Genomic DNA, 51,346 nt, shown 5'->3' on the forward strand with positions numbered 1-51,346 from the left:
AGCAGTAGTTTCCAAAGGGGTTGAGGGAATCAACGGTCTGGCGGCGGTGAATCGGGCCTAGTGGTCGAGGATGCATGGAGTAAGTGTGAGATTGCCTTCTGCTGCCTTGTCGGGTCTTCAAGATCCAGGTCGAGCATGTGCTCGTTGCCCTCAAAATCCAACATGAAACCGGCTGAGTTGACTAATGGCGAGTGGTCAGTTCTTTTCGGGTTGCTGTGCATGGATGACAGGGTCAGCTTGGAGTTAGAATTCTAACTTGAAATTTTTTTTTTAATGTAAAAGGGAAGCAAAAAAGAGCTACCCGATTTTTATTAAAGATTAATCATATTTATAACAGAGATGAAGGGCCAAAATGAGTTATATTGTCAAGGGAGGAGAGGAACAGATGCGAGAAAAGGAAACTAAATGGCCCCAAACCAAGTGTCCGATAATTAGGACAAGGAATGTTGATGTTCGTAAGCAAAACCAGTGGAGGAAAGGACCTCATCCAAACCTACAAACATGAGCATTCATTGCCTGAAAGTTTCAAGCAATTTTATAAAGATTTTCAGGCCAACACTTTCCTGCTATACTAGCCTCTTTTGAACATGAAGACTTCTATTTTGTTGATCTCAGAAGACTAAGTTGTTGTACACCTTTCCACATCCGAACGAGACTTTTAAAAAAAGCACCAGAATCTAGAATGGCCACAAGTTCCAAATTTCATAGAAAAGTCTGACTTGAGAAAGTCCACAACCAATTTCATACCACATCTGGTATCTCTTCTGAAGCATAGTTTAATCTGCTAGAAGGCATAAAAAGACGAACAAAAGATGTAGCTAAAGAAAACTAAGTTGCAATCCTTCAGACATTGAAGAGGCTGATTGCAGCGAAGGCACAGGACAAAGGTAGGGCTGATATGTTCTACAGTTTCTTTCTTTTATAGGATTGCATGACAGTTGAATAGTAAATAGAACATAATATGCTCCAATCATATTTGACTTCTAAAAGGATATCTCAGAGAAGATATAGCTGGTTGAAACTCCATCATATGTAACTAAGGCAGACCATGCTAACAAGGAAGAACAGGATCCACTGCTCGAGCAATCTGAAATGAGAGCATTCTCTGAAAAAAATCATCTACATTAGTTATCTACAAGCTTAGAGACAGTATTCTTCACTTTGGACCAAATTTTTTCCAGCTCTATTTGCGTAATAGTATCGCATAGCCCCGACCAATCATTGAAAATTCTAAATCCCTCTGCAGTAATTGAGGCAATTGAAGGTCTTTTATTTAGAAAAATTCTGGTGTTCCACTTCTTCCAACAGGTCCAACAGATAGCAGCAATCAATATGAGAATGACGGACTAAGCACATTTTGTAAAATGGTTCAACCTCCAATCAATGCATAGATTTTCAAAACTTAGTTGAGGATAAAGCACCCCAAGAGACGAGCAGATGGTCTTCCATATAGTGAAAAAGAACTTACAGGTACAGAAGAGATGATCAATAGTCTTATTTGCATCATGGCACAAAACACAACCACCAAGATACTTACCCAATTTTTTTTCAAGGTTGTCTCTAGTGTTAAGCTTCTTTTTCCAATACAACCAAAGAAAGCATTTAATTTTAAGTGGAATCAAAAGCTTCCACAATGAATGAGCAAATATATATTTGATACCCCTGGTGTTCAAGAAGTGGTAAAGTGATTTTGTAAAGAATGATCCATTGCTACTCAATTTCCAACATATTTGGTCTTCTACTTGATTAAGTGGCTAATCCCAAGAGAGACGAAAGATTAACAAACTGGTTTCGAGCTTCCAAGGAGGCAGAGGATGGCCTTCTAAGCTTGCAAAACATAGATTGTGGGTTATAGTAATCGACAACAGCGCCATTTTTTCTCCTGCTAAGATTATATAAAGTTGGAAATAGAAATTGGAGGGGTGGATCACAAATCCAAGGATCTTTCCAAAATAGTGTATTATGTTTATTGCCAATTTTGAACTGAGTTCTATTCCAAAAGGCAGGAAGAGCATTAATGATGTCACGCCATAAATTAGAGCACCTTCTAATAGGTTTCCAACTCATAGATAATTTGACTTTTCTATGGTATACAAATTGTACCTACTTCCTCCAAATTCCTAGGTTATTTGAAAGATACCTCCAACCCCATTTTGATAATAGGGATATATTAAATTTAGTCAGATCCTTGACTCCCAAACCTCTATCCTCCTTTTGAAGACAAACTATATTCCAATTAATCTTACATGATATACTCTATAACAACTCGAAGAGCTTGACCATAGAAAAGATCTTCGATATTTATCAATTCTCTTGATCACCCATGCAAGAAGCTTGTAAATTGCCAATGTTAACCTCCTCTCAAAAGACAAGAATTTGCTTTTCCATATTGCCAATCTAACTTCAACTCTTTGAATCGAGACCATCCAATTAGCTTTAGTAGTTTTACCCCCACATAGAGGAAGCCCAAGGTATTTAATTGGAAGGGATGAGCAACTATAATTTAGCCAACCTGCACATCTTGTTGCATCTATGTTGTCCTGTCCAATAGCTGAGATGAAAATTTTATGATAGTTAATAGCAAGCTCAAATATCATTTTCAGATATAAAAAAATACCCTGAACTTTGTCCAACAGAAGATCCTCCTATGCCCGAAAGTTAAAATAAAAATTTTAGAGGACAATGAAGGTTTGAGAGAAAATAATATACTATCAATAGAAAAGTAAGTGTACTTGGAGGACCTACAGTATGGTTTATATAGAGTGAGAATCGGTGTCCGTTATTGAAAAAGCAATAATTATCCGTGCATTACATATGCTGTGGGCTGTGGGACTTAACTGTACCAGACCGGCGTTCAACAAATATATAACGGTCGCCTATTGGATGAGCTTTAACCAACTTTATATTGCATTCAGCGGAAGCCATATCGCAAATTTTCATTGGTTAGCCGATTAGGTGTGCTAATCCAGTTCTTGTAGGCTAGGGTAAGATTTAAAGATGGTTCACTTATATGTAACATTATAATTGAGTTATTATAATTGAATCGTATGTTCAGATGATTCTACACATTTTTATTTTTTTTTAATGTTCGAATAATAATTTCACACCGCAAAAACTGACTAATAGTGTATTTTATGTTTTTGTTTTTCTGTGCAAATAGTCAAAGCTTGTTTAATGACTTGGTGTTCCTTTTTTGGTTGATAAGATGAATTTCATAATATAAAATATATATCCAATGCTGTCGCTTTATAACCCTCATCCAGCAAATGTTGCAGTAATAAAAGAATAATGATTGAGTTTTTTCCTGAGGAATATCATACAAAATTTGATCCTTACTTGAGAGGTCATGGAGAGAGCGTATGTTATCTCTAAACTCGATTTTGCTTAGACCAATTCTAGATCTGATTCAGGGTAAACTCGTCCAACAAAATCAACAGCTAAATCAATTCCTTCCCTCCACTCTCCCCTTCTTTCTGTTTCTTTTTACCCAAAGTCCCCGCCACCGGCTACATCGAGGCCTCACCCACTCTCTTCTTCTACCATTCTCTGGGCTCCCTGAACAACACCATTCGCAGCAACTGCCTCCTGCTGCAATGGAGACCGAGATGAAGAGAAAGATTAGGAGACAGAGGTGAGGAGAAAGATAGATTTCAACGGAAAAGTTTAAAACTTCTTAGCCAGTACCCTTAGATAGTAAGCAAAATTAATTGATCAAAAAGTTGGTAAACTTCTGCATGATCAACAGTAAAAGAACTGAGACTTGACGCTATTTTTATTTTTTTTTTTGGATGAAAATCAAGATGAATACCCCCAAACCTAAACCTAACATTGTCCTCAATGTTAAGAAATAATCTAAGAGAATTGAGTTGCCTCCCAACAAGCGCTAAGTTTATTGTCTTCAGCCAGACATAGTGAGATAGTTTTTGCATCTCCTTCTATGAGGTCATCTATTTTGTCTATCATAAAACACTCAATTTTCCTTGCGGGTTGGTCGGCCGCATTGAACACATTTAATTTTACCTTCATATTCCCAAATGATATGTTCATTACCCCTGTTCTACAATTGATGCACGCATTGGCTGTTGCTAAAAAGGGCCGCCCAAGGATAACGGGGATTTGTTTCCTAGGATTAGGTTCATGTTCCATATCAAGGACAATGAAATCTACTGGAAAATAGAATTTGTCTACCTTGACAAGAACATCTTCAATTATCCCACGTGGTGTTTTTACAGATCGATCAGCCAATTGAAGGGATACCGAGGTTGGTTTTAACTCACCTAACCCAAGTTTCTCATAAACTGAATAAGGTAAAAGGTTGACACTTGCCCCTAGATCTAAGAGTGCTCGATCAATGAAATTATTTCCTAAGACACAGGAGATGGTGGGAGCACCAGGATCTTTGAATTTCGGAGGGGTGTTGTGTTGGAGAATAGAACTCACTTGCTCAGTTAGGAAGACCTTCTTAGGCACATGTGTCCTAGATTTTCGCTTTTGTGTACAAAGGTCTTTGAGAAATTTGGCATAGGAGGGAACTTGTCTGATGGCATCAAGGAGTGGGAGGTTGATTTTAACTTGTTTGAAGACCTCTATCATCTCTTCTAATGAAGTTCCCTTTTTGCCAAATGGTGAGGGTGAAGTAAGAGCTTTAGGAAATGGGGCCTTTGGGATGTGAGTTTTGGCAGAAGATGGACTAGCTGAAGAAGAAGAAGAAGGTTTTTCATTTGACACATTTCTATCCTCTTCTTCATCTTCCTTATTGTTGTCCTCCCCAATCTTATTGTCTACTACACGTCCACTCCTTAGGGTAGTCAAAGCATTGGCTTGTTCATGATGAATTGCATTTAGTTGATTTTCTTGAGCCATGTATTGTCCCCTAGGATTACTTAGTGGTTGGCTTGGAAGCTTTCCTTCCTCTCGCTTGTTCAGTGCATTAGCTAGTTGCCCCATCTGGGATTCTAGCTTGGCGATTGATTGCGTGTGAGAGTGCACCAATTGTGTAATGGTTTCCAAACCTTGAAGGGCGTTCAACACTTTCTCCTCAAAGGCTGTGTTTCTTTGGGGTGGAGGAGAAGTGTGTTGAAATTGAGTCGAGGGATGGTAGGGATGAATATTTTGTGGGGTTTGAAAATTCTGAGGGTTTGGAAAGTTTTGGAAATAGGGTTGGGCTGTGTTTGAAGCTTGCTGCTTCCAAGAAAAGTTTGGATGATTTCGCCATCCCGGGTTATATGTATTGGAAAATGGGTCATTACCCGGTCTAGGCTGTGTTTGAGCAGCATTGATGTGTTCTTGCACGAGTTCGGGGAATTGGGGCACTGAAGGGCACTCATGAATAGGGTGGGATGGGCTAGAACAAATAGTACACACTTGTGCTTGGGAAGAGTTCATGTAATGCCCACCTATCATCAGTTGGTCAATCTTATGGGACAATGCATCTACCTTGCTAGACAGGTCCATAGAATGACTTATTTCACAAATGGTCCCTTTTCTTTGAGAACTCGGGGATGCTTGACGAGAACATGAAGCATGGTGGAGGGAGTTTTCATTTAGATTTTCAAATAATTTCCATGCTTCATGCTCATTTTGAAGCATGAATGTCCCCCCACATGCGGCATCAATCATCTGACGGTTTCGTTCTGTCAATCCGTCATAAAAACATTGCACTAGTTGCCACTTAGGTATTTGATGATGAGGGCATTTACGGATTAGGTCCCTAAATCTCTCCCAAGTTTCATGAAATTCTTCTCCCTCAGTTTGGGAGAAGCTTGTAATGGCACGTCTAAACTGGTTCGTTCTTCCTATGGGAAAGTATTTTTTAAGGAATTCTTGTTGCATTTGATCCCAAGAACGAATTGAGTTAGCTTCTAAAGAATTCAGCCATTGTTTGGCTCTATCTTTAAGGGAGAAGGGGAATAATCTAAGTTTCAGAGCATCATCAGTGAAATTCTGAATCTTGACAGTGGTGCAAATTTCAAGGAATTTATCTAGGTGTTTATATGGATCTTCGTTGGTGAGCTGATAAGTGCTTAATAATTTATAATTTGGTTACCTTTCCACAGCACTTATCAATATTTTTAAACTGATAAATACATATTTTACCATGAAATTGAACAAACATTGAAGTAAGTTTAAAATATGGTAATTATTCTCTTAAACTAGATTCTGAACTTGTCTCTCTCTTGGTTGTAATCTTTCATGAAAACTACAAAAAAAAATATATAAGGAGATTGTGTTGACCCGACTAAGGTTATAACTAAATGGGCTTTGGTCCTGATTTGATTAAAAGTTATAATTGTATAGGAAAATATTTGATTAACCCTTTTATTAAGTCACAGTCTGATCTGGTTGAGTCCAATCTGAAGCGGTTTAGTAAGAATTAAATGACATTGGGCTCGAGAACAAGTTCAAGCCAAATCAACGATCATGACCCACCTCAAACCCAAAGTAATTCCCAACCAATTCCTTACATGCCTTCATATAAAATTTATAAATTTAAAAAAAAAAAGAAAATAATGAATATAATAAAATAAACAGTGCATCACGGATTCACTGTTCATATGAACAGTGTTAAAAAAAAATTATAATGAATCCACTGTTCATCTTCTTTCCTCCTCTCCGCAGTGCATCACGGTCGAGATTTCCGTCGATTCTCCCGTTCCGGCCATGAGATGGCGTCGCCCGAAAGATCCTCCACGCGGTGCAGCCGGCGTCCATGCGTCCGTCCGCGATCACCGCCCAGCCACGTTCTTCCTCCGAATCAGCCCGATCCTCCGCCCTCGCTTCAAAACAACAGGATCCCAGCCGGCTGCAACCAATGAGCCGTTCCAAGCGCCCAGCAGCCGAGATTCACGTCCTTCGATCGGCCCATTCCAGCCAGCGACCGAGTGGAAGACCAATCTCCTCCGCGATCATCGTCCGCCCAGCCATCAGCTGCCGAATCACAAGAATGGCATTCCGCCTCTTCCCCTTTCGGATTCTCATCAATCCTCCGATTGGCTCCTCCCAGCGTATCCCCTGCATCTGTGAAGGAAATTCCAGCATCCTGCGATTCAGCCCTCCCGCATCAAGCCAAGGATCACGCATCCAAATCGGGATATGCATTCAACCTTTCTCCCATCCGTATTCATCTTCCACGGACCACTCTTCCGCGACCGGCTGCCGAGATCCAGCCGATGATGTGCATTCCGCCCAAGGATCATGCGTCCGCTCCCTTTGGATTCATGGCTGGCTTCACCAAGAGAGGAGAGACCTATATAAGAGAAGTGGGAGAGGACCGTGAAGGAGGGGGGGGCACGGTTCCAAGAAAAAAACAGAGCTTGCTCTGTTTTGAAGAGAAAAAGAAAACCAAAAAAAAAAGAGAATAAAAAATAGAGAGGGTTTGAGGCGGATGGCAAAGGAGTTCTTCAGCCAACCAATGGAGATGACAAGCACCATGAGCAGCTGAGCCTCGGTTTAGGGGTTTGATGAAGCCATAGAGGAGTATTCGTTTCATTTTTATTGATTTGAGTTTGTATTGTAAGATGGTTGCATGATGAAGAATTTATCAATTGATCTTACGATTTATCCAATTTATGTGAATCATTTATCTTGCATAAAATATTTTACATAGGTTGATCTATTTCATCGAATCCAACACCTGTGGTTTGGAGGAGATATTCATGTGACATCGATTTCATGTTTAATGACTTAATGATCAGATGCATCATGCTAGGTTAGACAGGTCATGCTTATCGTTAGAGTAGATGGTTTGTGCTAGACTTAGATGATTCATGCTGGGAATTAGTTATAATTTTCTTTTGTGATTGCTTTGGCTTGTAGTCGGAAGCAGTCAAGTCTTACATACAACTCAATCATTGAAAGCGTCACAGATATAAATCTATCGGTGGAATCTAGCCCTAAACACATCTCTCCATAGATAATTCATACTACTACACCCATATTAATTCTTAGTTTTTATCATTTACTCTAGCTTATCCCCTTTGAAGTAATTATTTAATTAGGAAAAATAACTTGTCTCCAATCCCTGTGGACCGACACCCGTAATCACTATCCTACAGGATACGTGCTATTGCATTGGTTTAATTTCAAAATTGAAAGAACCGATCAATTTTTGGCGCCGTTGCCGGGGATTGCTAGCATAGTTATTTTTCTTATTAAAAAAAATTATTTAAAAATTTTAAAAAAATTTTAAAAAAAATTTCTATTATTGTTACTTTTCTTATCTTCTTTTTCTCCCTTACTAATTTTTTATTTATTTTTTTATCAGGAATCGAGGAAAAAAAAATCTGGGATGATCAAAAGGAGAACTGCCGGAAAAGAAATGCTGTAGAGGTTTGCAAAAAAAAAAAATATAAATTGCTGGGGAAATTCCCTTTGGTAACCTCTAAACTTTTCTTATTTAAATTAATTATTAGTTTGAAATTTTGTGGTGATTGTTTGATTTTAATTATAGCAAAATTGTGAATGCATGCTTGATACACATATACAAATCAATTTGCACATAGTAAGGGCAATCACCCCAACAAGATAAGAGCCGGATTTCATCACCGGACTCTTGCCCAACTTAGGTGAACTCAATCTCACATAGTGTCATCTTTAATTAAAATCAATTAGACGTTGGCTCCTAGGGACATTCGAGCTCAATAGGACGAAGATCACCGAAAGTTGCACCAATTTGGCTCTGTGGCTTAGTTGATGTCTACGCAAGCTTTGTCCCTATAAGGGAGACAGTTCATCTGTTCGAGGCAAGTGGGTTTTAAGTGGGACCTTTGCGAACGCATCGTGACCCCTCCACTTACCTGGGAGCTTACCTGGTCAACTCGGTTCATTAGACCGGATTGGAGGCTTAGGTGCCCTCTTCAAACCAGTTAGGAGCTGTCTAGTGATTTTAGGACAAAGACTAGAATTGATATGCTTTTCTCTTTTATTGCATGCTTGATTGATCGAGTACTAGTGTATGCACGGTAGTCGTTCTAGAGTACAAAACCTATTATCTTTTGACCCTGAAATAGAACGAACCCTTAGGAACATTCGAGCTAAGATCAAAACATTAGGATCATCCCCACCTCTTAAGATGGCTGAAGAACAACCCAAACTCCTGAGGGAATACTTTACTCCCACTATTTACACTTCCCCATCTTGCATTCGATTACCTGAGGTAGCAGCTGTACAATATGAAATAAAGTCTAGTGTGATCCAAATGCTTCCATCTTTTTATGGGCTCACCAATGAAGATCCATATAAACACCTAGATGAATTCCTTGAAATTTGCACCACTGTCAAGATTCAGAATTTCACTGATGATGCTCTGAAACTTAGATTATTCTCCTTCTCCCTTAAAGATAGAGCCAAACAATGGCTGAATTCTTTAGAAGCTAACTCAATTCGTTCTTGGGATCAAATGCAACAAGAATTCCTTAAAAAATACTTTCCCATAGGAAGAACGAACCAGTTTAGACGTGCCATTACAAGCTTCTCCCAAACTGAGGGAGAAGAATTTCATGAAACTTGGGAGAGATTTAGGGACCTAATCCGTAAATGCCCTCATCATCAAATACCTAAGTGGCAACTAGTGCAATATTTTTATGACGGATTGACAGAACGAAACCGTCAGATGATTGATGCCGCATGTGGGGGGACATTCATGCTTCAAAATGAGCATGAAGCATGGAAATTATTTGAAAATCTAAATGAAAACTCCCTCCACCATGCTTCATGTTCTCGTCAAGCACCCCCGAGTTCTCAAAGAAAAGGGACCATTTGTGAAATAAGTCATTCTATGGACCTGTCTAGCAAGGTAGATGCATTGTCCCATAAGATTGACCAACTGATGATAAGTGGGCATTACATGAACTCTTCCCAAGCACAAGTGTGTACTATTTGTTCTAACCCATCCCACCCTATTCATGAGTGCCCTTCAGCGCCCCAATTCCCCGAACTTGTGCAAGAACACATCAATGCTGCTCAAACACTGCCTAGACCGGGTAATGACCCATTTTCCAATACATATAACCCGGGATGGCGAAATCATCCAAACTTTTCTTGGAAGCAGCAAGCTTCGAATACTGCCCAACCTTATTCCCAAAACTTTCCAAACCCTCAGAATTTTCAAACCCCACAAAATATTCATCCCTACCGTCCCTCGACTCAATTTCAACACACTCCTCCTCCACCCCAAAGAAACACAGCCTTTGAGGAGAAAGTGTTGAACGCCCTTCAAGGTTTGGAAACCATTACACAATTAGTGCACTCTCATACGCAATCAATCGCCAAGCTAGAATCCCAAATGGGTCAACTAGCTAATGCACTAAACAAGCGAGAGGAAGGAAAGCTTCCAAGCCAACCACTAAGTAATCCTAGGGGACAATACATGACTCAAGAAAATCAACTAAATGCAATTCATCATGAACAAGCCAATGCTTTGACTACCCTAAGGAGTGGACGTATAATAGACAATAAGATTGGGGAGGACAACAATAAGGAAGGTGAAGAAGAGGATAGAAATGTGTCAAATGAAAATCTAAAACCTTCTCTTCTTCTTCGGCTAGTCCATCTTCTGCCAAAACTCACATCCCAAAGGCCCCATTTCCTGAAGCTCTTACTTCACCCTCTCCATTTGGTAAAAAGGGAACTTCATTAGAAGAGATGATGGAGGTCTTCAAACAAGTTAAAATCAACCTCCCACTCCTTGATGCCATCAGACAAGTTCCCTCTTATGCCAAATTTCTCAAAGACTTTTGTACACAAAAGCGAAAATCTAGGACACATGTGCCTAAAAAGGTCTTCCTAACTGAGCAAGTGAGTTCTATTCTCCAACACAACATCCCTCCAAAATTCAAAGATCCTGGTGCTCCCACCATCTCCTGTGTCTTAGAAAATAATTTCATTGATCGAGCACTCTTAGATCTAGGGGCAAGTGTCAACCTTTTACCTTATTCAGTTTATGAGAAACTTGGTTTAGGTGAGTTAAAACCAACCTCGGTATCCCTTCAATTGGCTGATCGATCTGTAAAAACACCACGTGGGATAATTGAAGATGTTCTTGTCAAGGTAGATAAATTCTATTTTCCAGTAGATTTCATTGTCCTTGATATGGAACATGAGCCCAATCCTAATAGACAAATCCCCGTTATCCTTGGGCGGCCCTTTTTAGCAACAGCCAATGCGTGCATCAATTGTAGAACAGGGGTAATGAACATATCATTTGGGAATATGAAGGTAAAATTAAATGTATTCAATGCGGCCGACCAACCCGCAAGGGAAATTGAGTGTTTTATGATAGACAAAATAGATGACCTTATAGAAGGAGATGCAAAAACTATCTCACTATGTCTGGCTGAAGACAATAAACTTAGCGCTTGTTGGGAGGCAACCCAATTCTCTTAGATTATTTCTTAACATTGAGGACAATGTTAGGTTTAGGTTTGGGGGTATTCATCTTGATTTTCATCCCAAAAAATAAAAAAAATAAAAAAAATAAAAAAAATAAAAATAAAAAATAAAAAATAAAAAATAAAAAATAAAAAAATAAAAAAATAAAAAAATAAAAAAATAAAAAATAAAACATAATAAAAAAAAATTATTTTTTTAAAAAAAGAAAAAAATAATAAAAATATTTTTTTAAAAAAATGTGTTTATTTTCATTTTTTATAAAATAAAAAAAAAAGTTATTAAAAAAAGTTTTTGTTAAAAAAAAAACCTAATTTATATACATTTATGCGAGAATGATAAACACACAAGGTATATAGAATCTAAAAAACCCAATGACTAGTGGGAAGTAATACAAATTTAAGTTCTTTTTATTAAGTCTCTCTTAGGGAGTTGTAAGCTAATTAACACTTTGGAATTTCACTACACACTGGCCGACTCTTCTAAGGTCTAGGCTCGACATTATGTTGAGAGTATGGTAGCAACCTTGGACCCTGATGAATCATACTTATCTAATCCAAAAAAAAAAAAATAATAAAAATGGATTTAGTCAGGAACATCGAAAAGGGCTACCTATTATCAAAGGTCAAGTGGGCTTGTGATGAGAACTCCGAGCATAAGTCCGTAGGGGAGTCTTGATGCCCGACACCTTATGCTAACTGGTGTGAGAGTTGTCGACTGATTGCTCGTTACACGGAGAAATCACCACAAGAGTAAAAATGCACAATTTATATATCTTTCTTTAAAAAAAAAGAAGAAAAAAACAAAGAAAAAAAATGTTGTATTGACCGAAAAAATAATAGTGTGAAAGCCGTCGTTGTAAAAATTCGAGTAAACTGGAATATTACAGATAAAGCCCGTGAGGTACTAAAGTAAATATCCACAACTCTCGAAATCCTGCAGATAAGATGATTTTGAATCAGTGAGCAGGTCCTTTCGACCAATCCTTGGAAACTACTAGTCTTTGCAATATTTTGTTGATCCGAACCCTTAGCTTGTGTACGGTCCAGATTTCACCAAGCACTCCAGTATAAATAAGTCTTACAACTCCCTAAATGGAAACTTAATGACTTCAACTTGAGTTGCATCTTGACCTAGGATTTGGGCTGATTTAGTAAATAAAACCGTGTGTGCTTTGAAATTTTCATTATTTATGTATCTTAAATTAGATTTTAATAAAAAAAAAGAGAGTTTTTGAAATTCTTTACTAGTATGCATTTGGAATTTGATTTTCACTTCATAGATCAATCGATCTAAATATATATATATATAATAAAAAATAAAAATAAAAATAATAATAACCATAAAAAAATAAAAAATAAAATAATAATAATAATAATAATAATAATAAAATTTTAGAAGTTTGTGGGTATCTTCACTGGAAATCCTCACGAGACTATAACTCGTCCACTAGGGTAACCTAGGGGTTTAAAGCCTTGTTGCATATGGTAAATGCAATCGCGATGCCTGCGAAAGTGAGTTAGAGTTTTTCTTTTCTAATTTTATTTTGCTCGAGGACTAGCAAAATATAGGTTTGGGGGTGTAATAAGTGCTTAATAATTTATAATTTAGTTACCTTTCCACAGCACTTATCAATATTTTTAAACTGATAAATACATATTTTACCATGAAATTGAACAAACATTGAAGTAAGTTTAAAATATGGTAATTATTCTCTTAAACTAGATTCTGAACTTGTCTCTCTCTTGGTTGTAATCTTTCATGAAAACTACAAAAAAAAATATATAAGGAGATTGTGTTGACCCGACTAAGGTTATAACTAAATGGGCTTTGGTCCTGATTTGATTAAAAGTTATAATTGTATAGAAAAATATTTGATTAACCCTTTTATTAAGTCACAGTCTGATATGGTTGAGTCCAATCTGAAGCGGTTTAGTAAGAATTAAATGACATTGGGCTCGAGAACAAGTTCAAGCCAAATCAACGATCATGACCCACCTCAAACCCAAAGTAATTCCCAACCAATTCCTTACATGCCTTCATATAAAATTTATAAATTTAAAAAAAAAGAAAATAATGAATATAATAAAATAAACAGTGCATCACGGATTCACTGTTCATATGAACAGTGTTAAAAAAAAATTATAATGAATCCACTGTTCATCTTCTTTCCTCCTCTCCGCAGTGCATCACGGTCGAGATTTCCGTCGATTCTCCCGTTCCGGCCATGAGATGGCGTCGCCCGAAAGATCCTCCACGCGGTGCAGCCGGCGTCCATGCGTCCGTCCGCGATCACCGCCCAGCCACGTTCTTCCTCCGAATCAGCCCGATCCTCCGCCCTCGCTTCAAAACAACAGGATCCCAGCCGGCTGCAACCAATGAGCCGTTCCAAGCGCCCAGCAGCCGAGATTCACGTCCTTCGATCGGCCCATTCCAGCCAGCGACCGAGTGGAAGACCAATCTCCTCCGCGATCATCGTCCGCCCAGCCATCAGCTGCCGAATCACAAGAATGGCGTTCCGCCTCTTCCCCTTTCGGATTCTCATCAATCCTCCGATTGGCTCCTCCCAGCGTATCCCCTGCATCTGTGAAGGAAATTCCAGCATCCTGTGATTCAGCCCTCCCGCATCAAGCCAAGGATCACGCATCCAAATCGGGATATGCATTCAACCTTTCTCCCATCCGTATTCATCTTCCACGGACCACTCTTCCGCGACCGGCTGCTGAGATCCAGCCGATGATGTGCATTCCGCCCAAGGATCATGCGTCCGCTCCCTTTGGATTCATGGCTGGCTTCACCAAGAGAGGAGAGACCTATATAAGAGAAGTGGGAGAGGACCGTGAAGGAGGGGGGGCACGGTTCCAAGAAAAAAACAGAGCTTGCTCTGTTTTGAAGAGAAAAAGAAAACCAAAAAAAAAGAGAATAAAAAATAGAGAGGGTTTGAGGCGGATGGCAAAGGAGTTCTTCAGCCAACCAATGGAGATGACAAGCACCATGAGCAGCTGAGCCTCGGTTTAGGGGTTTGATGAAGCCATAGAGGAGTATTCGTTTCATTTTTATTGATTTGAGTTTGTATTGTAAGATGGTTGCATGATGAAGAATTTATCAATTGATCTTACGATTTATCCAATTTATGTGAATCATTTATCTTGCATAAAATATTTTACATAGATTGATCTATTTCATCGAATCCAACACCTGTGGTTTGTATTCATGTGACATCGATTTCATGTTTAATGACTTAATGATCAGATGCATCATGCTAGGTTAGACAGGTCATGCTTATCGTTAGAGTAGATGGTTTGTGCTAGACTTAGATGATTCATGCTGGGAATTAGTTATAATTTTCTTTTGTGATTGCTTTGGCTTGTAGTCGGAAGCAGTCAAGTCTTACATACAACTCAATCATTGAAAGCGTCACAGATATAAATCTATCGGTGGAATCTAGCCCTAAACACCTCTCTCCATAGATAATTCATACTACTACACCCATATTAATTCTTAGTTTTTATCATTTACTCTAGCTTATCCCCTTTGAAGTAATTATTTAATTAGGAAAAATAACTTGTCTCCAATCCCTGTGGACCGACACCCGTAATCACTATCCTACAGGATACGTGCTCTTGCGTGGTTTAATTTCAAAATTGAAAGAAGAGCCCATAAAAAGATGGAAGCATTTGGATCACACTAGACTTTATTTCATATTGTACAGCTGCTACTTCAGGTAATCGAATGCAAGATGGGAAAGTGTAAATAGTGGGAGTAAAGTACTCCCTCAGGAGTTTGGGTTGTTCTTCAGCCATCTTAAGAGGTGGGGATGATCCTAATGTTTTGATCTTAGCTCGAATGTTCCTAAGGGTTCGTTCTATTTCAGGGTCGAAAGGTAATAGATTTTGTACTCTAGAACGACTACCGTGCATACACTAGTACTCGATCAATCAAGCATGCAATAAAAGAGAAAAGCATATCAATCCTAGTCTTTGACCTAAAATCACTAGACAGCTCCTAACTGGTTTGAAGAGGGCACATAAGCCTCCAATCCGGTCTAATGAACCGAGTTGACCAGGTAAGCTCCCAGGTAAGTGGAGGGGTCACGATGCGTTCGCAAAGGTCCCACTTAAAACCCACTTGCCTCGAACAGATGAACTGTCTCCCTTATAGGGACAAAGCTTGCCTAGACATCAACTAAGCCACAGAGCGAAATTGGTGCAACTTTCGGTGATCTTCGTCCTATTGAGCTCGAATGTCCCTAGGGGCCAACGTCTAATTGATTTTAATTAAAGATGACACTATGTGAGATTGAGTTCACCTAAGTTGGGCAAGAGTCTGGTGATGAAATCCGGCTCTTATCTTGTTGGGGTGATTGCCCTTACTATGTGCAAATTGATTTGTGTATGTTTATCAAGCATGCATTCACACTCTTGCTGAAATTGAAATCAAACAATCACCACAAAATTTCAAGCTAATAATTAATTTAAATAAGAAAGGTTTAGAGGTTACCAAAGGAAATTTCCCCAGCAATTTTAAATTTTTTTTTTAGCAAACCTCCAAAGCATTCCTTTCTGATAGCCCAGATCTCCTCTTCAATTCCTGATCAAATAAGACCAAAAGAAAAATTAAAAAAAAAATTAGTAGAAGAGAAAAAGGAGATAAGAAAAGTAACAATAATAGAGAATAATTTTTTTATATATATATATATATTTTGAAAGTTTTTTTTAATTAATTAATTTTTTTTTATGATAGGAAAAATAACTATGCAAGCAATCCCCGGCAACGGCGCCAAAAATTGATCGGTTCTTTCAATTTCAAAAATAAACCACGCAATAGCACGTATCTTGTAGGATAGTGATTACGGGTGTCGGTCCACAGGGATTGGAAACAAGTTATTTTTCTTGTAAAAATAAATCACGAAGAAGAATTTGCTAACTTGATTTAACTAAATTAATCTATGAGTACGAATTGAAATTTATCAAAGTAGATGGATCTAGGGTTTGGAATCCACCGCGTAGCATGGTATTAGGGATTGTGTTCTTAATTTTTATCTTTTGGAGAGGCATGCAAATTGGCTACAAGCCTTTTAAAATAAAAACATAAAGAGTTTTAGGAAAATCCATCTTCGGTATAGCATGAAGTGTCTACCTAAGTATGCTAATGTAGGGTGCAGCACACCTCATCTTCCTAGGCATGGATCATCTTAGACTACTTTAGCAAACATTAATAATAAATAGCATGCTCAAAGTTTAAACATAATAAAAGGATTTTTCATTGATAATAAGAATTTAAACAAGCTCCAAAATAATAAAGAAAATTAGAACTACAATGCCCTGTAACATTGCTAGGGCTTCATCCAGCCCTAGACTAGACGTTTAGCCGAGCATGGCTTCCGGACGACCTCCCGTCTTCAAATGAAATTGATCAACTCCCATTATTCCCAAAATATCAAAACTATTCTCTTTCCCCCTCCTTTCTCTCTTTTTTTTATTTCTTTTTCTCTTCTTCTCTCTCGGCTGGATTCTTCTTTTTCACCGAAACAGGGGGTCTCCCCTGTTTTCTTCTCCACCGAGCCCTACACACCACCCCGCCCCCCAGCTCCTTATATAGATCCCCTCATCATATCAGCCAGCAAGCACGTGGAGAGGAGGGGAAAACGGACGCGATATGTGAGGCGGATGCTTGGGATTTCAAATCCGGAAGAGAGCTGGTCTGCCGGTGATGCGTGGGATGATTGCTCGCAGATGCTGGAATTGGGGAAGAGCTGCAGACGGGCGCCGATCCGGAAGGAGAACGGCGTGATTGCTGGGGTGCCGGTTCGATTGCAGACGGCCGGATCAGTGGAGCTGGCCGCGGGATTCCGGGAGGTTGACGTGCGGAATGAGCTAGGGTGCGGAAGAAGAAGATCACGGCTTGCTGATTTGGGAAGGAAGGAGATGCTGCAGGATGAGCTGGAGGAGCCGGGAGCGTTGGGAGGAGCCGAAGAAGAAGGTGGCCGGATCCGTGGCGTGATACGCTGGGAGCCTGTCTCGGACGCTCGGAACGGTAGCGCGGAGGCGGGGATGCAGGCGGAGAAAGAGGCGGAGGAACGGGAGGCTCGCTGCACCGCGTGGAAGATTGCGTGGAGGGTCTCTCAGGCGACATCATCTCGGCCGTTATTCATCGCTTAGCTCAAATTGAATGTGATGTAATAAAACTTATGGTTGATACCTTGATCGAACAACCGAGATCAATTTACTTACGATACTTTGTTGATATTCATAAGTATCTAATGAATTATGAGCTGAACAGATCATGTTCAGCAAAAAAAAAAAAAAAAAAAAAAGCTTTCTTTTGTTCCTGTTGAGACTCAACAGGCCATCATTTCCCTAACCTGAAAAAGACTGCCATGCCGCCACCATCGCTAGCATCTTCCTGGCATCCACCATACATGGTATGGAGGCATCCAAAGAGAGACAACATTGTTCTCCAAAGGAAAATGATGAAAGTAACAGAGAAATTTCACACAGGAATCAGACACGGCTATCGTGTTCTTCCATTCTGGATCTCACCCACCGACAGCCTGCACCTGTGTTGTTATTAGTGGGAGTCCGATGTCACAGTTCCATATCGGCCATGTAACCTTTTTCCTTCCTGAGTTCTCCCTTCCTGCAGCACTACTCTTCTCCAAATTTGATTTCCCGACGCATTGAGAAAACTTTTATAAACAGAGATACAAGAGACATTGCTAACGGTAAAACATATATGTATGAACATGTATATACACACACAAATGTAACACTACGACTACCATGCATCGAGGCCTCAGAAGGTTCCTATTATACTCGCAGCTACGATTACCGGAAATGACCGGTCAGCTTACTTACAACTTATACAGTCAACTAAAGCTTCACCAACCAGCTGAACAGCGCGCAATCCACGAACACAGTATTCTAGAAAGCAAATAAAATTAAACAGAAGTTTTCCTATCACTGTATCGCACCAAAAAACATTATTTTTTCCTTCCTAATTATCTGTTGGAGGCCTGAGAATGACGACATGGTGGAGCTTCAGCATCTGAAACGAATAACGATACAAGAGATGTCATCTTTGCTTTTCCTTGCCAGCGCCTCTGTGGTCAAACGCTTTGCTGCAGCTTGTGGATCCTTGATGGATCTCACACAGTCAACAGCCTCCTGATTTTTCATTACCTGGATAAACAAAGTGAAGCAATATGAATTAAAGTCTCCTGTCAGTGTCACAAGTCAGGAAACAAGCATTCTTGTCAGTGTCCTAAGTCAGGAACCAAGAATTCTTGAATAAGTATGCATCTTCTTGCAGTGTGAGTCAACAGACAAAACAGAAGCACAGTTAGGAGGCAAAACTTTACAAATTGAGCGGCAATGAAGAAGAATGCATAGATTCTTGCAGCATGAGACAATAGAAAATCAGGAGTTTGGTCGGGAGGCAAAACTTTACAAATAGAGCAGCAATGAAGGGAAAAATGAAGAACAACCGAGCATTACTGAATAAATATGCATCTTCTTGCAGCATGAATCAATAGAAAAATCAAAAGTACAGTCAGGAGGCAAAACTTCACAAATAGAGCAGCAATGGAGGAAAAAAATGCAGAAGAAGAATGCATCTTCTTGCAGTATGAGCCAATAGAAAATCAAAGTGCAGTCAGGAAGCAATGAAGGAAAAATGACAGGCATCCTTCATGCAGACTAAATAATGCTATGGGAGCTCTGTTTCCCCGTGAAATTGTGCAAAGATATGTCTACCATCATGTGTAAGACTATTGATCTAGTTTCAGCTGTACAATGATCTCATGCCCTCACCACTTACAAGGCTGACAGCCGAGGTATAATGCTAGGGTCATATTTACATGAGAGCACACTGCTATTCCATTTCCACCTCCGCTAACAATGCCTCTCTAGTTTAGGTGGGCAAACATTTTTTTAAAAAAATAAGAAAAAGCCAGAATATAAGGCTTAAAAGTATAAAAGATCCTTAGTGCTAAAACAACGAAAGGATCCGAAAATCTTTCTACCACTTCTCTAACTTCCCCTGGTACATATTCAGATGTGAAATATCAAGAAAATGATCACATGTTGAATGAATAAACAAGTAGCTTGATATCAATGCAGCACCTAGTGGTAGGATTTAAAACCACTAACCTTCCATAATCCATCACTTGCAAGTATGACAAACTCTATAGTTGGATCTATTGGCACATGTCTTACATCAGGTTCTGCACTTAAATGTGCCTTTAGACTTTGGTCACCAAATGCACGTGCAACCGCAAGTTGGCCATTAACACGAGGAACATCACCTGGAAACACGCCAAGAGATACTGGAACTGTGACGACTATTTTTGAATTGGCCATTTTTCATACAAAGTTTTAAATAATTAGAAGAAAACAGCATACCAGGAAAAATTGTTACGAAACCACCTTGCTGTTCAATCCTTTTTCGTTCAGCATCTGGTTCATGGTCAACAGTGAGTTGATTAGCAGCACCTCTTTCACACAAGACAGCTCTTGAGTCACCTATGTTTGCAATCCACAAGTCTTTGCCATCAACAACGATTGCTGTAACTGCTGTGGAACCCCCAGGTCCCAGTCTCGTTGTGTTTTCAAGAATATATTTGTTTGTGGAGCAGTAGGCACTTTTTATTGCAGCTGGAGGGTCCCTCCAGAAGACAGGCTATGTTGTAAATAGATGAAATGATTAATATCATCAATTGAAATATATTCACATGCACTGCAGATTCTTAAGTTCAATTTGAGGGATCAATATTAAACTTGCACAAAAATCAAACATAAACTGAAAAAGATATGCAAAGGAAAAGCGTATACAAAGAAAACTGATCTTGATTAATATATAATAATGAGATAATTACTTAGGGATGGTCCAGTACTCCATAGAATGACCTTCATATGCTTTTATGTCTCACAGTTTAGAGTGTATTGAGAACCATAATGCATATGAACAAACAAAACTAGCAAGAAGAGGAACATGGACAGTAAAAGGAGTATCTGAGATTCACCTCTTTGAGTATGTTGTTGAAGAGGTTATCTTTTAAATAACTCGGGACACCATCCCCCAAATGGCCATCGAAAATAGCAAACAGGCCAAGTTCATGACCATTTTCACATCTATACTCTGCCACATGATAATCTTCCATCTCATGACCTGATTTCCCTTCCACCAAGTTGAAACCATGCGTCACTTTATTACTTGACATTTTGCTCCGCCCTTTCCCAGTATCGGCTGATGATGAATGAAGACATGCAGCACTCTTCATGACCATCAGGATATGAAAAAACACGTAAAAGAAATATCAGAAAATGTTATTCAATTAAACATAGATGTCAAATTCGATAAGAGCAAAAGGGATAATGGAAAATTAATATAGGAAAGAAAGATATGTAAATAAGTCGGCAACCACATATTAATTAGAATATAAACCTGTGATACCAAGAGATTTCTAGAAGCTTGACATATTTACATAGGACCAAGGTCAGTGAAACTGTCCCGAACCGGACGGTTCTGGTCGTACCGAGCCGTCCTAGCAACAGATTGGGACGGTTCCAACAATAAAAAAGAAATCCGTTGCCGGAGGGGAAGAAGGAGAAGGAAAGAGAGAAAAAGAGAGTGAGCGAGGGAGGGAAAGAGAGGGAGAGGAAGATAGAGGAAGGAAGAGCGGAGGAAGCACCTCCTGGCTTCACGACCGGATCTTCTGTTTCGTTCGAAACAATGGTCTGGCTGCCTTTTAATTTCACGATTTTTAAGTAAAGTTTGCAAGTGATTTGCTGATTTCACATAAAAATCGCAAAATTAAAAAAAGACGGTCGAACTCCTATTTTGAGCGAAATAGGAGACCTGGCTACGGAGCCTTCATCCACCTCCTGCCCGAGTCACCGGCCTCCGCCACCCTCCTCTCTCTCTCCCTCTCCCCCTTTCTCTCTCTATCTCTTTCCCTCTCTCCCGCCCTCTCATCTGCCTCCTCTAGCATAAAAATCCAACATCCCATAACAAACATGAGCACATGATTTCAAGATTTTAAGTTCCTACGGAACTTAGGGCATCCCAACCATCTTGTCTTATTCCTATGAGAAAACGGGACCATGATGGGGTTGGGACTCCAAAACCCATCCATACAGGGAAAGAAAAAGAGAGAGAAAAGAAAGAGTGGAAGAAAAGATGAAGAAAAAGAAAAAGCAAAAGGAAAGAAGAAGATAGAGTAAAGAAAGAAAAGAAGGGAGAAGAAAAGAAAGAAAGAAAGGAAAGAATTCGAAAAGATAGAGAAAGAAGAAAAAGGAAAAAAGAAATAAAGGAAGGGATAAGAAAAAGAAAGAAAAAGAAAAGAAAAGAAAGGAAGGTAGAAGAAAAAAAATAGGAAGGAAAGAAAGAAAGAAAGAAAGAAAGAAAGAAAGGAAAGAAGAAGAGGAGATAGATGGGAGGATCTACTGGGACTAGGCAGGCTAGGGGTGCATCCCGTTCCATAGAGAAATCGGGACACCCTCGTCCACGGGATTTAAAACCTAACATAATTTACCAACTACCATATAGAAATCCGTTATAGGTACCTAATATTTTTCATCTTGGAACTCCATTTCTATCAATCTATATAGGTTAGACGAAGGCTTTTAAAAAGGCTATATTGTATGTCATGTGCACTTCACTATCTCTTTAACTGATGGCCCCTACATGGCCTCCTTTTGATTTTTATCATGTTTGCTTAAATTCTATAAAAATTGTGAATCCCAAAAATGCCGACATACAAACTTGACGCTCTTATACCATAATCCTTTCAATCATTTGTTGTCTTTATAAGTAGGCCGAGCTAGGCCGAGCCATGCCCCTACCTGAACTTGGCCCAATTTTTTTTCGGGCTCTGAGCCAGGTTTAGGCCCAAAATTTTTTTGATAATTCAAGCCCGAGACTGACCCAAGCCTAGGCTTGGGCCCGACTTGAACTTGATTGGGCCGGCCCGAATTATCCGTTTGGGCTAAAAATAGGTCTGGCCCGAACCTGATTAAAGTTTAAAATTTCATGATATGGCTTCACAAGTAAATGAGCTAGCTAAAAATTGGGCTCTTTTCTATAACACAAGTAAATAATACATGATACATTACTATCAGCTAAACCCATTTTAATTTATCCTTTACTTCCCATTATTCTCTCTAAATAACATACAAAAACAAATTGATTCGGGTTTGAATTCGGGCTCCGTTTCGGACCTTGTTCTGGCTCGGGCTCAGCCCGGGCCAATAACATACTCTGAGCCCGAGCCAATAACATACTCGAGCCCAGCCTGAAAAATAAATGGACACTACATTTAAGCCTAAACCCAGTTTGAACTTTTTCGGGCTTAGTCTGAAGCCCGGCCCGAAGTCAACCTGGCCGGAGCCCATTTCCAACCCTACCTATAAGACCTCAATACAAATGTCGATGCGTTATGAACATATATGTTAATTTAACCTACTAATTGTCATCAGGCAGATTAACTAATTTGCTCCCCTAGTTGACAATTCTTTAGCTATTATGACTCGGTCATTGATAATTTAACCAACTAGTTGTTAAGAGCTAAAAAAATTCTCTGTCTCAATTAGAAGCATTAATTGGATACATGTTTTGCTTATCTAACTAAAAGGGTTCCAAACAAGATTTTGTTAAAGCCCCAGATCTCGGACATCTCAGCAACCGGAAGATATTGAGATGAACTGACATCTTGGTTTCTCTAGGTTGAGATGGAAGGCTGGAAATATTAAGGAAGAATTACAAAATTTTGATTGATGAATATGAATATGGCTGGCATAAAAAAACGAAGATTAGTTATTTCCCTGAGATATTAATGTAAGTATTTAATAACAAACATTTAAGTTTGCAAAATCTCTGCTGGTATGTTGATGTCGTACCAGCCTATATCTTAGAATATATTGGCTTATACAAGCTGAGATTTTATTACATATCACACCAATGGGTTCCCAATACCAATATGAACCGAAATCTTAACTGAAACGGGAAACAGGGTTGTACAATGAAATAATGTAATAATGGGACCCTCAAGTGCTACAGGTCCAGAAACTTAACTTGCCAATGAGGGTACTTTTAGCTAAGTATTTTAAATAATGGTTGCAAAAAGAAGATGTATGATAGAACCTCTCAATTTATAGCATGCAGTAAGTACCAAAACAAGAGTAAGATACCCTTACACTGGTTCTTTATCAGCTGGCATGCATAATTTGTTTCAAATCAAATAAAGAATGTCGCTGTCAAGGTCTGCAATACATGTTACATAGGCGTACCACATACTGGTCATGCACCATAACAGAACATACTGCAGTACACCCCTAAATCTACTTTTGGTCTGCCAATGCAGGGTGGTAAGGCATGGTACCTAGTTACCTACCATAGGATAGGCCAGTACGTACTACGGTATGATCTTTTTTTCTTTTCTTTTTTTTTGAAAAAGTTATGGTTTTTTTTTTTGAAGAAGTTATGGTCAATTTTTTCAAACCTTGGTTTATCATGTCTAACCATTGATGGGCAAAGCGCTCTCAGCATGCATGTTCAACTTGAATGTCACAAATCATGGAAATTCCCTCCATAAATTGTGATAATGAGAACAAAAGGTATATAAGGAATGCAAACCTTAATTCTGTTACATGACATCAGCTTATTCTATTCTTAACATCTTGATTCTTGATTTAGCATAAAAACAGAGCTTCTTCCAGGCATAAAAATTAAAATGGAGCCTTCCCATATAAGTAGAACTTAGACATGGTTCTTTCTATATAATCTCTTCTATTTTCAGATTTACTTTTAGGATGCTTTTATTAAGTGATTCAAATATTAAAAAAATTTGGATATTCGAGTAACAACTGCTTCACTATCTTTTAAACAATAGCCCTTTGTTAAATCTCTCGAGTAGGGGAAGTTTGGGTTTCTCATAGGTTGCTTAGGTTTTGAATCAAGGGATGGGGGCCAGCATATGATGTTAGCAAAATATTTGATAAATTTTAATATATTAAATTCCTTGTAGAGAAGAAAACTCTTCTGTGAATCCTCGTCTCCCTTTTCCACTCTCCAGAACTATCTGGGTGTCTCCCTTTTCGCTCCCTTACTGTCTTAGTTCTTTCTCCCGTATTTTTCATCTTTTTGCTTCCTTGTTCCTCCTCTTTCTTATTTGTTTCTATGCCCATATCTGAAATAGCCTCTCTCCCTTCATTGTCCTTCCTTCTTCTTTTCATCATTCTTCTCTTTCCTTTTTTATTCTGCTTAACCTTTTCATATAAGATATGGACTATAGTGATCAGGAATCTCATTAAAATGCTCTGTTAGACTTTCAACATTTTTCTGCATGTCCAACTCATATCCAGACCACCCCATGGCCATAACTTCTCCTAAGTCTAGGAAAAATGAAAATTTAGTTTTTTTTGTAGAACATATTTGTAGATCAAACTTGTTAATGGAGTATTTAATTTTCACTATTGTAAGAAATTATCAAGCACACTTAATACCAGGACACTTCGAACTTGGACCCCTGCTACTTGTCTAGGTACCTAGGTAATAGTTAATACCAAAGAGATTGCTGTTGGATACCAACTGCCCCTACCAACCCCAGAATCTGGTTTCGTTGGTGACATTTGGCACCAATGTCCTTACAACTACTCTAATATATGCTTGCTAATCCCCAAGCATTATCTAAACGAATCTGACATGAAATATTTGCCCAGTAACATGTAAAAAACTTGGAAATAATAAGAAGTTCCATTGCAAGACTTGCAATATAGGATAAATGAAAATTTAAGTCAGTCAGCAACATTATAAAGGTGAAAAGGTGCAGACAATGTGAAAAATGAAATGTTCAAAGGTCTTGTGGTTGCACTCCTTGGTGTGGAGGGTTGCATATTGTGCAGCCAACCATGTCATAATAACAAAACATGCACGCAGATGCACATGAGGGTGTACATGGACACACATGTTACAAGCATAAATATATACATCATATTATATACGCGTATGACACACACATAGGCACACATATATAGTCTCAAGACCTGTTAAGATGTTACTTTACTCAAGTGTTTGATCCTCAATTTGCAGTAGGAAACTAACTCTGAGGTTGCAGTACCCCAAATACTTTAGAAAACTTAAAAAATGCAATAAGGCTCTTATAATGACCATATATAGCTAGCTTTTATAACTAATTTTTATGTTTACAAGCTGTCATAATGTAGGAAATGATAAATATATGTAGATGGTGGATACGAGAGAAAAAGAGAACAAAACTAACCGCATTTGTGCTATACTGGTGAAACTAGTGAAGGATGTTTTTTTTTTCAATTCGAAGAAAAAATACTTATTATCTCACTTTCTTCTATTCTTTTGTTGTATTATCTGGCAATAATGACAACCTTCTTTGCCAGACATCTAGAATGGAAGGGGTAGATGGAAAATTAATTAGGAGAGAGCCTTGCAAAGATCAAATCTGCAAACGAAAAGATACTACTAACTCTTTTCATCATGGGCAAGATGAACATTTTTATTCAAAAAAAGAAAAAAAAAAGGAATTATGCACGAATGATAGGTGATAGACATATATAACAAATGGAAGAAAGCTCAACATTTGGGAGAATATATGGATCAAGAGTTGGAGAAATATATCATCAATCTCATATCAACAATAATACTATCACTCGACTACCCAGTCAAAGTTTGTTCCACGTATTTTGTACAGTTCTTGTAGGCAAATCATGTATCCAAGAGAATCAAGATTCTGGCTATGAGAAAGCCGATGATGACTCCTATTGACACAAAGTTTGTCCTATAAAAAATCTCGAATACAGCATGGAGGCAAAGGTAAGCATTATGAAGCAAGAGTTCAGTACATATGTCTTTCCATAATGTTCAGGTGAGTAAATCATAAATGAAGATAGCATACTCCATGCAAAACCACTACTTGTGCAATGACTCTTGAAGATTAAAAACTTACCACTAATAGCCGATGTTTATTGTATTTCTCTTTCTAGTAAATAGCATCTAGAAACCTTGGGAAGCTAAGAGGATATCATAGAAATGATATCTCCAAGGGTCGAGTCAGTATTTAGCGTCGTCAACCCCTGGGGTTCGTTGCCATGCTTTAGAAGCAAGCATGATTCACAACTAATGATACATCCGATTGCATGTAAAAGCGCCCTTCACAGCAATATTAAATATGCAGCTTCTTGGTGAACAAAAAAAATGGAAAGAATCCAAACAGGTCCATGCCAAAAAAAAAAAAAAAACACTTAAAATCTAAAGTTTGTGACCATGTCATGCACCCCTGCTTTAAAAACTCGAGTCTACTTATCACACAACCTAGCATCTTCCCTTCTGGCCGGCTGCCTCCATCCTCTCAAATTCTACCACGACCAATCTTCTAAGCATATATTTCTTTATGCTATTTTTTTTCAAAAACGAAATTCTTCTTTTTATGAAACAACCGACAAAAACAACAACCTAATCAATCATTCGTTCCAATGATGTATCACTAATTCTGCTTGAACTTGTTGCAGAACACCTAAAACAGAACAATTCTTGCAGCAGAGAGATCTTGGACGCATCCACCCCCATCTCACACACTGATCATGAGACAGGAAGTGAAAGGCCATCACAAGAGAACTCCCATCTGCTTTCTACTCGGATTTTCTCCCCTTTGCTTCCACCAAAAGCAAAAGCAGCGAGCCGGCTAAAAGAACGATAACGCGATGCAAAATAGGAAAGAATAAGAAGAGACAAGGAAACATAGTGGCAGATAAAGGGGCCAAATCTACGGCCGGCGTACCTTGAAGATGTTCAGGAACTCTGACCTTCTCCTGGTGCTGCTGCCGCTGTTGGCCGCTGAGGAACAGCAAGGGTTGAATATTTGCTTCTCCATCCCCCGATCATTCAATTCTCTCCCTCGTTAATCCCCACGGATCGATCGATCGATCGATCGATCACTATTCCTCCACCCCCCCCGAGGCCACGCTTCGCTATGCTGTGCTTTTCTTTGCCTTACCTTCTCTCTCTATTTCTACTTCTTCTCCCTTTCTCTCTCCTTCTCTTTGAGGAAAAAAAGGGGGAAGGGGGAGAGTGGGAACAAAATTTCGTTTACTTTTCTTCTTCGTCGCACCCCGTCGTTCGTGGTCCCGGGCTTCCTCTTGGCTTCTCACAACTTCGGCCTTCGTCTTCTTCGTCTTCGGCCCCCACGCCTTCGTGGAAGTTTCCTCCCCAACCGTCCTTTTGACTCACTTTTCCTTCGCGTCCGTCCGCCCGGGGGCTCGCCCTTCGGTTTCGTCCGGCTCGAACCCCAGATTTGGATCCGGTTGCTCTCCTTTCCTGGAGATTCGGCCACGGGCTGGGCCGGGGAAAGGGTTCGGTCGAGTTGGCCTTTTTGACTCGGGACCAGCTGGATCCAACTGGCTCGAGTTGAACATTTACATTACTTTGCTCAACCGGAGATGCATCCATGGCAGCTCATGGTGGTCTCATGCGAGTGCGATGCGCGCCATGTGCCGCATTTACTAGGAATTCACTGGTTTTAATGCGAATGGTCATTTGGTATGTCTTTGCCCGCTTACTCGAAAATTACTGATTCAAGTGATTTTCTTAGGGTTTATTCATTTCCGGTCGAACAAAGGGATTCGACCGGCCGGAGGGCTAGTTCACTTATTCTCTGGTCCGACAGCTCGTGCCATATCGATTCTAAAGATGACTTGTTAAAAGTGATCAAGGTGTCGTGACTCGTATAGGTCGTTAAATACATATTCATTCAACAAGGCAAGCCGATCGGTTCGAACAACAATGCAGCAAAAGTGTTTGAAGTGTCGTGATTTGTAGGTGTCGTTTATTGAATGTGAATCTAATATGAAAGAAGCATCGTGCTTGCCTCCGATGCAATTTTTCAGATCTTCGGTTACGTACTTTTCGGATAAATTGTGGCTAGCACCATCCACCTTATGCGTTTTTTCTCTTGCTAATTGTAGACTGCATGCCTAAGTGTGCTATCATTCAAAATATAGTATTACTTGTTGACCTAGAAAATGTAATAATACACAACAAAGAGTTTGATCATTGTGCACCAATTAAAACTAATGTATTGCAAAGGAAATGCAAGAATTCCAACATTTGATTTTAGGTCTTCTGCACTTACGATCAAATAAAAGAGCCGAATTGGTAAGTGAACAAGATGGGATGATTGATTCTAATAATGACATGCTAGAGTGAACAAGATGTCATGACTCATGGTGATCATGATATGTGACATGCATCATCCCCGCAATCAATCCAGGATTTTGGGGCTTAAATTTGCATCTTTCCAAACATGTTGCTTGTGCGTAGTTATGCATGATCATCTTTCCAAATTTTTCTCATGTCAATTATTGATGTAAAGGGGAAAAATGGAAAAACAAATATCAAATCGCGTGTGCCTGCATGCACTCAATTCAGAAAGTAACATTGCTGATTCACCTAGAAATCATGATGAGTTGAACAAAAGTCTAATCAGCATTTAGTAAATAAAACCAAAATATGATAAAGGAAGCTCAAAACAACAATCCAAGCAATAAAAAAAAGGTCAATTATTTCTAAAAATACTGTTTCAAAAAAATGGAGATATAATAATATGCAAGCGCCATTTAACGAATGTGATATAGGGATGGCAATTTACTCCGCTCTATTGGGTACCCAACCCGATCAACTCTAATAGGTCGGCTTTGACCTGACTTACAACGGATCTGAGACGAGTATAGGTAATGATAAAATCCACTCCGAACCCGATTTAGACATATTCTCTCCGCTTATGAGAAATATTGAAAATATGAAAGATTATATGCGATAATTCTTAGTTGTTCTTTTTTAGTTGATTATATTTATGTGTTCAACAAACATTTGACTTATTAAAGAATAATATTTTTATTTGTTGTGTTTCTATTATTGTTAAAACTTTGGTTTATTATATTCTATATCTTCAACTCTTATTTTATTTAATATTATGTCAAGTACTAATATTTGTTTTTATTTTTTTTATTTATTTGATTTATATGAAAGAAAATATTATTTTTTCAGTTTTATCTAACTTAATCTGTCTAACTCTACCGATCTTGCCTTACTTCGAGATAAGTATGGAATGGGTACAAGCAATGACCTACCTAATTTGTTGTCATCCATAATGCGATCATGATTTGTGAATTGTGTTATCAATATGCATCGTGCTAATCAACCCAATATGTTGAGACTAAGTAAAGTTGCAGTTGCAGGGGTATACATGATCCACCTACTACCTTTCTCATCATATCAATCATTCACATAAGAGAAAAAAAACAAACATCAGATCCCGTAAACAGTAAACCTGGATATGACCCATTCAAAACTAAATTCCTTCGTTGACCCGGAAATTATAAGGATGGCAAGAAGAAGACTAATCGACATATACTAAATATAAGCCGTGGGCCTACGTTAGCTTCTTAGCAACAATTTGGTCGTTGAATGCAATAGACAATTCAACGTGCAGGCCTGCAGATATTTGTAGTATCATGCAAGCGTGCGATGCATTCCGTGACATACAGTGACTTTGGGAAAATGACCACCTTGTGTAGTTCTTACTCTGTTCAGAAAATTACCAATAAAGTAATTTTTAAAGTTTTCCGCATTTTTAGTCAGACAAAGGAATCAAGCTGATCAAGAGAGTTATCTGCTAAGTCTTTGATCTGACACGATCAGCCGGTCGATTCTAAAAACAGCATGCCTGGTTATTGGTGTCATGGCTCAAGGGGTTGCTAAATAGATGTGAACATGATGTATGGTGTCTTGTCTGCCAACAATGCAAGCATCCAGGACAAGAATTATATACCTCATGTGGACAAGTTTAAACCAAATACTGCATAAGTCTAAATCAAATACTGGAACATATGTACGTGCATGCATGCGATCAATTCAGATTGTGAGATCCGTGCGGGCGTGTGTTTAGTCCCACATCGGTTTTTCGCTAGATAGATTTTAGGTATTTATACAAGATCAAGGAGCTTAAATAATACTTCTCAGCTAGCCATTTTGGATGAGGTCCTCGATGGTTACAAATGGTATTAGAGCAAACCTGGCCCATAACCTATGTAGACTAGGAGACATTGCAGCACGGATTTCTTGGGGCTGACCACGAGCCGATCGTGGTGCATGTGATTAAATTTGAATAGATTTGAACTCTTACCTTGACGAGGACATTAGAACTTAAATGGAGGGAATATGTGAGGACCTTTGCGGGTGCGTATTTAATCCCATATTAGTTATTCGCTAGATAGATCTTGGGTACTTGTACAAGATTAAGGAATCCAAATAATATCTTTTGGCTAGCTATTTTGGATGAGGTTCTAAGTTGTTATACAGACGGTAGCATCACTCGTTTAATAAACTACAATACGAAATCCAATTTAATTAATATATATACTAAAGAAAACCATAACATTAAAAAAATAAAATTCGAAAATCCTAAACAAATGATCGGTTAACCGGCTTCTTCCTTTTGTTGCAATGCAACACCCTTTCCAATTAGGCTAATAGAGAGTTGGGCTTTGTCCACTTGACCAACCCCCTAAGTATAGATGGCCCAACAAACAAACAAAACAAAAAGAATAAAAAAAAAATGACATGCACGCTACACATGCAAGAGAAGAGACGTATTCTCAATTGGAGTCATCTTCTTCCACAGCTCCCGGGAGGAGTCCATCGATGGAAGGCTTCGAGGGTGGAAAGACCCCCAGCTCCGCCCTCTTTATAGCTACTACCGGCCTCCCTTTTGATCCACGCCGGCGATCTCAGCCTCAAGCCACAATATCACCAGTATTATCCAAGTCTTCTCCCGAACTTCTTATGCCACCGCCACAGCCAAAGCTAGGTAAACACTCAAAATCTTTTGATTAAACCAACCTCCACATCTTCCATAACCTATGGATCAAGGATTTCGGTCAACCACCGCCAGATTTTTGTCGAGAAAAGAGTTGCTCTATTTCTCCTGTTTTTGGATTTACCGGCTTTATTCTTCCTTTTCTGACAATCTTCACCTGAACGCTCATCGCCGAAGCTGTTGTTCGATCTCTCACATCGGCTCGTGGCCACGGTCAAAGCCCCATCTTTCGGATTTCATGGACATCTTGGGCTCGTTTGGTCCGCGGGAAAAGAAGGGGGGAAAGTGTGGTTAACGGAAAAGTAATGAGATGCCTCTTGTTTGGTTGGAGTTTTCAAAGGAGAGAGATGGGAAAGTTGTATTCCCATGGGAATATGATTCCCGCGAACCAAACGAGCCCCTTAGGTTTAGGGCCCAAATTCCTATTTGGGCCAAGTTATTTTCAATTGATTTGCCATCGACAGTTGGTTGTCGCTGGCCGCCATTCATGTTGGCCTAGCCATCGGTCCTCCGACCAGCAACCACCACCACCAGCCACCAATAATCTTCTTTTTCCTTTGTTGAAGAGATAAACTCCATTCTCTCTCTCTCTCTCTCTCTCTCTCTCTCTCTCTCTCTGCGCGCGCGCGCGCGCGCTCTCTCTAGGTTTTGCTGGCCCCAATAGCAGTCTCCTCGTCAATGATCTTGATTGACCCTAATGAAGGGGTCCAGACCCATGGTTGTCGAATAGCATGCCAGCATTCACTATAGCCCATTTCTGATATCACTAAATTTTGGTTATCCTTAATCTTTATTGGCCTATTTGTACCTTACCCTTGTTGGACCTTAATCAGATGAAATTATTTTGATCGAACCAATCGGGGGTACAGGCAGTGCCACTTAGCCGGCCCTATGAGGATGTTGGGACTTAAAATTTTTATTTTTAAAATAATCATAACTAAATACTGATAAAAATATAATTTTTGCATATTAAGCTCTAAGAAAGATTTTCGGGGTTAATTGGGTTTGTTGGATGATTTTACTTGCACAGTAAGTAATGTAACTCTTTTTTTAAATTTATTGGCAAAATATAATTTTTTTCTAAACCGAATTGCCATGATTTACGAATTTGATGTATAGCATATTAATTATTGAATATTCCCTTTTATAGAATATTAAAAAATTTATGATGGAATGTATTGATTTTGATATGGATTACGTCCAATTGATCACAATGTCGCATGGTTCTATGAATCTTTTGATTTGGAACATGAGAGATATTTTCGAGAAAGTAGTTTTGTTTTTAGATGGATTTGGACTTGCGGCCAGACTATTTTTTGATACCTTGCTAATAGGAGTTGTATATTGGTATTTCGATACTCTGCCACTAAGAGTTGTATGTTGACACTTTGATACCCCATCGGCGGAGGTTGCACGTTGGCATTTCAATATCCTACCAATGGAGATTGTACATTAGTATTTCGATACCCTCCCAGTGGGGGTTGTATACTAGCACTTCAGGATCTTACCATTGAAAGTTGTATATTGGCAATTTGATGCCTTGAGAGTGAAGATTATAGACACTTTGATATCCTATCATTCGGGGTTATGCGATGACACTTTGATTATTACTGAGCTCATAATCTGGCCCAGCCATAGAGTATAAATACGGTCATTGTTTATGGTCGTCGAAAAGAACTTGATGTTTTGAAAAAAAATGATTTATAAATGAAATTTGAATTTTGGATTGATTGGATTAGCATGCGTTTTGTTTCTGATAGTATTGTATATTTAGATTTGGTTCTGAATTGATGTACTTTGTATACTTATTTTTAGTTTATTATTATTATCTTATTGTTTGATTAATCTAGTTAAAGTATTCATTACTTATTAGACTATCTAGCTCATTAATATATATTCTACTATGCTTATATATTCGGAGAACTAGCTTGGGGATTCAATATGAGAGGGACTAGAGACAATTTTTTTGTCATTTTTATTTAGATTAGATTTTTATTAAAGTAGATGCAGGTCTTTAGAATATTATCGGTTTTATATTTAAATTAAAGTTTGAACGTTAATTACTTAAATTTACCCTGCTACTCGTTTATGATATCATGTTGAGATGTCTTGCATTGCTGTGGAAAAAGTTTTTCTATAAATATATACTGCGACCCTCGAGCTTGTGATTTTGGATTGCGAAGGCCCATGCAATAGGCTCTATACACATTTAGAAGTTCGCTTGGCTGGTCTAGCTTCTTCTCACAACCTCCTTTACCTCAATGCCTTGTTCGTTGAATGGTTGGATGTATGCTTTCAACGCTCTGGAATAATAAACCATTTCCCTAATCATGCTTGAGGAGGCGTGAGAGGATTGAGACAGCCAAAATCGTCATCATTGAGCGTATAGTCTAAGATGACAACGAAGTCTTCTTCTGATGCAATCCCTGGACCCTTCAGCTGAAGGAGCCACTATTCGGGTGGAGGAGCCCACGCAAGATGTTAACTTATTGCTTATTGTAGTAAATCTTTACCCTTTTCTTTTCTTTCCTTTTTTTTATATTTTTTTAAAAAAACAAAATATAGGTATTGTAATATTTTTAGTATTTTATCCAAAATAATCAGTCGGAAGATATTATTTGGATTTCTTAATGCTATATAAGTATCCAAGATCTATCTAGCGGATAACTGATATGAGACTAAATACATGCGTGCACGGTCTAAAAATTATTAGCAGTGATGGGTCTCTTAGCGATCAAATTAAGTTTAGGATTGCTGGGTATTTATCTTTCGCCAACAACTTGGCTCGACAACTTTGGCTTTTTAGGTGGGTAAGGGAGGGCCAAGAATTGTACCTCATTTTTGTGTTTGAAATGAAAAGAAATTGAAATCCATGATCTCTCCTTAAACAAGCCATAATTGAGTTATGAGTATTTTATGGATAAAATTAAAAAAAAGAAATCATGAACAGTTCAGTAAATTTTGTTGATAGACCCACTGTGGTTGGCCATGTTTGGTGGGGCCACTTGGTAAGAGAGGGGAGCCCATGCAAAGAGGGGAGCCCCACCCCCTGCCCATCCAATTAGTAGATTCCTCATCAAGAGTCCCATCTTCAAGCCTTTTAAATGTGATATATTTCAATACCATTATAATTTCAAAGCAATGTCATACCTATAATGACAGTTGCACCTCCCTGCATGCTGATGGGGTAGCTAACTTGGTGCTGCCATGCTAACATATTGTTAAATAAAATTAGGGAAGAGGAGAAGGAAAAGAAAAACTATATATTTATTCACTATGTCCCGTATTCGTTACACCAACGTGCATGTCAATATATAGTCTAACAATATGACTAGTAAAAAATTATACCAAAATTAATGAGAAAATATTAATTATATTTGGTCTAGATAGTAAATATGTTTAATGCACATGAAAAATAGTTTTGCAGTTTGAGACCAAGTTGGTGATTGTTTTTTTTTTTTTTGGTACAAAGTTGGTGATCTTTCTGTGCAAGCTTTTTGAGCTGTATGCATCCTTCAAAATCAAGGTCAGTTTGCACCCAAAAAAATATGAAAAAAGAAACAATAATAATAATAATAATAAAAGCTTCTATACAGCTAATTTCAAGAGAAGCATATCAGTCAAAAGATCGGTGTGCATGGATTTTTTTTTTTTGTTTAATTTTTGGTACATAGGTATGCATTCGTTAACTTATGCTTTACCAAAACCACCACGAGGCAGTGGATATATCAAAATTTCTATTGAAATTATTGTTATCCTTTACAGTTTTTCTATAAAAAAAGGACTCCAAACATAGTTTAAATGTTTTAAATATCATATAAAGCTGGTTAACCACCTCTTACAAACTAATCAATTTCCAAAGTCTACCTATTGGGCTTATTTTAATGGTTGATAAATCTAAAATCTTGTTCTTTTGAAGATCTTGATATACCGGTTACTGAAAGAACACATGCTTCATCTCCCTCATGTATACTGCACCTTTATCATAGCTGTACAAATACTCTTCTGATTTTATTTTTTTTTCCAAACAAAGAAACACGAAATTTTTTCCTGAGGCAAAGTCTTGAAATAACTCATATATCCAAGAGCTTGAGTCCAGCCAATCTTTAAAAGGGATTGGGCATATTATTCGCACCCATTGATTCGCTCCGTTTCTTGACCATTCCCATCCTATATAATGACGTAAAGTGTAGCGGCGGCTGAGTCAAAAGAACTTAATTATTTGCCTCTCATACTGGTCCTTATCATAAAGACCCCTAATGCCTCCTATGGATCATCCTCTCCGACTATTGTACCCAGACTTATCACCACACATAAATACCAATCCCCATCGACATGGTGGAAATTTTTCATGGTTACCATATTCTATAGTTTTGCCATGCTGTAAGATTTACAGGAATAACCAATGTGAGGCTAAACACACGCTCGCACGAGTCAACTCACATATTTTTTCTATTTAAGCCCTAGATCTATTCTGATACTATTTGTAACAATTCAGGACTTTATTAAAAATGGCCAACCGGAATGTATTATTTAAGATTCTTAATTCTGTATAAGTATCTAAGATCTATCCAGCGAATAATCGATGTGGGACTAAACATGTACCCGTATGAGTCCTAGCTGTTTTATGCTATCTCAATGCACTTCTTCCAACAATATTAGTAAGGAAAATACAAAGATAAAACTAATATATTATAATCTTGAAATACATCACTATAATGATTAAGTAATTATGAAGGTTGGAAGATCTTGTCCTCCAATGCATCCTATTTCCCTTGCACTCTAAGCGAGCCCGCGCCTTCATGAAGACACCAAAGATCTAGCAGCAGCAGCTCAAATGCTGCCATCCCCACCATACTGACGTCTCCCTTCCACCATCCTCTCTCTTCACCGGCCTCTCGGCTACATTCTTGTCGTTTATATATCCTCCTCCCTCTCCAACCTCTTCCTCTTCACCCTTTAGGTAGTCTTTGATTTTGCCAACACCAATGGCAGCGAAGAAGAGGTCGTCGGCCATCCCAATGGCAGTGCTGGTGTTGCTGCTGGGGGTAGGCATGGTCGCCGCGAAGTCGAAGAAGGAGAAGCTCTGCAACAAGGGGTGGGAGTGCAAGGCCAGTGTGTACTGCTGCAACGAGACCATCAGCGACTTATTCCAGGTCTACCAGTTTGAGAACCTCTTTAGCAAGCGCAACACCCCCGTCGCCCAAGCAGTCGGCTTCTGGGACTACCACTCCTTCATCACCGCCTCCGCCGTCTACCAGCCCCTCGGCTTCGGCACCACCGGCGGCAAGCAGATGCAGATGAAGGAAGTCGCAGCCTTCCTTGGCCATGTCGGCAGCAAGACATCATGTAAGCGTATCTAGCATCCATCTCTTTCCTTCCTCTGATTGCGTTTAATATATCGTCTTAGCTTAGTCTTTATGTTGACTTGTTCCTTGGTGTGTGAAGGTGGCTATGGTGTTGCAACCGGCGGTCCACTTGCGTGGGGGTTGTGCTACAACCATGAAATGAGCCCGAGCAAGTCCTACTGTGAAGATAGCTACATCTACCCTTGCACCCCTGGAGCTGAATACTATGGCCGCGGTGCCCTGCCAGTTTACTGGTTTGTCTCTTTTCCATGGAAGCTCTCCCTGACGCAGTTTCATAACTTTACCATGATTCAAAAATACGTTAGTCTGCCTCAGATTTGTTGAATTCCTCGTTAAACTACTAGCAGCTCTCAATAACTACCTCTGCAAAAGTAGATTCACAAGTTCATTTTTTCCATGCATACCATGTCTATTGATCGACATTGTTGCATTATAACCAGAGAAACTGCACTTGCTCCTTTCTTTAACTGACTCTGTGTTTTAGAGACTCTCATATTTAAGATTATGCCCACATATCTAAGATTCCTTTTTTTTAAAAAAAAAGAATGTTATTTCATCGTTAGATTTTAGTCAATTGCATTAAATCACGAGTGTTTGAGTCACTTGGATCGGTGGAAGTCTTTCTGAGAATTTCATCATGGCTCATTTGGATCCCACCACCCCTGCTTGTTAGTTGTCAGGATTGGAATTACTAAGCCTGCTTGTGAATCGTCTTCCTGGCAACAGGAACTTCAACTACGGAACTATTGGTGAAGGGCTGAAGGTCGATCTCTTGAACCATCCGGAATATCTTGAACAGAATGCAACCCTGGCCTTCCAAGCTGCCATGTGGAGGTGGATGAACCCAATGAAAAAGAAGCAGCCTTCAGCTCATGATGTGTTTGTTGGCAAGTGGAAACCCACCAAAAATGACACCCTATCTAAGAGACTACCTGGCTTTGGGGCTACCATGAATGTTCTCTACGGGGACTTAGTTTGTGGTCAGGGCTCTGTTGATTCCATGAACAACATCGTATCCCATTATCAGTATTACCTTGACTTGATGGGCGTGGGCCGGGAGTTGTCTGGTGATAATTTGGACTGCGCCGAGCAAAAGGCCTTCAATCCATCAGCGGAACAAAGTTCTACTTCCTGAGCTAAAGATGGAAGAAACTACTGAAGTCTAGTGACAACTCAATGAGGATGCTATATATAAATGGTTGTGTCATCATACGCAATATTTCATGTTTCTTTTTTTACTATTTAAGTGTGAACATTTTATATTGGAGTTGGAAGTTGGATATAAATGTGGTTGATTAAGTTTTTCTTTTTCTGTAGCTCTGTTTTGTAAATCATTACTTCACGCTGGAAGTCCAATGCTTTCAGTTATCTTGTATCTTCAAAAATGGTCCTAAAACCTATGGATATCGTTCTCACTTTTTGTGAAGATGTGATAATTTTTGTAGCTCTGATGATATATATATATATATATATATATATATATATATATATATATATATATATATATATATGTGTGTGTGTGTGTGTGTGTGTGTGCGCCTTTCTCCACAAACAAACTAATTCTCGTCGGTAATCTATACCCATCTCTCTCCATCTAGGCTAGAGCCACAGTCAGAGTTAGCATAATTGAGGCTTTGTTAATTGAGGATTTATCCTTTGTTGCCTTTTTCTGATTGTAGACTCTATTAGCTCTTTTAAGTCTCAAACATAGATTTAGGGCTAGGTAAAATCGGTATGTAATTCATTTAGTTTATCTTATTAAGAAATCAAGGTCTCCATATAGAAAGTCTTGTTATTGATACCAACATCAATAATACCAACCCTTCGCAATCTTTAGTAGGTTGTTTTTTCTAGGTTTTTGAGTTTGGTGAAAATCAGGTTTGCTTGCTTGTTATTTAATACTGGGCTGTTTTTATAGGAGTTGTTACGGATTTGAAATAACATAGGTTATTTCTTTCTAAGTAGTCAGTTGTGTAATTAGCTTGTTTTTCAATTTTGATTGTGTAGGATGCCTACAACAAGTGAGGGTTAGTCCAGCAGGCCTAGTAGGCAAAATGTGGTATTTTGACAAGAATTATACTCTCTAGTTCGGCGAAAAATCCAAACAAATTGTATTATTATTGCAGAAGGCATGGGTTTGTGCGATGGTGCTATCCCACAAATGAGGGAGCAATTGATGAGTCGGAAGTAGCTATTCTAATCTTGTCGAGTATTTGCTTGCTCGATGTAAAGAGAGAGATAATTACTTTAAGGATGGATATCGAAAAAAATATTTGATTGTAAAAGGAAATGAAAAACCAAATATAGGGGCATGATGAACATGTTTTTGATGGAGATTTTTGTACTTCTTGTTGTTGTAATTGTATTCAAATTTCACCATTGCATGTTGTTGCTGGAATTTGGACCCGGGGGCGACCGATGGGCCAAGAAGGAGAAGCTCCGGTGAGGATCGGGGAGCGGCAGTCCGGCGGTGCACGACGTCCTCCGGAAGACCTGTAAGAAGCCGGTGGCCGGGGTTTCCGGCGCCGGCCCTCCGATGCTTAAGTTAGAGGGGGAATATGAGCAAGAGCAATTTATCCAAAGTTTTCGTCCCCCCCTTTACGGTAGAGGAATTCCTCTTTTATAGTGGGGTGCTGGGTTACCTGTGACGCGACGGGTCCAGGTTACTGTACGGCTGAGCACGTCGCATAAATTGATGTACGATCATGGGAATTAATGCTTTGCCGTAGAGGATGAGATCGGAATTATGGAGTTGTCATGGCTGATTGATCACAGCCGAGCTGATTTGCCGTGGAGGATTGGAGATTCATAGACAGAAGGAGCCATACGCATTAATTATCGCGTAAACCGGAGGTCTGAAGAGACCATGCGCATTAATTGTCGCGTAAGCAGGAGGTCTGAAGAGACCATGCGTATTAATTATCGCGTAAGCCGGAGGTCTGCAGAGACCATGCGCATTGATTGTCGCGTAAGCCGCCCAAGGCGTAGTTCCGAGCTGGGCCGTAGGAGGACGCGACAGTGGCGGGCAGTTGTTGAGGTCTGACTCCTAGAGATTGGATGCCTTCTGAGGTCGGGCGTTTCGAGGTTGAGAGTTCAGGTTCGGACGCCTGGTCTGGCGACAGGCCGTCCGAGGTCGAGCACCAGGTCGGTCGTCCGAGGTCGGGCGTTTGAGGTCGGTCGTCCGATCAGATGTTTTGGGGTGACCTGTATTTCCCTCAACACATGTAAAAGAGTATGTTATTGTTTTTTGCAAATAAATCCATAAAGCAAGAAGTAAATAATTTTTATTCAAATGCTAGTATGAAACCATATAAATAATGTTTTATCCTACTGCCAAATGATTATTGTCTTTTTTGGCACTTAGATGCTATGTTTTAACTGGTATTACTTAACAACTTAGGGCTTATTTGGATATTTTTACAGAATTGGACTGAAAATTTTATAGGAATCGGAGATTGCCCATCCAACTTGCATTTTCTAAAAGCCTATCCAAACCTCCCCAGTGCTTAGCCTTTGGGCTTCTTGTTTGGCTATTATTGTTTTTTTTCTTCCCACTGGATTTGATCTAGATGAAGTTTGATTGATATAAGGCCATGCTTAAGTAGAAGGCCAAATCCACTAATTCTACAGGATTTCAGCCAAATCCTTTAGAAATCACCAAACAAGCCTTTAAAGTTCTTAAAATCTGCTTTATTTTATTTTGGGGAAAAATATAAGTTCAATACTTTCACATAATTAGTAGTTATTCCTACTCCTTAGTGCTACTGCAAGATGCTCATAATAACAAATTAAGCCTATAAACTTCACAAAGTTTGCATTCACCATGGAATCAATTGCACCAGCCTTCTCATAAGTTAGAGACCGTGCAAACCTCAACAAATGCTTCTTTTCTGCTTTTAGCCAACTTATGATTATGTTCAGAAACCCATCACCTTCCATTGCCCTTGCTTATCAACAGTAAAACAAACCATCACTTTGAAAGTAATTCTGGTATCAAGCTGCCTGTAATTTACCTCATTAAATAAACTGTCATCATTTAGTCCCTCTTTTGAGCAATAACAGCCTTTTGTTCTGGTTTTGTTCGTCTTGGTGAAGTAATATTACTTCCTCCTTCTAGTACTAAAACCCAAACGGTGAGTATAGTCACAATACCAGTTGTAGGCCTTCTCTTTGCTATGAATAACCCACCCCAATAAATCTTTACTTACCACCACCTCATGCTTTAAAAGGTAATTGAAACTCCTCGTTTTTGCCTACTTAATCTCCATAAAAGTTGAGAGATGCAGCTTCCCCTTCTTCTGGTGGGGCATTACTTAATTTTTTAAGGAAGCGTTTCAATAAAAAATTTAGAGACATTCTGTTGTTTAATCTTATATAGTTGTTTGTAGTATTTAAATTATAATTGTTTCATTATTTGATGAATTCTGCACCATGAAGTCTTCATGATGTGGAGGCTTGTGGGGCCAAAATGGGCTGAATCTAGTGTTCTAGCCTCGCATACTGGCTCCAAAGAATCACATCTCTAGAATTTGTATAGTTTCAAATATGAGAGTCCGTTACATGTGGAGACTGCTATAGAATGGTATATGATGGAGATGCATCCCATAGTCTCTGTTATAATAGTATCGATATGTATATTTCTTGCTATACATAACAGAAACTTTTGATTGGCTGATGCAAAGCTGGATATTTAATTTTCACAAGACCATATATGAGACAGCCAACAAAAAGCATGAAAAGGAAAAATATGATTACACAAAGAATGAGTTCATTGAATAAATGTCTTTCAATTCTATCTTAAAAGCCACTCTGCTTCATTGCAAAACAAGTAAATCGGCTAACTTGATTATATCCCTCTTCGAAATAAATTAACTCATTTCAGCTTAAATTAAAAAGTGACTTGACTTACTTTTGAGATACTAAATTTATTCTTTAGAGTAAATATACTAACTATTTAGTGCTTGGTGGTTGAAGTGGAACAAGTGGAGCAAAGGACACTTTGTTCCATTTAACCTTTCTTTGACTTATGTTACCCCCACCCAAACCAAAAGCAATCGTAAGGGTAGCGTAATAGAAAGCAATTCAGTTAGCTCGATGAATGGGGAGAGGCCCAGAAAAGAAAAGTTTATAGCCTATACATTTTATAGAAGTCTAACTTCAAAAAAAGTCACAGATATACTACAGTGTAGGTGGGCTTCTCTCTTTCTTCCAGAAAAAAATGTAGAGATGTACTAGAAACCAAATCTAATGGCAATCTAGAATCAATCATGTAGTGAAAAAATAAAAAAAAAGAAAATAGTGCAAATGAAAAACAATTTTTTTTGTTTCCATCAATATGATCATTACCTATGTTTTCCAAGTGGATTGCATGTGTTCAATTATAGTGTGTGGATATATATATATATTTAAAACAAAATAAAACAGCTTTTGCTGCTGCGCATTTTTTATTATATTTTATCTATAACAATTTCAAATCATAACCATCCATTTATTGGAAGATTTTAAGATGCGGTGCTCCATCTTTCTCCCTCGCTCTCTTCCTGCAAGACTATTACTATAGATCTCCTTTCGTGGTGCCTCTTTCTGGAAAGCTACTGCCACTCTCCTCTCGGATCTTCGAAAGAGTCCGCCGAGCTTTTTCCTCATTTGATACGTCGAAAAAAAGGAAAAAATATGATTGATAAAAAAAAAGCTAATATTTGGCTGGAGTTTAAAAAAATAAAAAATAGCTTTCGTATTAAAATAAAATTTTTATATTTTATGAGAAAATCTATATAGAATATAAAAAAGTTTAATTTTTACTGGTTGAATATTAGAATATTTTTTTTTCAAAAATATCTTTAAACTTCTAGGTAGTATAGGATACCATCTTTTATTTTATTAAATATGTATTTCATGCAATGTTTCTAAAAAAAATAGATGCTCAATTAAATATAAGTTGCTTTATTTTCTAGATAGTAGAATATACACTTTTTCATAATCAATCAAATATATAAAAACTTTTATTTAAATATTATATATATATATATATATATTTTTTCTTGCTAACCAAACTGAGTTCTTATTCTACTTTGCCATCTTGTTTGATCTCTTCTTTGACCGATTAGATTTCTCTTCATCTCTGAGAGCATATTTTATTTTTATTTTATTTCTTTCCAGAAGGGATTTGGACTTTGGTGCGCTTTCAAGATAGGACTTTTTGTCCCCCGGGATTTTGGGGTCTCTGGATAAAATTCTACTCTTGAAGGGGCTTGAACAACAACAACACAATTGCCGTCCTTCGCCCCTAGGAGCCCTGGGTGGCCTCGTCGGCAGTAACCGACCCTCCCATCTTTGCCCTCCTTCGATGCCTTAGGAGGTGGGGATTTCGCTTTCCGAGGCCTCTCCTAGACCTGGAGAGTCAAATGGATCAGAGATGTTGATGAGAGGGCATGGGGCGGTGCTAACCAATATGGTGTTCTTGGTAAGGCTGCAAATGAATCGGATCGACCTGTGACTCGACCCATTTAGATCCGACTCGACTTGCTTTGGAAGACCCGTGGGTTCAGGTCGGTTTCTAAAATTAGACCCAAAATATTTTTTGGATCCGAGTCTGGATTTATTGTATCTGGATTCGATCCGACCTGATCTATTATTTTTTGGGGTCTATTTTGGGACATCTATTCTACGACGATCCGAAGACTCGGCCCGAACCCGGAATCCCTCACTGCCGCCTGCGGCCTGGACGCCTGGACCCACTTCCCGAACCCGAAATGGAGCAGTATAAATTGAAAGCACAATGCTGGGGTTTTCTTCTCCCAAATCCCTATCGCCGATCTTCATCCTCCAAGTGCCTCCTTCGAGCCCGTCCTCCGGGCGCCGCTTCCTCCGAGCGCCGCCTCCTGCAAGCGCCTCCTCTGAGCGCCGCCTCCTCCGAGCGCCGCCTCCTCCGAGCGCCTCCTCCGAGCGCCTCTTCCTCCGAGCGCCGCCTCCTCCGAGCCCCTCCTCCTCCGAGCGCCTCCTCCGAGCGCCTCTTCCTCCGAGCGCCGCCTCCTCCGAGCCCCTCCTCCTCCGAGCGCCGCCTCCTCCGAGCCCCTCCTCCGAGCACCTCCTCTAGCTCCGAGCGCCTCCTCCGAGCGGTTCCTCCGAGCGCCGCCTTCCGACTCCCGACAGAGGTTCGATTTCTTTTATTTTTGTTTCGTGTTTACCGTGATTTATTCTTTCTGAAGCTGTGAAGCATAATCCGATTCCAAATCTGAAGTGTATTTCAAATGTCTCTGTAACCATGATTACTGTTTGGTTACTGTTTGCTTGTTGGCTGATTTATTCATTGATTTTATATCAGTAACCATGGAGTCACTAAAAAGTGACTGAATTTTGGCCTTGAGTTTGTGTAATTTTTCTTCTTTTGCAGCCAGTTTCTTCTACAATAAACACACTGGCAGTTGCTTCTTTTGCAGCTATTGCTTCTACAATAGTTGCTGTTCTCATTTCCTTCACCCAAACGATTGTGGATTGGAGCCAGATTGATCTCAGTAAGTAATAAAATTTGTTCTTGTGAATTCCTTTTGACTTCTGTAGTTGTGTAAATATATTTTGTTTCTCATGCTTGGATTTTTCTGTTAGAATAATTTCAAAATATGGGCTTACACTGATTGCGTATTTTTGTTTTATAAAACGGGTTAGACGTATGGCTCAGAATGGTACTATGGTTAAGCCCAATATGATGTGTGATCATTTTGTTTTATGGGCTTTGGTGCACCTTGGATGTATAGGATTGAGTCCTATTTATTGTGGTACTTTTGGTATGTAGGCCAGGAAACCCAATTAGGGTTTTGGAGCCTTTAATGGGAAGGCTCCTCTATGTTTCCTATGTATAGGCTAGGTCCCCCTCTCCTCTCTTGTATGGTTGATAGCTTGCCCCATTGACGGCTATCTTTTGTGAGGAGCAAGGAAGGGAAGATCCAGCTGCTATTATTCCAAATGATTGAGGAACGTATTCAATATGTCTTCCGCAGGTATATCTCTTAAACTTGAATACGGTATTATTTGTGATTCTAAATCTTAGCATGTTATCATTTATATCTAACAATTGGTATCAGAGCCTCCATGCTAAGATTAGAGTCCTTCATACACAATTATGATTTCATCTGGACTTACGGATTAATTTTATGCATTGGTAAATGGATCTTCTGCATAAATCTCCATACACAGATTTTTCAATAATCAAATATCAGATTTGATTTTAATTTAAATCTGCCATTGTATATTATTTTCGGATAAAAAAAAAAACTCTGTTTTCCATCTCCCGCATACATCCTTCATCTTCTTCCCGTCCTACAACTCCTCTCTTCATGGGCTAAAAGAAGAAGAAGATGAAGGATGGCAAGGGGCCTTCCTCGCCGCTGGCCGGCGCCTCTGTGCCGTGCGACGGCCGGCGGAAGGAGGCCGAGGCGGCTCGCCCGCCACCACCGCGGGCGGACGGCCGCCCCACGGCGCCGCAGCAGGCGGACGCCGCCGCCGCTGCGGGCCGCGGGCGCGTCCCAAGCCACCCCACGGCCGGCCGCAGGCCGTGGGGCCTCGCCGGGACGCCGCCAGGCTCGGCCGTGGGGCCTCGCCGGGACGCCCCCACGGCCGGCCGCGCGTCTCAGGGCGTCGCGGCGGCGGTCGCCGGCCACGGGTGGTGGCCGGCACAGTGGCTGCCATGGGAGGCAGCCACGGGTTGCTTCCATCCCAAAAAAAAAAAAAAAAGGGGGCGGCGGCCGTGAAGACTGAAGAGGAAGAAGATGGAGAGGGAGAGAATAGCTTAAAGTTTTTTTTTTTCTTCTTTTGCTTGGGCTTAAGCTTGGGCTTGCAAAGCCCAATCTGAATAAGTCCATGATTGCAGGTGGGCCTTTTATTTAGTCAGCCCATGTTTATTTTATTTGCACTGCATCCTAATGGGCCAGAATGGGATTTTGGGCTGGGGCTAAGACTTAGTAACCCATTTAATTGTTATTTAAATATTGAATAATCTGAATCAAGGCCCTCATGCATGTTAATTATTGAGGTGTTAAATTAATAAATTGTTAAATTTTGGCCATCTCTTGCTGCCATATATGCCTTTTGTAATTAACATTTTTGTTTAATCAATCACATGTATTTTTGATTATGTTTGAAGCATGTTTGATGATTATGTTTTTGTCACATAAACCATTATTTTTGTGATTGAAAATTGTTGGGCATAAAGACTATCCTTATTTTCCCATTAAGAGAATATTTTGAAATTGAAGTGGGTGGTAGCCACCAAAGTGGCACACTCACTGATATTTATCTAATTTTCTCAAAAAAAAAAGGGTAGCATTGCATTTTTCTAGATTATTGCATGCAATATCTTGCCCGAAGGTGTTATTGTGTATGATGATTTGGAAAAATAACATGAAGTGATTAATGGGATTGCATTAGCCTAGAATTATTCTTCTGCCCAAAGGTGATGGTGTTTCGAAAGCTGATGTGATTTTGTTAATTAGCTTCATGATATGTTTTAAGAGTACCTTATAGCGTGTTGTGTTGTTAGCCCAAAGGCGACTCTACAATGATGCACCGAGGCTCTTACCGTAATTAGACTTATATGTTTTTTCAAGTTGATTACGGACTATCTAATTAATAGCCCAAGTTGATTAGATAGATATGTTATCATCCATTGATTGCGTGCATCACTTTTGGATGATATTAAATAAAAATATGTTGTTTCCGCAGTCTTGAATGCTTCTTCCCTATCAAGCCAATTGTCTGCCGTTCAAACCTTGACTGAAAATAATTATGTGAGATGGAAACGAGACATAGAAATAGCACTGGGTCTCTTGGGTTTAGATTTTGCTTTGGAGGAGCAGCCTTCAAAACCAACAGATAAGAGCACTATCGAATACAAGGCTGAGTATGTCAAATGGGAAAGAGCTAATAGGCTATGTTTGAAGATTATCAAGCGTTCCATATCTGATTCCATTATGGGTGCTATACCGGACCACGACAATGCTAAGAATTTTTTGGATGCTATAGGACAGCGATTTGTTGAGTCCGATAAGGCTGAGACTGGGGACCTAATGGATAAATTTATGAATATGAAATATGATGGTGTTTGTGGAGTTAGGGAGTACATCATGAAAATGCTGCACATAAGTTCTAAATTGGAAGCCCTCAAAGTTCCCATTGCAGAGCCTTTTCTTATCTATCATATTCCTAATAGCCTTCCTAGCCAGTTTAATCAGCTTAAAGTTGCTTATAATGCCCAGCGTGACAAATGGGATTTGAATGATTTGATTGCTGTGTGTGCCCAAGAGGAGTATAGAATACGTCGTGAGACTGTTGAAACTGTGCAACTGACCCATCAGGCTTCTCAAAACAAGAGGTCTTCTCATAATCGTAAGGGCAAGTTCCATAAGGGCAACAAACCTCACTACAATCAGCAGAACAAAGGGTCTGGAGGGCAGACTTCTGGTGGTCCTAAAGGAATTATGAAAAAGAATGACAAATGTAAATTCTGCAAAAAGAAGGGTCATTGGCAGAAGGATTGCTTTAAGTTTAAGGCTTGGTTGGAGATGAAGAAGAATTCATCAGGGATTAATAAGGAGACGGAGGCCAAGTGAGAATGAAGTGAACCTATGCGTTGGAAATGGAGTTCAAGTTAAAGTTGAGTTTATAGGAGCAGTGAAGTTATCCTTGGAGTCTGGTTTTTCTCTTATTTTGGAAAATATATTTTTTGTATTGACGATGAGACGGAATTTAATTTCTGTGTCAAAGCTTGATCAGTCTGGATTTTCTTTTAAATTTAGTAATGGAATGATTGAACTATTTTATGACTCTCGTATGGTTGGACATGGCATTTTGTGTGATGGTTTTATACAAATTGATTTTGGCTCCAGTTGATGAAGTCTCTTGTGTTACTAAAGTTGGAAAGAAAAGGGCTTTAATTAGTGAATCATCTTCTATATTATGGCATAAGCGTTTAGGGCATATTTCAAGAGAGCGAATGGAGAGATTGATGAAAGTTGAGATTCTACCCTTTCTGAATTTTTTGGATTTTGACACTTGAATAGATTGCATAAGGAAAAAGTTGACCAAAAATTACAAGAAAGGGATCTACTAGGAGCGATTGTCTTTTGGATCTTATTCACTCCGATATTAGTAGACTACCTTCTACTATATGTGAGAATAAATACTTCATAACCTTCATTAATGTTTTCTCGTATTATGGTTATGTTTACTTGATTAATGATAAATCTCTCGCTCTTGAAAAATTCAAGATATTTAAAATGGAAGTTGAAAAACAATGTGGGAAAAGTATTAAAGTTGTGAGATCTGACCGTGGTGGTGAATACTATGGTAAGTATGACGAGTCTGGTCAGAACATGGGTGATTTTGCAAGATTTTTACAGCAAAGTGGGATAGTCCCTCAATACACAATGCCAGGAACACCTGAGCAAAATGGTGTTTCTGAAAGGCGTAATCGGACTCTAAAGGATATGGTCAGGAGTATGATGAGTAGAACAAATTTGACAGAATTCTTATGGGGTGAAGCATTGAAATCTATTATGTACATTCTAAAAAAAAAAGGGTTTCTAGTAAAGCTGTTGAGAAAACTTCTTTTGAATTGTGGACATGTCATAAACCCAGTTTAGCCCATTTTAGAGTTTGGGGCAGCTCAGTTGAGATTAGGATTTATAATCCTATTGAAAAAAAATTAGACCCCAAATCTACACCAGAATTTATTGATCAAAGGGCTACAAGTTCTATTGTCCTAATCGTGGCACCAGAATTGTTGAGTCTATTACGGCGAAATTTTTTGAAAAATGATGTTGGTAATAGTGAGAGTTCTGTATTAAAGAAAACTTTAGCTGAACCGGATCAAGTTGTAGTTCCAATTCTCATTGTACAAGAAAGAGTTATTTCTCAGCCGATTACAACAATTAATGAAGAACCTGGGCATCAAGAAGAGCCTCACATTCCTCCTCCAACTACAGTAGAGTCATTTTCTGAACTATAGGTTAGGAGATCACAAAGGGAAAGAAGGTCTGCCTTGCCTAATGACTACATTGTCTACTTACTCGAGAGTGATTTTAATATTGGGCATAATATTGATCCTGTCTCTTTTAATGAACATTAACAAGATCTAACTTAGATAAATGGCTGAATGCCATGGAAAATGAAATACTTTCTATAAAGAGAAATGGAGTTTGGGAACTTGTTGAACTTCCACCACATGTTAAGGCCATAGGTTGCAAATGGGTTTACAAATCCAAGTTAGACTCAAAAGGGGATGTTGAACGACAAAAGGCTAGACTGGTTGCCAAAGGGTTCACTCAGCGAGAGGGCATTGACTATAATGAGACTTTTTCACCGGTTTTATCTAAGGATTCCTTTAGAATTATCATGGCACTTGGAGCACACTATAATTTGGAGCTTCATCAAATGGATGTTAAGACAGCATTTTTAAATGGAGATCTCTATGAAGAAGTTTACATGAGGCAACCTGAAGGTTTTGTCGTAGAAGAAAAAAAAAATGGTGTGTAAGTTGAACAAATCCATATATGGGCTCAAGCAAGCATCCCGACAATGGTATTTGAAATTTGATGAAGTTGTGACTTCTCTTGGTTTTGTTGAAAATACAGTGGACCAATGCATTTATCTCAAGATCAGTGGGAGAAAATTCATTTTTCTTGTTTTGTATGTGGATGATATTTTACTTGCCAGCAGTGACCTAGGGTTACTTCATGAGACAAAGAAAATGTTATCTGCTAATTTTGAAATGAAAGATCTTGGAGAAGCTTCCTTTGTTCTTGGAATTGAGATACAGCGTGATAGAGACCGTGGCTTGTTGGGACTTTCACAGAAGACATACATACGACGCATCCTAGAGAGGTTCAATATGCAAAACTATGCACCCGGTGATGTACCTATAGTAAAAGGGGATAAGTTTAACAAAGCCCAATGTCCAAGAAATGAACTTGAAAGAGAATCTTTGAAGAACATACCCTATGCAAGTGCTGTAGGGAGCTTGATGTATGCTCAAGTTTGCACTAGACCTGACATAGCCTATGCAGTAAGCGTCCTTAGTAGATTTCAATCGAATCCAGGACATGAGCATTGGAAAGCAGCTAAGAAAGTTATGAGATATTTGAAAAAGACTGAAGGTTATATGCTTACCTTTCAGCGTACAGATCATCTTGAGGTGGTAGGCTACTCAGATTCTGATTTTGCAGGATGTCAAGATGATCTGAAGTCAACTTCAGGTTATGTTTTTATGATGGCTGGTAGTGCTATTTCTTGGAAAAGCGTTAAGCAAACTCTAGTGGCTTCTTCTACTATGCAGGCTGAATTTGTGGCATGTTATGGAGCTACGGTCCAAGCCATTTGCTTAAGAAATTTTATTTCTGGACTGAAAGTTGTTGATTCCATCTCGAGACCAATTACCATCTACTGTGATAATAGTGCAGCGGTGTTCTTTTCAAAGAATAACAAGAGTTCTGGTGGCTCTAAACATATAGACATCAAGTACTTGGTAGTCAGAGATAAAGTTAAAGAAGGACAGACAAAAATAGAGCATATAAATACAGAGGTAATGATTGCAGACCCATTGACTAAAGGACTCGCACCGAAAGTCTTTAAGACACATATTGCCAATATGGGCATTGTGGAAACTTTTGATATTTTGGGTTAGTGGGAGTTATTTATGTAAAAGAACTACGTTTTGGCTTGATCCTCTTTACGAGGTACGTAGGCAACCCATATGCTTCGGGTACAGCCTCTTCCAATTATAAAAATATTTATCTCCCTATTTATAATTCTGTATTTTGTGTACAGAAATTATAATTATGTTTGAGCATGCATTGCACATATGTCTTTTATTATGATATCATTTTGATCTCGAGATATAATGCATAAAGACATGATGTGAGTCTCTTTTGAGACATGTGGCTTCTTTTGAAGCATTTATGAGGACCGATATGAATTAGCACACCTTTGATCACATTTTGGTGCTAAGTTCATACTACATACTACCACATTGGTTGGAGGATGGGGATCCATGTCGATAAGGATGTTAGCATTTGTAGCTGTGGAGTGGTCTTACATCGATTAAATGGTGTAACGACTTCCATGCTCAATGTTGATGTTCTTGTTGGACCGGATCATGTATCCAAGGTGATTATCATTTGAGCTATATGTGTGGCCACTTTTGTAGTCTAACCCGAGAGTCGTTTTCAAAACAAAGTTTTTAAATTAATATGACAATCCGTGTTCGCCCAAGTGGGAGAATGTTAGAATAATTTCAAAATATGGGCTTACACTGATTGCGTATTTTTTGTTTTATAAAACGGGTTAGACGTATGGCTCAGAATGGTACTATGGTTAAGCCCAATATGATGTGTGATCATTTTGTTTTATGGGCTTTGGTGCACCTTGGATGTATAGGATTGAGTCCTATTTATTGTGGTACTTTTGGTATGTAGGCCAGGAAACCCAATTAGGGTTTTGGAGCCTTTAATGGGAAGGCTCCTCTATGTTTCCTATATATAGGCTAGGTCCCCCTCTCCTCTCTTGTATGGTTGATAGCTTGCCCCATTGACGGCTATCTTTTGTGAGGAGCAAGGAAGGGAAGATCCAGCTGCTATTATTCCAAATGATTGAGGAACGTATTCAATATGTCTTCCGCAGGTATATCTCTTAAACTTGA

At 39.0% G+C, this 51,346-nt stretch overlaps 2 protein-coding genes and 2 non-coding genes across 5 annotated transcripts; 2 read left to right on the forward strand and 2 right to left on the reverse strand.

Annotated features, from left to right (window-relative positions):
* The first annotated feature begins 5,677 nt into the window (after positions 1 to 5,677).
* Positions 5,678 to 5,783, forward strand: LOC120104279 (small nucleolar RNA R71). The gene has a single exon (XR_005506740.1). It is a non-coding gene; the product is annotated as a small nucleolar RNA R71 (small nucleolar RNA).
* A 3,663-nt stretch (positions 5,784 to 9,446) lies between these two features.
* Positions 9,447 to 9,552, reverse strand: LOC148703747 (small nucleolar RNA R71). The gene has a single exon (XR_015982297.1). It is a non-coding gene; the product is annotated as a small nucleolar RNA R71 (small nucleolar RNA).
* Positions 9,553 to 18,074: 8,522 nt separating this feature from the next.
* LOC103701433 (putative protein phosphatase 2C 44) lies at positions 18,075 to 27,606 on the reverse strand. 2 transcript variants are annotated; one of them, XM_008783475.6, is made up of 5 exons: positions 27,194 to 27,606; positions 20,408 to 20,659; positions 19,788 to 20,064; positions 19,536 to 19,690; positions 18,075 to 18,566 (listed from the first exon to the last, which is right to left on the reverse strand). In XM_008783475.6, exons 1-5 carry the CDS (start codon positions 27,284 to 27,286, stop codon positions 18,426 to 18,428), a joined length of 918 nt encoding a protein of 305 aa, XP_008781697.1. In that variant the 5' UTR covers positions 27,287 to 27,606; the 3' UTR covers positions 18,075 to 18,425. The 2 variants fall into 2 exon arrangements, with proteins under 2 accessions (XP_008781697.1, XP_088572391.1); XM_088716265.2 differs by having other exon boundaries at positions 19,812 to 20,064; positions 27,194 to 27,526.
* Positions 27,607 to 36,220: 8,614 nt separating this feature from the next.
* On the forward strand, positions 36,221 to 38,083 carry LOC103701432 (chitinase-like protein 1). Its single transcript, XM_008783473.4, has 3 exons — positions 36,221 to 36,637; positions 36,737 to 36,890; positions 37,384 to 38,083. The coding sequence occupies exons 1-3, from the start codon at positions 36,277 to 36,279 to the stop codon at positions 37,790 to 37,792; spliced, it is 924 nt and encodes a 307-aa protein (XP_008781695.2). The 5' UTR covers positions 36,221 to 36,276; the 3' UTR covers positions 37,793 to 38,083.
* The last annotated feature ends 13,263 nt before the right edge of the window (positions 38,084 to 51,346 follow it).

The sequence above is a fragment of the Phoenix dactylifera genome, chromosome 2 (assembly GCF_051530095.1).
Source record: "Phoenix dactylifera cultivar Ajwa chromosome 2, Ajwa_hap1_PhDact_Kaust_v1.1, whole genome shotgun sequence".
In the NCBI taxonomy this organism is placed as follows: Eukaryota; Viridiplantae; Streptophyta; class Magnoliopsida; order Arecales; family Arecaceae; genus Phoenix; species Phoenix dactylifera.

Coding starts and splice junctions, on each gene's coding strand:
- LOC103701432 (XM_008783473.4), top strand. CDS start 36,277: ATGGCAGCGAAGAAGAGGTCGTCGGCCATCCCAATGGCAGTGCTGGTG. Junction 36,638..36,736: donor TGTCGGCAGCAAGACATCAT/GTAAGCGTATCT, acceptor TGGTGTGTGAAG/GTGGCTATGGTGTTGCAACC. Junction 36,891..37,383: donor GGTGCCCTGCCAGTTTACTG/GTTTGTCTCTTT, acceptor TCCTGGCAACAG/GAACTTCAACTACGGAACTA.
- LOC103701433 (XM_008783475.6), bottom strand. CDS start 27,286: ATGGAGAAGCAAATATTCAACCCTTGCTGTTCCTCAGCGGCCAACAGC. Junction 20,660..27,193: donor AGTTCCTGAACATCTTCAAG/GTACGCCGGCCG, acceptor ATGGTCATGAAG/AGTGCTGCATGTCTTCATTC. Junction 19,691..19,787: donor TTTCGTAACAATTTTTCCTG/GTATGCTGTTTT, acceptor GCGTGTTTCCAG/GTGATGTTCCTCGTGTTAAT.